Source organism: Nyctereutes procyonoides, unplaced genomic scaffold (genome assembly GCF_905146905.1).
Source record: "Nyctereutes procyonoides isolate TBG_1078 unplaced genomic scaffold, NYPRO_anot_genome, whole genome shotgun sequence".
Taxonomy (NCBI): Eukaryota; Metazoa; Chordata; class Mammalia; order Carnivora; family Canidae; genus Nyctereutes; species Nyctereutes procyonoides.
The window spans coordinates 19,024,084-19,096,172 of record NW_026575132.1 but is presented as its reverse complement, the minus strand read 5'-3'; positions in this window follow the sequence as shown (position 1 = coordinate 19,096,172).

Genomic DNA, 72,089 nt, shown 5'->3' with positions numbered 1-72,089 from the left:
TATTATTAAATCAAACTAGAAAATTAACCACAAAATATTATGTAACAAGATAAAATGCAGGATAATGAAAATGTAGGATGGATTTTGCATAGTAAAAAATAAGTTTGCCATTTAAAATTGTTATTTGTTAGATTTAGCTGAAAGTAGACATATAAAGAGCTGGTTCCACTTGTGAAAACTTGCTTTAAAGCATTGCAATTAAATTTTGTTCTCATTCTCTTGTTCTTTTAATTGTATTAAGTGTAAAGAGAAAAAAAATTAATTTGTATTGCAAACACCACGTTGCAGAATTTAACAGGCAAATAGGTTACATGACGTTAAGCAAGAGGTCTTGTCTTCAAAACGAAGTAAAGGAAATGTAAATGTTCTATTACCTTATGCAGAGACAAAGATTGAGTGGTGCCATTTAGTGAACAAACAAAATACATTTAACTTATGAAATGTCCCTTTTTTTCTCATGATACCTTCCCATTTCCAGAAACAAAAAGAAGCAATTAGTTAACAATATTCTGATAAATAGTGCTAAACCAAGAATTTCAAACTGTTGTTATTTCCATTGTTTTGAACTGTAGTTAATAGACCAGTGATTTTTAATATTGCAAATGAGAAGTCCAGCTGTATAAACTTCTGGTCATTAGAAAGCCAGATAAACTAACTTCTACCGTATATGCCAAGGGCAAGAAAATTCTGCTGTGCCTCTCATTGTGTATATGGACTTTGAAAGGCAGCCTTGTACCCATGTAGACACGTGAAGGCAAACTCCTGTCTCCTGATTGCCATTTGCTAAAGAACAAATGACATTATACAGATGTAAATTAGGCGTGATTTTAAAATAACATTTATCAGTGGAGACCTTGATTTTACTAATATTACAACTGGGACCAGCTTTTATACTTCTGGGTAGAATGAATACAATTTTTTCTAATCCCAGAGATGCCTTTGCAAGAGTAGTTCTCTCCATACTTACAAGCATGAAGCTGTTGTGGGCACCATGTTGGGTCAGGAACACTTGCATTTGTATGGACAAATGGCTTTTAACACCATGGGCGGTTTCATTCTTTTCATTAAAAGGCAAGTTTCTATAAAATAGTAAAAACTTCAGGCACTGTTCAAGTCCCACTGCTTTTGTAGAGGTACAAAAATGTAGGATGTGGTCACTTTTGCAGACTCCTGCCTCACCTCCTTCCAGCCAGGTGATATTTTGGGCAGAAGAAAATGTTTCTCTTTCAGTTATGAGCTGAAAACACTCTAAGCCCCAACTTCTTGGGGTAGTTTTATGCTTCCCTTGGAAATTACTGTCTAATGACCAGCTTTGCAAGTAAGTGATTATCTTGTTAGGAGTCACAGAAAAATTAATTTCTCTAGACCTTAGAGAAAAGTACCACCCTTCCTCCTTTCCCCATTGGCACAACCACCTCTGTTCTCTTCACTTTACAACCTTCTTCAAAGTGGCCCTGTTGAGGCTGTCCCTCTCTGAAGCCATAGAGGATCTCTGAGGTCCCACACATTGCTTTGTGAAACACTGACTTAGCCTCTGCCCTCAAATGCCTGACTTTTCTATAAACGATTCTAGCAAAGTGGACGCTGTTTAAAATACTTCTCAAATAAATTACTGCACAGAGTATACTTTCTGTTATTAAAATTACTTTTCTCCATAAAGATCAATTCTCTTACTATATCCTTCTCTGCAGGAATTTGAGTCGAGTCAGCCCTGTGACGAATCTTGAAACTCACACATATGTGCACATACCCTTGGTAGGTCTTAGATTTAATCTTTTCATAAAAAACTTAATGTGTAATGAGAAGTTAGCTTTGCCAGCAAATTAACTTATTTACTTTACGTATTTATTTTATTCCTGATCGCAAATATTTTACAGCTGCTGTAATTTTTTTTTTCACAACAAAGAGTCTTATTATCATAAAAGTAAAGGTTATTCAGCTTTGAGAACCACCTGTAATCCTCTATTGGATCATTCATCTATCTGATAAATATATAATGAGGGCAGTTTCACTGCAATGAAAATCCATGTTGTCTGCTAAGTTGCCACTTTTTTCTCTACTTTTGATCTTTAAGGACTTTTTTATTTCAATGCTCTGACAAATCTCACCCATATCATGAGAAGTGGTTATATTTGTACAAATATACAAATATAAGAAAACAAAGTTTCATACCTGTAGGCAACAGTCTGACTTGTCCAAACCACTTTGCCTTTACTGCTATTTTTATTCCTAATGTGTAGATGTTTTCCCCCTAGCCTGCGGCTCTTGTGAAGGAAATCAAATCATACCTCCTCTATATTGACATAACCTGGTTCTCGAGTATCATTTCCAGATTCTTCCGTTAATGGGGGTTGTACCTTTTCCCTAAAGTGAGAGTCATTTTCCTGTATATTTCTGGATCTCTCAGGGGCTGGGAGGGGGGAGTGAGGGGACTACACCATAGCACTCCAAGAACCCTTTTGGGATTACTCCAGTAATCAAGTATGGAAGTTATTTTCTAAATGTAGATATGTAAGCTGTTCTTTTAAAGTAAGGTACTTTGAAAAATGTAGCATAAACTGGTACTGCTGTTAAATGGGTCGATCATAAAACTGAGCAGCTGTGTGAGGGCAGCTAACTTTGAATGCACACCTCACTGGCCGGTGTGTCTACATCTCCTGTTGTGAGCACCAGGGACTCTCGCATTGCTGCATGTCGAAACTGCATCTTTACATGGTATGACTAGCTGCTCATCTCCTTAGGCACCATTGCAGCAAGATCAAACAAAAATGAGATCGGTCTGCAAGACAATTCATAGCACAAAAAAACTTAAGTCATGTTAAATCTTCACTCAAACACTCATCTCATACAAGCATCCAAGTAGTTGACTCAGCTCAGTTCAGGTGATAAAGGGAGACATTTTACCGAAAAGGCAGAGGCTTAAGGTATTATATACATTTGTATTCATTTCCTTACGTTCTTAACTTGCAAACAGAAAACAAGCCCTCTCTCTTGTGAAGTATCTTCAAAGGACGGGGGGGGGGGGGGGGTGCAAAAATACCTAGCTGGTAAGCCATCAATGTTTCATTTAAATCCCGGTGTTCAAAGTCAGCTGCCTTTTTGAAATAAACAAACAAACAAAAAAATACTACTGTATGTTTGAAAATGTGAATAGTATTTTTATAGCTTGTTAAAGACATGGCTAGTTGCATTTGTAAATAAGGGTAATGTTGCTTTGATTTTCTTTTGTGGACATCTTTATTTGGGACATAATGTCTTTAGGATTGATTTGTATATAAGTAATTGGCTTGTGATTGTTTCCTTTTGGTTGGAAGTTATCATTTGACATTACTTGTGATTCTGTGTTCAGCACTATTGTGACGTGTTCAACCTCTGCACTCGCTTACACAATAGGATATGCCAATTGTGTGTGGTGTAATGTTATTTTGATTTTTTTTCTATTTTATCTATGAAGGATTATGCACTTAACACATACTAACTTTTTTAATGTTAGGTATATTTTTAGTATAATTTCCCTTATTCTTTCTTCTCCGCCAACCCTTCACCCCATTCTACTTTCCTTCCCCCAGTTTCTGTTGTTATTTGAGAATGAGGGACAAACAGTATTTTAAATTTCTGTAATTAGGCTTTCAGTTAGTTCTCAAGGATCCTTTCTTGGCTCTTGGGAAAGAATTGTACCTGTACAAGGCAATTATAGAATGCGACCTGCTTTGCCTCATTCCGTACTGATCATCCCAGCTGAACAATTTGAAAACTGTTCTGCCTTTTTGTTACATGAATCTGTCAGAAATATATTTTTAATTTAATATAAATGAAATTCAATAAAATATGAAACAAATGTTCTCTTTTGTGTCAGAAATTTGTTACAAGAAAAACCAATTAGGAAAGAAGAGGATTTGTTCTAGATTTAATAATTTGAAGATGTGACTGTGGGCTTATTTTTTCCACATTTATGAATGTCATTATTCCTTGGAACTCTTTGGTTGTTTGGAATGTGATACATTCCTTATATTTTTGCCATCTAGTGTATATTCCTACTGATGTGTACAGACTTAACTCCTCTGTGCAGACTATGCCTAATTAACTGGTTGGTTTGTTTTCTGAGAATAGTATTTGGTAGGTTGTATCCAAATAACAGTAACATTTTCTTATAATATTTTTTTCTTTCCGCCCTCTTTGCAATTTACTCAAATGGTTCCAGCAAATCTTTTGTTAGAAATAATATCAAAAATCAAATGTTAGTACCATGCTTACAGAGAAGAGGGAATGGGTCCATAAATAGTCAACGAACTGACTGCTGATTTGAGATAAGCCCACTAAAATGTGTGAGAGTAATTTTAGAGAGACTGATGTTATGAAAAGCTTCCTCCTTCAAGTTTCTTATTTTAACTTTTCTATTTCAAATACCGTTCCTTACTCCCTCATACCTCCAAAGTGTAAGAACTTTTAGATTCCGATAACTTCTCATTCAAGGCTCTATCATTACTCTTTCAAACTACCATGGTTATTTGATTACATAGGATCTCAGATGGGCCAGTGGATAGAAAGTATATGATTCAACAAAAAAACTGGAGTAAGTTCTCTTAAATCTATTCAGATATAGGTCTTTATAGATCCTGTTTTAGTCAACAGGATCTACTATTTGCATGGACACACACACATATTCTCTTCCTTAAATGTTTAGACCCATTTATTTGGGATCACTGTCATTTTGTTGTGCTCAGAATGACATATGTCAAGGCACCACGCATATGAAGCCATTGATAGACTGAAGAAGAGGAAGTAACAACTTATGTTTCTAATACCTTAAGGTACAGTTGACATTTCCAGTGGCACCATATTAGTTCAAAGCACAAGTTGCATAGAGCTTTACCATGTATGAACTTATTCCCATACGTTGATTGATTTGGTTTGGCTCACTACCCCCTCTGAGATAAGTGTTATTGGAATACTTCTGTCATTGGCTGAGGAAAATAAGACTAAAATAACAAATTTAGAGTCATGTGACCATTAATTGGTTATATTCACCCTCAAAGCTGCATCTTCTGATTTAAATATCTTTCTTTCTTCTACTTAACCACTTCTCTTTCTTCCTCTGCGAAGGGGAACCTCATTCTGATCACACAGTACTTTATGCTGACACATTGACTCAATTTAAGACCACCAGTGGTCTTCATCAGTACCTTGACAACTGATCTGATAAAACTTCTCTCTACTTTTGCAAACTACACAAGAGCAACTCATCCGTGATGGAGGGTCATGTTCCTTTCATTGAAGGAACATTGAAGGATTATACTCATAATCATAAGTAAACAGATTTTTTAAAAAAATGACTGTGGGGAGAACCTATGGATTGTGTCCCTTTCTCAGGGTCTTCTAAATCTGCCTGGTAAAAGCACCACTTGTTCCCTCCATATATCAGAGAATATATGTACTATACTTAGGTCTAGCACTTTCATTATATACATTAATATTAATATAATTGAGATCTCACATGAAAAATTTAATTTATAAATAACTTGGTAAATCTTCTAGGATTTACTACATGCTAAACAGTCACTGGAAACTTTTTCTGAGAAACAGCACAGAATCTGATCCTGACCCAATGACAAAACTTCAATTAAAATGATAATGGTAAGAGGGAAAAAATTATGGAAAAGCTGTGAGGTATATAAGGGAGTAGAAGGTTAGAATCCAAAATGAACATCACAATTCAGATTTGAATTCACAGTTTAATTGTATAAGCCCTGTTTTGGAAAGATATATATATCTGTATACAGATCTTCCTTGACTTATAATGGGATTATGTCCTGATGAACTCATGGTAACTTGAAAATATTGTAAATAAAAAATGCATTAAATACTCCTAACCTACCAAACATCATACTTTAGCCTAGACTATCTTAAATGTGCTCAGATCACTTACATTAGCCTGCAGTTGTGCAAAATCATCTAATACAAAGCTTGTTTTGTAAGAGGTGTAATTTATTAAAAAATGCACAAAAAGTGAAAACCAGAATGGTTTTATGTATATCAATTGTTAACCCTGGTGATCACATGGCTTACTGGGAGCTGTAGCTCACTCACTGTTGTTGCCCAGCATCATGAGTATTTATTACATATCACTAGCCCTGGAGAAGATCAAAATTTGAAGTTAAAATATGGTTTCTACCGAATGTGTATCATTTTCTCACCATTGTAAAGTCAAATTCAAAGTCAAACCATTTTAAGCCAGGGTGTGTTTGTATATACATATACATGTATGTATACATATACACAAATATCAAGAGAGAGAATATATAGAGACAATATACTACAAAAATATTTAGATATTTTTATATATTACAGAATTTCATACAGTCTCTATTTTCAAGTGATTTCACTACAAACCTCAAGATGTATACCATACTATAACTTATAAAATTGTAAACTGAGCAGGTGCATAGTTAGCTAATTGTATTTCCCTCCACAGTATCATCAAGCTGCATGATAAACCATGGGGAGCAAAGCCACTAGACAACCATCTTAAGATTAGAAACAGAAGACTGTCACCCAGATAGCAATTTTAAAGCTATAAACAGAACAATTCACCACAAGATAGCAATCAGGAGACTGTAAACCAAATGGTACACATGAGACATGTGAATATTGAAATACCTGCTCTTGCAAGTTACCCACAGATTTTTAAAAGAAATACACTTATCTCCCAAACCTGTTTCTACCTATTTATGCCTCCAAGAGAAGTAGCATGTTGTACAAAATTATACAATCCAAGTTTTTTGCCTCTTTTAGAAACAAAGAAAAATAAAGATTCCAAGCTTTAAAAACATATCCTATCAGCTGTCCACTGATTACTAGAAGAGGCACATATGTACCATAAAATATCTTGAAGATAAAATCTTAATATCTCATTCCAATTGCCTTAAATATCTCCTTATGTCATCATCTTCCATGTATTACAGGGATTTATTAATTTATCTTGCCTTTACTCAGTGCAAAACTATTGTATTTGTGCAGATTTCCAGCCATTACAACAACATTAAAATAATAATAAACATTGAATATTTCTCTTATGTCTGGCCCTCTATGAAGAACTCTATATTCATTGTCCTGTTTGATGTTCACCACAACCCTGTAAGTTTGGTACCATTATTTTCGTTTTTTTCAGAAGTGAGAAAAGTATAATTCTAAAAAGGTTCAAAAGCTTGTGCAAGACTCACAAAAAGTGACATAGCTGGGACATGTATCCGCTTGACATCAATATACTTTATCCCGGAAGCTGTATTGTATTTTCTTGTAATATTAATGAGGGAGCAGGTATGATTTTTCCTCAAGCATTTAAACTCAGTGCAGTAATCGTAAGTTTATTTTTTCCATAATAAATTGTAGTGTCTTTCCCAAATCTCCAGTTTATCCAAAAGCAGCAAACATAAATTGACCAATTAAGGATTTTTCAAAACTAATTCAAAATATATTCCTCCAATTTAAAGTTTTCTCTTTACTTTATCTCAGGGGAGATAGCTAAATTCTAGGGCCTTTATTAATTAAGATTCAGTAGCAATGATAAATTAACCCTGAAACATCATTGGCTTATCATTTAAAGCTTATTTTTGCTATGAGGTCTGAGAGCTTTCCTCCAAATGATCCTTCAGAAGACCAACCATTCTAGCTTCATCTGTGACTCATCTATCTCAACCTGTTACCTCCATGATTGCTGTAACAGAGAAAAGGATGTTGGGGGGCTAGACAGGGGCTTTCACTGCCGCAGCCCAGAAGTGACTTATCACTTCCGCTCACAACCCATCACTTAAAACTAGTCACCTGGTCCTACTCAAGTTCAAAGTAGCTGTGGGCACACATATAGATATTGAGGGTATATAAATTCTTCTGACACATGGCTGACGTAGCATTATATCAAAGAAGGAAAATGTCTAGTTCTTGTCCAATACATGATGATGGCATCTGTTAGGATATATAATGTTGCTCTGATTATTGGTAATGAGCCTTCTTCTTACTCTATCTTACACTGAACTGTCTACATTCCTATCTGGTGTCCAGTTATTTGGTCTAATGCATATCCCAGTATCCTTAATACCCTTAATGTGACCATGGTTCTCGGGCTTTCCTGTAAACCCCTGGACCTTCCTATAGGCTTCAGTAAAATTTGCTTACTCACACCACTTTGAGGATCTAGAAACTTAGCCCTGCTACCTGCAGCTCCGCATGCTGAAAACTCTACCCTATTATTCCCAGCTCAAGGATAAGTGAAATTCTACGAAGATACTTAAAGTTTCCAGCAGAAAGCGGGTAATCATTTACATTTCCAAATCTAAGGGAGGGTGCAGAACAAAAATCATATTTCTATGAATAGAATTCTAGAAATAGAATAGAAATTCTATTCATGGGCATCCACCAGAATCTGCCATTTTCCTCTTCATCTCAGTGTGTCCCCTCCAAGTCAGGGTTTTATTGATTGCAAAGGGGGATTGGTGTGGAAGGAAGAGTATTGTGAAGAATTGGTTCTATCTAATCAATAGTTTTCTAAATAGTGAATTTAAAAGCCAAGTTTCTATTGTTTTTCTAGTTCTGTTCCCCATGGTGCCATGGTGGTGTCCCATCTTGTGGCACAGAGAGTTTCTCACTGGGTGAAAAAAAAAAAAAAAAACACTGGGAGGAACAGTTATGTACCAGGTAGTATGCTGAGCACATTACATGCATCATCTCACTTAATCTTTATAAATTATAAAGTTAGAGCTTTATTTTAACGTTTGTTAGTTTCTGATGATCCGGGGATATAATAAATGACCCTCAGATAGAAGGAAGGCAGGATTCTTTATTACTTCCAGCTGTATCAGTGAAAAGGCTACCATGCAGGGCCACCGAGGGGAGAACACCCAGAGGAAAGAGGAACAGCAAGCTGGAACTGAAGGACACAGCTTATATGTGGCCAGCCAGATGGAGTTAGGGAGGTTTCCTGGGCTTTCTATAGATTGTTTTGAATAATTCTACAGGCCTTCTTCTCAGGAAGAAGGATGTTTGGCATCTTGGGGCCTCTGGCAAGTGGATGAGTGTGTGTGTGTGTGTGTGTGTGTGTGTGTGTGTGTGTGTTGTAACCCAGAAGTGCTAGAGTCTGATAAGGGAAGGGATTCGAATGTAAGTTTAGCAAACTTCCCACAAAGAAGTATTGAGAATTTTTAGCCATGATTTCAAAACTGGGTCAAGACAGCACTTATTAAATATTACACTACAAGCTGTCATGGTTTCCCCTTTTCAGTCCAAGTAACTGAAATGTAGAAGTGTTAAGTCCCTTCATCCAAGTCACACAGGGAGATCTTTGCTGTACGACCTGTGTAAGTGAAGCCATTATCTTATATACTCTCTCTTATATATTCCTTAGGAGGGCTTTATCAGGCTTTCTTTTCACTCTTCATTTTGGATCTTTTCTTTCTCCTGTCTTGAATGCCGTGTCATTTGCATGACCACTAGGAGCTATCATGTGTTGAGTTTCTGTGAATACACATGTCCAGGCTGGCGGCTCAGACTTAAATTTCACTTTGTCACATTTTGCTTTCCAATCTCTTGGTCCTTGGGACCCAGTTGTCTACCCCACTTGTCTCCCAGAGTTTCAGGGGTGAGGAAGAAGGTATTTGGGGAGGACAGAGAGAAATTGTACTTACATTATTTGAAAAATAAATTCAAAACTTTTTTTGAAAAAAAAATTTCCCATTAAGAAGTACTGTATTTATTGATATTGTAATTCTGGTAAAAGAGCATTTTAGTATCTGAAGAGTTAGATATAACGTGTTACCTTGCAGGGTAATTTTAAACCATTTTACCTTTGGCAATAGAAATGTAATTGCTTAATATTCTGCAGAAAATGATTGGCTTCCCTCTTGTTACACGCTATACTCCCCATAACTCTCTCTGAATGACAGATCAAGTAGTAATCATCCTGAAAGTACTTAATACTCCAATGATCAGAGGGGTCAACTTTACTACCGTTTGACAAATATGCACTTCTGTTCCAATGTTATTTAACAGCCTGAGCTAATTCAAAGACTGTATAAGTTGAAGAATTATATGATGAAAAACATTGATATCTTCCTCCTAAAATAGAAGGGACGTTGCTGAAAAGATTTGAACACTGACCTGGATTGAATTGGAATTCTCACTGAATATAGTAACAGTCTTACCATCATTGTCAGAGAACAGATAACAAAGTACTAATCAGATGTTGTGCTGTTTCCCTGCCTACTCAGATACTAGGCTTGAATTTTAAGTTGAAGAAAGAAGAGAAAATATTGGAAAAATAGTTCTGGTAATACCAAACAGAGGAATAAGATAGAGACAATTTAATCAAATAAAATGGCTCTAAATGAGCTAATCTGCTTGAAGATATTTTTTCAAACATGATATTTGCTTTTCTTTTTCTTATTTTAGTCTTCTGAGAAAGTTTTAAATTTAAGAATAATGACCAAATTCATCACTCTGGTAGTAAAAGCTCATTATTATAATCTGATCCATTGATTTCAAGTTCCAAATGCCCACAAAGCAAAATTATACTGTCTAGTGAGTGCACTCTGATTATCCCATTCCAGGAAACTCCCAGAAATCTAAACACTTGGGAAAATTCTATTCACCCAACTATAGATATGGTCCCAGATAGGGGATATAGGAAAGGTTTCTGTGCAAAGGAGAAACATATATAAATGGATGTTGTTGATTTTCTAGTAGTTCTACAGAAACAGCTAAAATGTTATGTTACCAAAGTAGCTTTATACCTGAAGCATAGTCTATAAAATTTCAAAACATCTCAGAGATGTTCAACAAATGATTAATGATTTAAAACTGTTTCCTAGGAGGAAAAAGCTGAAAGAACAAAATATAGAGAGAGCAAGGGACAAAGGACCAAGGAAAGAACCAACAACTCTCAGGACAAAAAAACTATCAGATAAGTGACAGAGCATCAGTGATTAGTCTTCTAAATAATTTCTCCAAATTAACTGACACCGAAGACCCAAAGGAACAAAAGTGGCTGCTGGGGTTCTAGGCAGTTGGCTTCTTTCTGTTGGTTTTCCCTGCAGCCACCATTCTCAATCTTGTGCCCGGGCACCTCTGGCACTCTGGCCTTTATTCCCACTATTGTTTATAGTGCTCTCTACTTCACATTAACATTTTGCTTCTCCTCAGCTGGGGATGTAGAGGGGCAAACTCCTCATGTGACAAAAAGAGAAGGCCATTGAGATGAGCCTCTTAGATTCAGTTGCTCTGTAAGATTGTTAAACAAATGAATTCTAGACAAATATCAAATACCGTCTTGGTAGGGAACAGAAATGGTAACACAGACCACATGGCTTGGGAATCATGGGTGGGATGAAGAGGCAAAGTTGTGGGGGTCTGACTACCACCCTGAAGCTTTCTGATTCACTACAAGGACTCATGAAACTCAATAGCAAGCGATCTTCACAGCCAGGAGCAAAAGTAGCCAAAGTTATAGGAGAAAAGTATGCATTGGAAGGAGACCAGAGAAGTCAGGCCCTGACTTCTGAATCCTTCTCCTTCTCTGATCACACAAGATGCATTTTTCCCTCCTGCTGGGAATTGTGGAGAAGCTTGCAAAGTGTCTCTGCCCAGGGAAGCATGCTCAGGTCTCAGGATCCAAGGGTTCTATGGAGAGTGAATCATGTAGGCACGTCCTGCTATGCAACCAACCATGGTAACTGAAATTCAGAATCCCAACAGTAAAATCAGGAACATCACCTGTCCCCATGTTCGCATATATCAATGCTGACAAATTCTGACAAGCTGGCACAGCATGCCCCATCGTTCCAGGCATACATACACCATACGACATCATCAATTAGTAACATAAAAAGGATTCTGAGAGGCACATTTCCAGAGGTCAGTTAAGGGTCAGTAAGGGTCAATAATGATGCCAGGCTCCTGTGGAAACATGCAAAGATTAAGCAACCAGAGCTGATATGTTAAGTCTTTCCCGGCATCTGTGTTGGCATGTTTGGGAGTAGGATGGGAATGTGACCCAATGATTACATTCCTCTGCATGTTCCCTTAGCCAACCCACAGCTTAAGGGAGATATTGGTGAGTATCACTCTTTGATGTTGTAAAATATGGCAGGTTTGACATTTAGGAAAATTTTCAAATTGAGAATTTGAAATTTAAATGAAATTTCAAATTTCAAATTTTTAAATTCATTTTGGGGATAGTAAACAAAAGGAAGATGGTATGGTGAGCTGCTTTGTCTTTTTTCCCAATGAATAAGTGAACCCAGGAGGCCAACTTTGTATTGAAGTCCTTAAGCAAGGAGGTCTAGCCAAGTTGTACTTTCCAGGCACGATGGAAATGACCCTAGAAAGTCAGAAGATACAGCACAAACTCAGTATGTTTTTAAAAGATTTTATTTTATTTATTTAAGAGAAAGCAGAGTAAAAGAGAGAGCACGAGCAGTGGGGAGGGGCAGAGGGCGTAGGAGAAGCAAGCTCCCTTCTGAGCAGGGACCCCCGATGTGGGAATCCATCCCAAGCTCCAGGATCAGGACCTGAGGCAAAAATAGATGTTAACCAACTGAGCCAATATTTTAGCTACTTTAGTTTTTAGTTTAAAAATAATTCATATTTTTTGTATAAAATGAGGAAATACAGATGCAGCGAATAAAAATTTTAAATAGTCATATGCCATCATATCCTTGAATACACTCAGAATATTTTTCAAACATGAGATTGTTTGCTATATTGGTTTCACTTATTTTTCATCCTTAACATATCATAATCACTTTCCAGGTCCATAAATACTCTTTTAAAAGTTTGTTTATAACAGGTACATATTCTTATATTGTCTGGAAATACTGTATTTTTAACCCAATTCTTCATTGATGACATCTACATTGCTCTGGCCTTTCGTGTACACTGTACATTATTTTCTTAGGACAAATTCTTAGAAGTAGGATTTTGAAGTCAATCAATGTGCACATTTTTTAAGAGACTGCGAAAGCATGTTTTAATTTGCCACAATTTACATGTCTGGCTTTGGGGGACCTTTGTGGACAAACTTAGAAACATTTGAAACAAAATAAAAGCCCACAGGAAGCCGGTATTGCCAGTTCGGTTCTGGAACAGCATGTGTCAGTCTTGCTAAGGATGCTGACTTCCAGCTCCCATCTCACAGAGATAACGTGTTGATAAGATGAGCCCTGCCTTCTCTATTGCAGGGGACTTCCTTATCCTCACTGGCAACATTTTACCTTAGTGACCCCGATTTTGACTTTGTTTTTCCAGTATGAGAGAAATGAGCAAGTGATGGGTTAATAAGGCAAGAGATAATTGATCTGAGGCCAAGATGCTTTTCCTTATTAAGATGTCTTTAACACAGGAGTGGAATGAGCAAGGACACAGATTTTGAAGCCATAATGTCTTTTCCTCATTTGAGGTACTTTATCTTCAACCAATAGTAGCTCCAGAGTTGCATCAGCCATGTATTAGGACCCTGTGAATCTCCCTTGGGGTATGTGAAATATATTCCTTCTGCATTCTTTTGCTACATATCAAATATGCCAGCTGGTATTGATAATACTTTGTGCTGGGTCCATTCTTTTATTTTCAATTTCCCTCCATCACTACCACCAAAGATAATATTATGGCTGCAGAAAATCAGAGAAGATAACAGATTATATTTAATTTTCTATTAAAAAAGAAACCATAGAGATTTAACTGCTGCACTTTGAAGACCAGGTCCTTACATTTACTTACGTGTTTTTAAAATGAAACTATACAAGTTATGCAAATATCTTCACTGTCCTTCTAATAGTCTTAATTGCTTAGAGCTCTTTGAGAAATAACATCACTCATTCCCCACTGAAAATCAAGCCCCAAATGAACAATTATAATGTATATTCAAAATATCAGTGAGACCGTGCTATCCATTTGAAAGGAGTTAGAATTGGACTCACCAGCCTTTCAAGCTACCACCAAGACTGCTTCCACTCCATTACATATTCTTTTCCAAAAGTAGTCACTGCTACTATTTTTATATCATTTTTCAAATTCATGACTGCGCTTTAAATGCAGTAAGAGAAGCAGTTGAATTTGAGAGGAGAAACATTCAAATGATCTAGATAAATGGGCATTTCTGTTAATGCCTGTACCAAAGTGATTCTGAAATAAAACCCGGGGGAAAGCAAGACCCTGGATAAACTCTAATGGGGCCCTTTTCTAAGAGGACAAGACAGAAATTTGGATTTTATAATAATTTTAAAAAGAAATTTAGATTTGTTAACTATTTGTTGAGTAGGCATTATTCATTTTTAGTATATAAATGAGGAATAAAATTTTCTGATGTTGAAGAGTAAATGCTTGAGAAAAAGTCCACAACTCAACTATAGAGGTGTTAGAGAAGCACCTATAATTACCCGATGATCAAAATACAGTGTTAACAAGATAGAAACATCACAATAGCTCCTAGGCCTGATATGAACCCCTAATTCCCTGGCCAAATTAGGGAAAAGGGGAAACTATATCCTTTAACTGCAAAGTTGTTTGCAAGTGCAGGAGACGGTTGCTTTGTGTTTTATCCAAGTGTATTAGATCATAGTGCATTTCCATTTGTTTTTCTCCTGGGGCGTTAGCTGTACAGATAAAAATTTTTCCAGGCAAACTCCTCTTCATTTTCAATGCTATGAGTTTTGGTAAGTCAAATGCCCTGAGTCTAAATGCTTGAACACCTGAAATCAAACTTTCCTGATAAATGTAATCTGGACGCAGGTGAGCATTTAATATTTAGTGAGAAAAAGTAAAGGTCATTTAGCTCTTCAAGGCATATTTTTAAATATTCCAATTTCCCTAGGTGCCAACTATTTGTTTCTTGAACGACCTCGATATTTTACATTCACTAGCCTGGAAAGGTCATTTCCTAGAAATGTAATTCTCTTACCTGGAAATGTCCATGTTTCTCATTGTTTGTCTGGAATATAAAATATGTTAACTTGCATGTAACATGCCAGAAATAGATGTGTGTGCTAATTTACACAAAGTTCACAGCCCTGAGTTATGTGTGAGATGAAATTCATGCCTATTTTTCCATATCTTTACAATTCTCTCCTACTGAACACTGGGTTTCTAACTTTGTTTTATTAGCCATTGAATATTGAAATGTTAAGATGATACAGCAGACAAAAGCTCTAAAAAAAAAAAAAAAAGACAAAAGCTCTGTTAATTCCACATCCTCATAGTTTTTGGATGCACATGCACCAAACAAACAAAAAACCCTTCAGCATAAAATTTCACTTCTCAAAGCAGTTACACTTTTATAAAATATACTCAAAAAATGGGATGAGGTAAGAAAAAAAAAGCCATTGTGTAGCTATTAAAACTTGTATTTACAAAGTAGTCGATAAAAACATTCCTTTGGAGGGAGAAGGGAGGTAAACGTAACATGGATAACACTGAAAAGTATGATGTGTATCACCTGTGGCCTCTTCCCCTCAGGCTTCTTTGGAGGCTGGTTTCTCCTTAGATTTCGTGACTATTTTCTTGCATACCTACCTGATTAAGTTTCTTGGTCAGTCACCACTGCCGCTCTTCCTTTTGCTCCCTCTTTCTCTTATTTTGCACATTTTTGTCTGAAGACTTATCTTTTTCTGATATCTTTTTGGCTCATCTCATCCTGGGTTCTTCATTTATTGCCCCTTTACCTGACTTGACCTTCCTCCTAGGCCCACTGGCAAAGGTTCTGATGGGAGGCAGTAAGGCCAGAGCCTTTGAGACTCCAGGCTGTTCTTGGGTGTTGCCACTGTCCTTGTTTGTTTTAGTAGTTCCACTTTCTGCCTCATATGTCCAGAGAACAAAATTTCTTTTCTTTAGGCTCTTAATAGGTTATTAATAATGGATCTCTTCAGTCTGAAGGAGAAATAGATGCCTTTCAATCCACACTGAGATCTATACCTTTGGAGTATGATTCACCTCAAGATGATTGTATTGAATTATTTTTTTTCTCTAAATCATGACATTATTTCGGTGGGGGATTTTTTTTAGAAAAATTCTTAAATATGACTTTCAAAATTCATTTCTGATCTACTCGGCTGCCTAACGGCCTCTAGAGAGTTTATTTTCTAATAAATTCTATCAAGTTGTTCCTATCCATCGCTCCTTTCCATTCCTAGATCTGTTATTCTCAGTAACTCTGAACTGAAGAGTTGACCTGTAGTGTTACAGCCTACAAAGTTGTTTCCCTGACTTTGATATAGAAAAGCCATAAGAAGTCCTTGTTCTAATCCCTGCTTAATCTCTGTGATATTTTCAAATCATTTAACTTTATTGGGGCTCAGTCCCCTCATAAAGGGAGCAGAATATGCCACACACAAACATATGACTTTGGGGGTGTAGGACGTGCTGTTCCAAAATATGCCACGTTGGTATATTGATTATTTTGAGTTGTAGGCCCTTGAAAAACAATCAATGGAGGGGTATAGTTTCTCTGAACTCTCCTTATCTGCCTACATACAGAACTTCCAAAATGAATTAAATTGTCATAAATCTCCCCAGGAATTTTATCAAACAAGGAAGATTGAGTCTTATCACAAGAGAAGAGATTAGAAGTTCATACTATATCCAGATAAATTGTCACAAATTATCATACCTCCCATCTGTTCTTCTAAGAGTTCATCTTCCCTAAAATCCAGTCACTTTCCTCTAGGAAGCCTACTCTTTCCACATCAAGATGATACGCAAGCCAGAAATCTGAGCCATATTTGAGAGTTACTCATTTTTCCCTCAGTATTTCCCAAGTATGTATGAGGTATGCATGCTAATAAACATATTATTTTTCTCTTGTTAATCTAACATTTATTGCAGAGTTTTTAGGTAAGAACTTAGAAGTGTAGAGGGAAGATTATTTTTCCTCCCCTATATTCATTTATAAAACCTTAGAGGTTTATTCGATCAATACTTCTCAACCTATTTTCCCCACTTGCCTCAACTAAGCTGTCAGTCTGGACAAGATTGGCTGTTCTCAAGCATTAATGTCCTTGAGCATTGCCTAGTGATCTATTACAAGACAAAAGCATCTTGCCATTGCTCTGGTCCACTGGCCGCCCTTAGGCTCTGGATTGTCTACTTGCTCATTGCCAAACATAGGCTTGGGGCTACTCCTTTCTGGAAGGCCTTCTCTTACTCTCTATCAAATATTTTCCCTAGCCTTCAATTTCCAGTTCAATACCACCTTCTTCAGTGAGTCTTTGCTAATCACTTTTTTGATTATCCAAACATCACACCAAATTCCCTCATATTGAATTCTTATAAAGTCATAGGATTACTTACATGGCAATTTTTCAGCCTTCACTTTGATTTTTTGTGAGCTTGCTTTATCTCTATATTTGATTTTTAACTCCTTGGCGATTGTTACTCATCCAGCCCAAAGTCTCCCACTTTATGGCTAGAGCCACAATTCTCAGATTTCAAGAATACAAGAATCAACTGGAAGGTAAATGAAACACAGATTGTGAGGCCTTACTCCCAGAGGTTCTCATTCTGTTGGTCAGGTGGAGTCAATAAATTTGCATTTCTATAATCTAACAGTGCTGACCATGTTGGTGGTTAGAGAATTACACTTTCTGAAGCCCTGCTGTATAGTTAAACACTTGGCTTTATAGTCAGAAATGCCTAGACATGAATCTACTTTTTTTTTAATAATATTATGCCAGGATGTGCTTGAATACTCCTTTTTCTAACAACAAAATAGAGATTTATATATCTTTTAGGAATTGGAAGGAAAATAACTTAAATATACATAGAGATCCTGTTTATTATTCACTGTCTTTTTCCTTTATTCATAATCAAATGTCAGTGTTACTTCCACTGGGTTTCTTTCACAATCATCCCTAGATAAGACCAGGTCTCCTGCAGTGGCTCCATGGTTCCTAGGATTTTCCTGATCATATCACTTTTTATACACTTTATTGTAATCGCTTCCTTAATTATCTATCTTCTTTGATAAACTCTAAGATCTCTGAGGGAAAGGATCATAAATATGCCAAGACCCGGAGTATTTGTCTATAATCTTGATTGAGTGCACACTGTAGAGAAAGAGCACAATAAATAGTGATTGAATAAAAAGAGGAGTAGGGGACCCAGGGTGGCTCAGTGGGTTAAGCATCTGACTCTTGATCTTGGCTCAGGTCATGATGTTAGGGTCATGAGATTGAGTCCTGTGTCTGGCTCTGTGCTGGGCATGGAGCCTGCTTGGGATTCTCTCTCTCTCCTTCTGTCCCTCCATCACCTCCCACCACCACAACCAACTGTCTTTCCTTCTTTCTAAAAAAAAAGGGAGGGGGAGAGAAAATATTGCATATAGTGAAATAGGAATTACAGTACCTACATACAACATTATTTTCAAGAAAAAAATCTAGCATATTTTTAGGAATGTTAAATGCATCTAATGAATGTTAGTTATCTTTCCACAGTAATAATACATGAGTGTGATGCTCATCCTTCTAAGAATTTCCTGAGAAGTTATATTTAAAATGGTTTTATTCCTTTAAACAAAATCTATGTATTAATATATGTAACAAAATCTGTATTATTATTATGTCACAAAGCAATAAGTTCATGAATCACAATCCTGGATTTAAATATTGGTGAGGATAGGACATAGTGTAATGAGTGGTTAAAACAGTACTTTCTGGAACACATTACTCTGGTTCAATCCTGGCTTCGTGACTGACATAGGAAAGTGACTTAATTTATCTAAACTTCAGTTTGCTCCTTTCTTAGGAGGCAGTCATTTATATAGTCACTACCTTGTTAGTGTGTTATGAGGATCAAATAAAATGATGCAGGTAAAGTGCTTCAAATGGTGCCTGTTACATACTAAGTATTTAATAATACTGATCCCCTATAATAATGATCATAGTTGGTATTAAATCAGTATTTGCTGGCTGAATTAAGGAACATAAAATGGATATTACCTTGATCAGAAATTTGGTCAAATGGTCATGATAAGTATGATAAATATGGGAAACCCATATTTATTAAGAACTATCATGTATCAGTTATCATGGCAGACTGTATTTCTCAGAGTAGCCACAACAATATTTTCTACCCTGTGTACTCTTCTGACAATGTGACTTGGATGTTCCATCCATTGAGAGGTGGGCCCTTATATTCATACCCTGTATCTAAATGGGCTTGTTGGGATCCCTGGGTGGCCCAGCGGTTTAGCACCTGCCTTTGGCCCAGGGCGTGATCCTGGAGACCCTGGATCGAGTCCCACGTCAGGCTCCCTGCATGGAACCTGCTGCTCCCTCTGCCTCTGCCTCTGCCTGTGTCTCTGCCTCTCTCTCTCTCTCTCTCTCTCTCTCTCTCTCTCTGTCTCTATGAATAAATAAATAAAATCTTAAAAAATAAAAAAATAATAAAAATAAATAGAAATAAAAAGTCTGAGACCACTATGCTCTGAGAATGAACGCCCAGGCCACATGGAAGCACCACATGAGTCTCCTGCTGGACAGTCCCACCTGAAGTCCCTGCCAACAGTCAGATCAACTGTCAGATATAAGAAACTGACATATGCGACTCACATGAAGATACTTCCTGCTGATGACTGCCTCCAGCTGACAGGTCAGCCCATCTTTGAGTCCTCCCAGCTAAGGCTCCAGACAGATACAAGCTCTCCTGGCTGCACCCACACACACACCAAATCCCTGACTCATAGTTGTTTAAAGCCAGTAAATTTGGGGATTGCTTATTACACAGTTACAGAAAACCCTGCCAGTTACTAGAAACTAAATTAGCTTAGTAAATGTCCATCACAATATTATGAGGCTGTGATTACTGTACCCTAAGTGTCAGTAGTAAAAACACATTTTTACAAAGGCACCAACAAGTCAATGGTGAAGCTGAGATTTTAACCCAGATCTCCCTGACTGCAAGGTTTATACACAAAAGTGTATTATTATCAGAGGAGGGGGAGATTTCTTATGTCCTCCAGACATCATTTTATTTTATTTTTTTTTTTATTTTAGAGGTGGGGGAGGGGCAGTGCAAGTGAGAAAGAGAGAGAGAGAGAATTTTAAGCAAGCTCCACATCCAATTTTAAGCAGAAGCACCAACTCAGGGCTGGATCTCATGACCCTAAGATCATGACTTGAGCCAAAATCAAGACTCAAACGCCTAACTGACTGAGCTAGTCAGTCACCCCAATACATCATTTTAAAAAGTAAAAATCTTTATAAAGACCTGCTCATTATGTTAGGCCATGCCTGATTTCTTTGAGGTTCTCAGAAGATGGTAATTTTCACAATCAACCAGAATTATCAATGACGGCTGCCTTTCTCAGTTCAAGGATTAAATTATCAAGTCTAAAGTCATCACATGATTTTCTGGGAATGTCCATCAGTGCCTGCCTTAGGGAGGGCAGACCTTAAGCACTTACCTATGGTGAGCTGAAGTGATTGCATTTTACGTTACATAGATTAAAAAAAAAAAAGGCTCAACTGATTCTTAGATTTCATGCTGGGAAACATGTGTGGTATGTACAGTGAGCATTCATTCTATCTGGTATGTGTGAAAAAGAAAGGGAGAGAGAGGAAACAAATGTTCACCTGTGATTAATAACACCATGCAGGAGACAAAGGAATCCATGGCACTTAAGGGATGACAGAGTTTTCAAAGAAAGGAGGAGACTACAAGGTACATTATTTGCTTAATTTATCTGCTCAGTCCTGGCCACTGCCTCCAGAATAAAGCCCAAACCCCTCTCATATGGGCAAAACCTGCACCTTCAGCTCTAATTCCATCATTCCTTGTCCTCCTCTACATTCTATTCAACACTGGAAACAAGTACTCTTTTCTCTGGAATTACTTCTTTACATTTCTATCTCTTTGTACTATTATATACTTAAGGCCAAGGACTATTCATTCTGTTCATCTTTAAATTCTCAACATGTAACTCAATGCCTGCTGTAGAGGTTACCAGGAAATGGTGCTGAATTAGCAAGACAATTGAGAATCCACGTCATTCGTGACAAATTGTAAAAATAAAAGAAATCTCCCTTCCCTTGTGGCCTCTCCCCTGTAGGTGGGGCATGCTCCTTCGGAAGGAAAGTATGAAAAGATTATAAATTACTCGAGATGGAGAATGAATGGCTGTGGGTATCTACTAGATGGAAGAAGAGAGAGATTCTTTTTTGGAGTGGTCTTCCTCTACCCTGGGGAAAGGGAATGCACATCAGGGTTGCCTTTTTCATGCAAAGTTTGCTGTGCTTTGCAAAATCAGTAGGGCCAGAGCAGATTTCAGAAAAGAGGAAGCCAAAATCTTGTTGCTCAGGGCTGCCTTTATTAATATGGTAATAGTTAATAATCTGAGAACATAATATATATCAGACACTGAGATAAATGGTTTATGTGAATTGTGAGAGCTGAGGGTTCCCAAAATCTAATAAAATAGGTTCCATTGTTATACCTTCTCCATTGTTAACCCACTCTGGATCAAACTACATAGGGATTATCAGCAGTCAAGACTGAATCAATTAATGCTCACATTCAATGTAGGCCTTCTGTGGAGAGGGTTGTCTATAAAAGATTCTGACTTTAAGACCTGAAGATCCATAAACTCTTACCCACACTTCCAAAGTCCCCCAAATTCCCAAACCTTCAAAAATGGGAAAATAGGCACATTTTCTAAGTTTATGGAAAATTGATTGATGGGAAAACTTGGCCTGAACTGATAATTCAAATTAAAATTATTAAAATTGGGTGGTTTTTTTTTTTTCAGATTTTATTTATTTATGAGAGAGAGAGAGAGAGACAGAGGAAGGAGAGGCAGGATCCCTGTAGAGCAGGGAGCTTGAGGTGGGATTCAATCCCAGTACCATGGGATCATGACCTGAGCCAAATGCAGATACTTAACCAACTGAGTACCCAGGTCCCTAAAATTGCTTGATATTTTATTTGTTATAAAAAGCTATACACTTTGCCACAGAAATACTAAGTGTTTGATGGAGTTGTTTTATCTTTTCGTTCTTTTTTTTTTTTTTTTCTGATCCTGCTGCGCCACATGTAATATACAGTATGTTTGTCACTAATTTGGGCGGGGGGGCATTTTTAATTTAAGTTTGTTTTATTTAAATTTAATATTAATTCCATGCTGTGTTTCAGTAAGAACAATATAGATTCTGTATCTGTGGCTCACATATCCAGTAGTACAAATTAGCTTCAAGGTACATATACTGAACAAAAGAGGTGGAGCGAGCGAAGAAGGGGAGGGGGGGCCCAGGAGGAAAGGGAAGGAGAAGAAACAAGGAATTGAACATGCATGCAGGCTTTTCCATACCACCTTCAGTGCTAACCTGCTTTAGAGGGAGGGTAAAAATAGGCAGGAATGAGCAGCCACGGATTGTTGGACTGTTACCAGCACCACGCCTTTCAGCAACATTATCATCCTAGTATAATCTACCTAAATTAAAAAAAAAAAAAAGTATGATAGCCAGGACACATCTGGCACCAATTCAGATCAGGATTTGTGAATGTTATTCTTTACATTTTGTTGTTCTTTTTCTTTGTGGATGGTACCTACTGGAGGCAATTAAATCTTGCTTTTCTTATCTTAGAGCTCTCCCTCATTTTCCTTGTTTCCACACACTATCTCCGCACAAGAATTCCCTCTATTCTTCTGCAAACATTTCTCCTCCTTTAGGATTCATGTATTCTAGCCAAGACACCCTCAGTCTATCCTGTTAACTTCTAGATCATTTTCCACTGAGGATTCTAGCACCGGCTCACAGTTTTTCTCTCTGATTCTATGTCTGCCCTCACATTAGGTGACCTTTATGTTTATGTGGTATTCTAACAACTCAGCCTTAATATTTTCATCCCAGCTCTTTATCCCCAACCCTCTCCCTTTTATAAACCACGTCACCAAACCTGTCATCACCAGGAACCGTCTCGGCATCTAAAAAAGTATGCTTCAAGATTCATCTAGGCCCCAACTCTCTAGCTTTCTTTTTCTTTTTTGCCCAATAAATTTGTCTTCCAATATCAACCAGCGTCGTGAGATCTTATATCCTCGTTTTCTCCCAGTTGATCTGTGCAGTGTCTTCTCATTTCCTTCCTTCTGTATTCCAAAATGTCATCCTAACCTCTTTCTTGACTATATTCTCAGTATGCTTGTTCCTACTCTCCCTCTCCACCTTTCCAGAACTTTCTGAACTTAGTGATCTTACTACAGCTATCCACAAACTCTTCCTGTTTGCTGTGCTAAATTAATTACTTCTGTTTCCCCAAGGTGTTTTGCTTTCTTTTGCCTGATAATCTGTGTATTTTCTCTCCTTAGGAAGCCTCTTTCCTTTTCCACATCATATCCATCAGGGTGTAATGTGGGTGTTACTGTCTCCTGGAAGCCTCTTCTAATGTCTCCCTGGCTCCCAGCTATAGTCCCAGAAAATACCACTACCTTGTATCCCCTTAGTGCCTAGAGGGCAGCTTTATGTTGTGTCTTCCCTCTGGTCACTTTCTTATCTGACTCTCTGGGACCCTTTTGGATGCTCAACTTTTAATACTTAAAAATGCACTGTGTATAAGTGAAATGAATGACTACCAGAAAAGTTTCTGTAAAAGTAATAAAAACTGTCAATTTTTGTGAAATTTATATTTTATCTCTCAGCAAAATGAATCTGACCAAGATAAGTATAATTTGAATGCAAATAATATGGTTTTTGTTAAATTCCACCTATCTAATTCTCAGCAAATGTTTAAGTTAAAAAAAAAAAGAATAATGACAGAATTATGTAGCCAAAATAATCATGAGTAAGTCTTTGTCATTTATAGAATTGGAATATTGCAATTGTGCTGGGCAGGGCTTCTAAGACGTATCACCCCATAACTTACTTTCTGTTCTATCTAATATGATCCTGCATCCTTACCAGGGGTGGCTCAACCAGAGTCAGCACCCGATGGAGAATGCAGCCACCTAGAAGCTGGTCACCAGCAGTGATGTGACCTGACATGGCACCTTGGCCTAACAGGCCTGCTCTAAATCACACAATGACAGGTGAGCTAGCCACATACTCTCCTGGGAATTTGGGGAACCTTCCAGAGACTAAATAAGTGAGTCAGAGCAGAGGGGTGACTATACCAAATCCTCAAAATCTCAGACCACCAGTTTAGGGAATCCCATATCAGATTACTAGACCCTCGGGAAGCCTGGCTGTGCAGCTGTGTGGTCTGCTTCCTCTCTGGCATTTTCTACCTTCTAGTTTCCTCTGTTTACTACAAGATTTCTTTTCCTTTAGTGCTCTAGGGTTCTGGGTCATGCCGCTTGGAAGAATGAAGAATCTGGTCTTCTAGACCAGATAAAGAGCGGTGGGCAGCAAAGCAAAGTTTATCAAGCAACAGTATTAAGCAATAGTACAAAGCTCCTGAAAAAAGAAGAAACCCAAGAAGGTTGCCACTGGGAATTTTTAAGTCTTAAGGGTTTTTATGGGCTTGTTGGCTGGCTGCTTTAATCTGATTAACCCTCCCTGTACCTGTCCCCCGATCAAGTTTTTGTCCACATGCTCATCTACCTATCAAGTAGTTGTTCACATGAGAAAGGTGGGGGGGGACTCCTTCCAGGGTGTCATAGAATCTTTCTAAGGATGGCTCCCTCTTAGGGCGGGGGTTTGTCCCTGCCTGCCTTTCTTCCGATTATCTTTCACTCCTATCAATTGTAATAACCAAGCATGGTTTTATTCCTTACACTCTAAAAATACCTAGCAAATATTTGAATACAAAATCCATTGAGGTAAGAGACTTTATTCTTCTCATTTATAGTTCAATCCCAGTGCCTAGATCAGTGCCTAGTACTAGAAATCTTAAGTTTTAGGACTTAAATATTTGCCAAATGATTAAATAACTAACACATTAATTTGGTCAGTTTTCTATAATTCAAGAAACTGAGTCCAATAGGTTGAGCTTTCATGTCTGACTGCTTATGTTTAAATAGGAAATTCTCCTCTTACTAGACATATGACTTGACTCCTTGTCTGTGGGGTTTAGTTCAGTTTAGTTTAACATATAAAAGCAGAACACTGATGTTACTTCTCTTATAGAATTGTTTTTCAAATGTGATGAGAAAATCCAGCCAGAGCTGTGCCTGGCATACAGTAAAAACTCAGTAAATTATTGCTTATTATAATAATACTATCATTCATTGCTAGTTTTTCTTCAGGTATAATTAACCTGGATATGATCATATTTACAGAGATAAGGAAATGCAAATTCATAATGTAAAAGGAAGACTAAAGACCAGAAGTTAGAAATCAAAGAGTTAGAGTTTCAAATCCTTTTCTCCTGAGCTTTGTGGCCTGAGATAAATTAGTTTAAGTTTTTGGTTCAGTTGTTTATACTTCTGGGGATGCTTGTCAGAGTTAGACACTCTCAAAATTATGAAGGATAGTTGGAAGAAAGGCAGGCAGAGATGCAGGGGTCCCTCTCTAGGATGAAACCACCCTTAAAAGGATTTTATACCACCCTGAGAGGAGCCTTCCACCCTTGATATGTGCATGATAGGCAGATGACAGAAACCGGATTGGGTGATGGGGCCTGGAGGGCTAATCAAATTAAAAGAGCCCACCAACAAGCCTTTGAAAACTCCTAGATTTAGAAACTCCAGTGGCAACCCTCTCACACCCTCCCTCTTCGGGAGCTTTTTCCCATGTCACTATTGCTCAATAAACTTTGCTTTGCTGCCCACCACTCTTCATCTGGTCTACCTCTTCATTGTTCCAAGTGGCATGACCAAGAACCCCAGAACACTAAAGGAAAAGAAATTCTGTAACACAAGGCCAGTTTCAGCTTTAAAATTCCATAATTTTATGTAAAAGAGATGATTCACTTTAATTTATATTGTTACTTTTTAATAATTGTAATTAAAATATTATTTGGGGAATGATGATTGATCCAGGCATGGTTGTAAGTTTTGCTTTTGCTTTATTTGGGTACATAATTTCCAGGAAGGGAGGGAGGCCCACAGACTAACAACTATTTATATTACAAGTTAATTCAATTACCATGTAATAATTAAACTATTCCCATGCTCCGTGCTATGTTCGTGGAGGATGTTCAATAAATATTAACTGACTGGTGTGATATTTTAAATAGATGTGATTGACCAATTAATAATAATTAAATCTGCTGAAGCAATCAGATGGGGTATAGCTTAGTTTTGGCAAGAAGGGAGAGGTATATTTGCCAATTCAATTGACTCCCTTTTTATTATTTAATTTGGTTTTTAAGACACCTCATAATTCAGGTGGCAAGAATGACCACTTTTTGTAAAGTGAATCTAATTTTCACAATAAGTGCTGATTATGCTAGTTAAGAAGACAAATGAGACCAATTGGAGCTGTCCCTTCTTGCAGGAATGGACTGACTTTGAGGTCCTTAGGGAGACCCCTTGGGTTGTAATGAACAGGCCACACCTTACTAACAAGTCATTTATTGGTCCAGTTCACATGGCTCTGCAACTTTTGCACATACTTGAGGAAGAGGGTAATTTAAAAAGCTGGAGAGCCAGGCAGCTGGTTTCTCTCGAGTTCTTGCCATTTCTCAATGTGATGCCAGAATCAAAGTGTCAGCTGTCCATTTTCCCCACCCCCAGATCCCTGGCCCCTTGCTGTCTCCAATAATCCCTTAGAACTAATGACTCCCTCCGAGACACTAGCTCTTCAGATGATTCTGAAGATAATTTCACATAATCCTTTCAGTGAGTGTAAATTTTGAAAACAAAAACCAGGATTAAAATTGAAGGCTACTCCTACTTTTTTGCACTATCACAACTCTCCCCTGAGCACCTCGCATCCCATCCGACTAAATGGGAGAAAGAAAATATGGAAGACAAACACAAATAAATATCTCAAAAAATGATTTTACCCCACAAGGTATATATCCACTAAGTCACCTTCACTGAAACCCATGGGGACATTTGCTCAAGCATCTCCTTAAAATTGTTTTTTCTGGCTTTATCTTTTTGGGATCATTTTGACTAGGAAATTGTGAAATGCCCAGGCTATTAACTAAACTTTATCCAGCCAGATGTATTTTGCTTTAATACCAGGACTAGTTCTTTTATTTACATACTACCTTACCAAGTATTTATAGACCATGTATCAGTAGGTCACTGTGATCACCCTGTACTATATGGAATGAGAGCATTATTAACAGATTGCTAATACTATTTGTAGTAAAATAAACATATAATCAAGAGATGTTAAATGACTGAAGCAATCTCAAAGTTATTAAGGCACAGAAGCAGGAAAGGGTGTTTCAGATTCTAAGTCCAACCCCACCCCTGCTTCCATTACTCATCTTGCCACAAGGGGCCATTGGCTCACTTGCAGGAGAAATTGAAAGAACTAAGCTGTCAGGACATGAGCAATTAAATTTTACTTGACTGGAGATAAAGAAGAAACACTATTTCTTAGACACTGAGAGACATAAAGGATACAAGAATGAAACAAGGATGATCAGCTGCCAGATTAGGATGTGAAGTTCCTTTTCCAAATATCCTTCTTTGTCATCTTCACACTCCCCACAGGAATTAGCTGGGTATAAGCTATTATTTTTAAGACCTTGGAGGTTCAACTTGTGAAAGAAAGGCATAAGGAAAGCTTCATAAACAAGGAAGCTGGCCTTTAATTTAAAGCTTAAAGCATAAGCACCAAAATCTTAAACTCACACTGCTGTGTGCCTGGGTTAAAGTATTGTGTACACATTTGTAGATCTTGATTCATATCTGAAACGTCCCATAGGAAATATATCATGTTTGTCTTATTTCTGTCAGAAGATTCCTGTTTGGCTTCTGAAAGGCACTAAAAGTTTTAAAGATTCTAAGTATTATATGTATTTCCCAACGTAAAGCGCATCTCCAAACCATTAGAAAATATGCAATTTGTAAAATGTCTTCATTCCTTAAAACAAGGTGTTTAATATTTGATTGATTATATTCTGATGCCAACCCAGATATTTGTTTAGTCAAATGGGCCAGTTTTACCCTTTGGCTCCTCACTCCTAGTTTCCAGACCTGCTGCCATATTCTACTCAGTTTACCTTGCTTGGAATTACCATAGAGATTTCATATACTATTTTTTCCTAGATCATGGAAATCACTCCAGTTTAATCAAGTTAAAATTAATTAACTAATTACTTAATGAATTAATCTAAGCAAATGGCCTGACTGGGAATCCAATTATGTGATTTTTTTTTTCCCATCCATCGGCCTCCTTTATAGTGGATGAAGGGAGAGGATAATAATTCAGCTAATCCCCTTGAAACATTTGAGTATCCAAGGTGGCAGAAAAAAAATGTATTCAGGTGGTAATTTATATTTTGTTTTCTCTGCTGTGAAAGACCCAGAGAACTATTAGTACTTTATTCTCTGTATTTTCTCCTCTGCCATCCCAGAAAGTATTGCCTTATTTTTTCCTTTCAAGGACTGGTACACAATCATCTTCTTAGCATTTGTGAAAATCTAAATCAATTGAATTGTTTCTTGTAAGAAGACAGAGACTCTGGTGGCAAACTCAGAGGAAGACTATGGGGAACTCAGTTTTAGACTGGGAAAGGGGCAGTGTTTGAAGACCACAAGTATCTTCACAGGGACTTTAAACAATGGCACAATTTCTTGGGAGAATGGATATACAAGACACTTAAAGAGGCTGATCTGTGGCCCCTCACTTTGGCAGTGTTTCCTTTTCCAAAAACAGTAGAGAAGTAGAGGAGTCAATGGATATCACAGAACCACGTGGGTTTCAGTAATGAGCTCACTGAGGTCATCTGTGTGGATTAAAATGGGAGTGGTCATTCATGAATGTTTTACTCTGCATTACTGACAGATCAATTGGAATCTTTAGGAAGACTGATCTAAAATTTTACTTCAGGGCCTCATGAAGCAGAGATAAAACCAGATTTAATTTGATTTAAAGAAATGAAGCACCACAAGCCTTCTCACATGCCTGTACATGTAGCTGCAAATTCATATGCACGAAACCATGTTACCGCCCCAAAAGCTGACAAGGGACTCAACTTTCTATTCCCTTCAAAGTGCTTGCCTGACACTCCATCATTTGAATGTCTGGTTCATGAAGTCCCTGAAGCTGAAATTGACATATTCTTATTACTTCTAGAGGAGAGAAAAATTCACGGTACTTAACATTAAAATTGTTTTTTCTCCATGCCATTCATTTTCATCTTTGTCTTCCATCTTATTGTAGGACAAAGGAGAAGACTGGAAGGGTAGACAACGAAACAAGCCCGGACTTCCACTGTGGCAGGCCAATTAAATTACAATTCAATGATTCTCATAGTTGGAGGTTCTTAAATCCAAAATGCAGCTAACCCTACTGCAATTTTCTAAATTACAACCGCATATGTACAATTATTTTTGAATAAGTACTGTGGTAACTTTCTTCATACATAACCCCTTTAACAAGGAGCAGGGAAACAAATCACCATGTTTACATAACAGTTTTTTAAAGAATATATACCATTGCTTAATAAAAGTTTTGATTATCATACTTAAAAATAAAGCAACACTAATGATGTGTTTATTAGAATGATAAAATCCGAGGTGAACCCAGGCCCATCAGTTTCTCAATATTACTTCTCATGAAAAGTAGCTGAACCCCGGGAAAGAGCAGCAGGTGTTATCCTAGAATGTTGAGAAAAGGTAGAGAGTGCTTGGCAGGCTCTTCTTTGATATTCTTCTCTTTACTGAGACCAAAGCTCACACCAGTAGGGGGTGGAAGGCACTAAAGCAGGGTCCTTTAACAACTGAGGCTTAAGAAGTGATTGCGAGGACAGTGGGGAAGCCAAAACCTGCTTTCATTAATAAAACCTCAGGTCTCCTTTGAAATTCTCCCCATCTCCTGTTTACAGTCCAATGACCCAACATGATCCATCTCCAGACTCTTTCCTACTCCACTATCTTAGATTCAGTTGCTGAACAAATAAATTAGTGAACAAAGATATACTCAAATAATCTAATATTTTCTTATTTTCATAATTGAGAATATAAAAGAAAAAAGAGAAAAATAAGAAATTCTTAATATAAACAGTCATATTGACTGCTTATGAGGCAATTAACAATTTTGTGGTTATGACCAATGCATCAAATAAAAATCTTAGATCAACATGACAGGATATTCATTTTTGCTTAGCTTGAGTGGGCCCTGACAATGTCAGACTTTACCTAAGCTCTGCGTTCTTGGAAAACAGTGACATTTCAGAAAGTCTCAATCTTTTCTTTTCTTTCTTTTTTTTTTTTTTAGAAAATGCCTTACTGGGAAGAACCACCCTTCACATATGACTTAGCTAAGACTCTAAGACTTGAGGGTGAGCCTTCATCACCAGTTGCAGACCCTGCAAATTGCCATTCTTTGTCTCCTAAACAATTAGCTTAATTGTCTGTCCCTACTGTTCAATCTTGAGCAAATGCCCTCGAATTTAATCCAACTTTAATCAGGCTTCTCCTTCCCTGAGACCCCTGAACTTTAGTACATTCTTAAGTGTAAGCAGAACAACCCCTTAATGAAAATGAGCTGAAGAAAAAAAAAATTCTGCTCAACTCTCTGATCCTGCCACTTGATCATCCTGCACACCCACCACAGCTCTTTCTAGCCTCCCAATAAAGGAAAAGCCCTTTCTACCTGACCTTTGAGAAAATTCTAGATCTTATGATTGCAGTGTTCATTTCTATTGTAATAGTCTCTCTTCTTCTATTAAGTTTCCCTCCTTATATCCCAAATCCCTCTTTGCTTATTGCCATAGTCTACCTTCCTATTACAATAATTTACTTCCCAAGTTGCAACAGTTTTTTGAATCAGCCTCTCCTTACCCAAGTCCAGATTAGCATTTTATTTGATAGCCCTCTTGGGTCAGCTGAAACTCAAGCTTAATCATTTGAGTGAAACTCTCAGTGAAGTGAATTTAAACCATGTTTAGTAATTCTATGAACTTTAGCAAACATTTAGGAAAATTAAATTTACATTGATTGTTATTTTCCCTCAAGCACCCAAAGGGAAAAAGAAAAAAAAAATCTGTACCATTTAAGGGTGCCATAAAAATCTAATCAAACCATCTGCTTCCACCTGGATATTGAATTATTATAGGAATAAGGAACAAGTGATATATTTTAAAACCTAATTTAATTACCATTTTCTCCCCCCATCTTATTCTTGGACTCTCACAAATTGGTTTTATATATGAAATCTACCCCCCCAAATGCTCTAAAAGTATCAGTTGTTCCCAAGAACATGTAATAGTTATTATTAAAAATATTTGCACCTGCACAATTTTTGACAATCTTTGCCTTGATGATTTGAAGTTGGTGACACTGAGAAAAAAGAGAAGATGGCATATTTGAAGAAGCTTTTCTTAATTTTGGCAATAATCATTAATATTTATATATTAATTAAAGAAAAGAAAGTCCTAAGTAAGATGGTTCTGGAAAGATGACATGACATACCATAAAATTCACTGAAAAAGTGTCCAGTTTTGGCAAAAACATTTGGTTGGAAAGTCCTCATCATTTATGAGTAGGAGAAGGAGAAAAGAAAATAATATGAGTTAGGTATAGGACCAGAGGATTAAAGGGCCTGAAAGTATAAAAATGGAGAAAGTCTGATGTGTGTGTGTGTGTGTGTTTAAACATATATATTTTTTAAGGTATCTTCCTTTCAGCCTAGTTTACAGTATAATCTTTCATTATTTCCAGATAATTCTCCTAGTTCATATTTTAAATAAGCTTAGTAAAATAACCACATTCCCTAATGCTTAGTAAAACACAAATTATAGTAAATTTTAACTATAGACTTAGTCTTTGATTTGTTATTGTAAACAAAGATATCATCTTTTTTCAGTAATTACACGTAGAATAAATCTATTAGATTTGAAGATAAAGAACATTTTAAAAGGATTTAAAAAACTAAATTCCTTTTAACTTCATCCTGAATATTTTTAATTTATATTTCAAATATTATATAAGAGAGTGAACTGAAGAAATGTAGGACATTTCATCTCTACGGCTTCCAGAAGATTGAAAGGACTGTGGTTGAGAAGTTGGTGAGAGGTGATAATAGGACACCAAGTTGTCCTCCAAAGTCAATTTCTTTGTCCTTAATGTATTCTGTATGAATTCCTAATTTCACTGAGAATTAGAAACAAAAGTCTCTATGCCTTCATCCAGAAGCATAACATAGACAAAGCCCCTCAAGGAAATGGTAATGTGGAAAACACTACATTGGATTTCAGGAATAAAGACTCTGGGAAAAGAAAGTTGGCCCCAACTAGTGAAACAAAATTTGAATTAGCAGTGAGATAAGGCAGCCACACAGGCTCTGAACCCCAGCCAAGGTAAGTGTCTCATCCAATCAGCACCTGCGAGTGCAGGAAACTGCACCCAAATAGAAGGTGACTTTCATGGATGAGCCATTGAGCCTACCACTCACATGGCGTAGATGGTGTCTTCCTGCCAAGATAACACTGTTCTGGCCCCATGTCAGAGCAGAGAGAAAATGATGAGTCTACAGATGAAATAATAAAAATAATAAACATTTTTTAAAGGACTACTGTTAGCTGATGCATTCTCTATATACCATTAGCACTCCAATCTTACCTGCTAACTCTTTGTGCCACATGAAGGGTATCTACTGATTTGAAAGTATATCCCTTGTTTGAAGCTTGAAATTTGGATTCAAAAAATGTGAAAGTGTTAAAACTAAAATAGCCATAGAATTGGGCTGCATAGATGGGTCCATAGCTTTTATTTATTTATTTTTTTAAAATTTTTTATTTATGATAGGCACACAGTGAGAGAGAGGCAGAGACACAGGCAGAGGGAGAAGCAGGCTCCATGCCCTGGGAGCCCGACATGGGATTCAATCCCAGGTCCCCAGGATCGCGCCCTGGGCCAAAGGCAGGCGCCAAACCACTGCGCCACCCAGGGATCCCCGGTCCATAGCTTTTAAACTTATTTTTACCATTTTACCTCTCCTTCAGTTTGAGATATAATTCACATGCAATAAAATATACACATGTGGTGTACATTTTGATAATTTTGATAGTTGTATACAGCCTCGTAATCACCACCAGAATTAAGATACAGAAAAATTCCCAGCATTCTAAATATGTTCCTTGTACCTCTTGATTGTAGATCCTCTTCCCCATTTCTCATCCACAGGCAATCACTGATCTTCTATCCCTATAGTTTTCCTTCTTTTAGAATTTCAAATAAATGGAACAATGCAAAATGTAGTGTGTTATATTTTGCTTTTTTTACTTAGCATGGTATAAATGAATGTAAATGCTAAATGAAATTTTTTTTTGAAATTCATCTGTTGCTGCATGTCTTAAATTTTGTTCCTTTTTACTGTTGAGTAATGCATTGTAATATGAGTGGTCACAGCATTTACTAATTGATGGATTTTTTTAAAAGATTTTATTTATTTATTCATGAGAGACACAGAGAGAAAGAGAAGCAGAGACACAGGCAGAGGGAGAAGCAGCCTCCATGCAAGGAGCCCAATGTGGAATTCGATCCCGGGACTCCAGGATCACATCCTAGGCCTAAGGCAAGCACTAAACCATTGAGTCACCCAGGGATCCCCATAATTGATGGATATTGAGTTATTTCCACTTCTCTGCTCTCAGAAAGAATGCTATATGGAATATTTGTATACAAGCGCTTGTGTTTTCATTTTTATTGGATAAGTACTTAGGAGTATTGCTGGGTTGTATCATTCATGTGTTCTTAATTTTTTTAAGAAATTGTCTTACTATTTTTTAAAATTGTACCATTTTGCATTTCCACTGGCAATGTATGAGGGTTTCTTGCCAATATTTGGTGTTGTCAGTCTTTTGAACGTTGGTCTTCTCATGGATCTAGAGGGTATCTTACTGTGGTTTTAATTTCCATTTCCTTGATATCTAATGTTGTGGATTGAATTGTGCCTCCTCAAGGAAATATTGAAATCTTAAGCTCCATGACCTCATAAATTGACCTTATTTGGAAAGAAGGTCATTGAGGTTGTGCTTAGTAAAGACAAGGTCATACTGGAGTAAGGTGGACATCAAATCCAATATGACTGGCATCTTTGCAAGAAAACAGCCATGTGAAGACAGAGACACACCTTAATAAACAGTATCTTCTTAGCCGACACTGTTTCTTGAAATTGTCTCATTAAGGATTTCATTGAAATGACATTTTCAATGATATTCAACAAGTATTCATTGGAAGACTTAGGTGCTAAGTGCTGAACTAGAGAGTTTTAGTGCTGGATGAAGACATGTTCATTGCCCTCAAAAAATTTCTTGCACAATTAAATTGAGCAGATTATAACCAAATTAAGAGTGGGCATGCATAGTTTAATACCAAACAGAGTAAAATAAACTCTGAGGAAGGAACTTAATGCACAGAGATCCTAAGGATGAGATATAGCTTCTAGTGTTGGAAATAAGAAAATGTTTGTGCAGAAATATTAGAGGTAAGTTTTGTAAGATGAGCAGAATTCCAGAAGATCCTGAGGCTAAGAAGAAGGCATTCTTTCTGCACTTTTCCATCTGGAGGCACATCTCCATGCCTCTGAAACAGCATATATGAATTGGACACAGTTCCTTCACCCGCTTATACTCTGTAATGATATCAGTGTTGGGGTCTAAGGTTATAAATTTTGAGATTCTTGCTTACTCCTCTTTCTCATCCTTTGGCATCCAAATTGTTCTTTTATTTCAGAAACATCTCCTAGTTATCATCTTATGCCTAAAAGAATTCAGTAGCTTGTTCTCTCACACTCCAGTCTTCCCCTGTGATGTGGCCAGCCTTCAGAATGGCCCCCAGTAATCCCCATCTCCTCTTATCGGTAATGTTCTAAAGTCTTCTCCCACAATGGAACAGAGTTGTCAAACATCATGATATAGTCATTCTGATATTAGCTTATAAAAGACAATCCACTGTCTGTCTTCATTACACTGTTACTCCCACTTTCTCTTTCTTCAGTCGCTCACCCTGGGGTAAGCCAATGGTTATGTCATAGAGCACTTATGGAGAGGCTCACATGTTAAGTAACTGAGATCTCTTGTCAACAGCCATGTTGGACATGGATCCTCCAGCCCCAGTCAAGCCTTCAGAGAAATGCAGCCACAGCCAACTTCTTGACTAAAACCTCATGAGGACCCTGAGGCAAAACCATCCAGCTAAGATGCTCTTGCTTCCCTCACTCTCAAAGACTGTGTCAGGTAATAAATGTCTATTGTTTCAAGCTGCAAGTATTGAGATAATTTGTTCTGTGGAAATAGAATAGAAATAGTCTAACTAATAGACCCTTTATGGCTCTTAATTTTCCATACTAATACTAGTCACCCTCTTACTTTAAAAAATAATAACCCATTTCCCCAATATTCTACAATTTGGTACTTCTCATACTGTGTCGTCATTAAGATGTGTGTCTGCATTTACTGTAGAACTTGATAGATAATAACTATTCAAAAGGTGAGAATTCAGAGCAAAAAGCATAAAGGAAAAGATGTATAGGTTATATTTGTAAAGTTATTTAGCTGCATTCTAGAGGAGTAATTGGGGATGCCCTGGATAAATTAATTTGCAGGTATACTGTAGAGGTTATTGGCAATGAGAAGGAAGGAATTGTAAGGAAATTTGGTTAAAGCCAGGAATTTGTATTAGCTTTGTCATCTAGGAGGGAAGAGGAACCTGAGGGAATATATCAAAGTAGTACTAGCTTGAAAAGAAAATGTAAGCTAGGGAAGGCAAGGTTATACACACAGGTCAGGGTCCAAAGGGTGTGCGCACGCGTGTATATGTATGCGTGTGTTCACATGTGCATGCATGTGTGTCTTGTAGGCATAGGATGGGAACAGAAGTGTAATGGAAAGAGTTATACACACAGGTCTTCTTATATAAGGGAGAGAAGTGGAAATTGCAGAAGAATGTTTTTTAAAAAATAGAAGAATGCCAGAGATTAATTTGTCTTTCTTTTCAAGTCTGATAAATTGAGCAGGGACAGTATGATAGAAGAGCATCAGAATCCAACACATTGGTTTGAATCCCAGTTTGGCATTAGAGAAGTTAACAATATTCCTGAAATACAGTTGCGTATTTTAAACTTTGAGAATAATATTTTTCCCCAGGATAAATGTATTACGATTAACATATGCAGAGGACCTTGCATGGTGCTGGGCACATCAGCATTCACACCAGGGAAGCCCAATGAAAGCCTTCCAGCATTCGCCATACAGGCCTACATGTGATTATGGAGTTCTGATTTATATTCTAGACTAAAAAAATGCACAGAACTGTTTAAATTAACGTATCCTCTCTTCTGCATAAACCATTTGCTACCAAAAAAAAAAAATTCCCCAAAGGAATATGACAATGCCCATTTTGGAAATGTTAGTGCACCCATATATTTTATATCAAGTGATCATTAATAGTATCTCAATTTCTAGATCATACAGCTGGTAATTCCATTATCCATTGCATTCATGGTGCTTCCCAATCTTTTATTTTTTTTTATTGCTTTCCACTGGATCCCTGCTATCCATGAGATCAGAAATGGCGTCTCTGAGAATTTTAATGTACTGATAGAAGGGAGGCTAGAAGACCTCCCCTTCCAATCATAAATCAAGTCCTGGGGCAATGGTGTTTGTCCTTCAGGACCTTATTACCCTAAAGTTTTTGAATTAAATGGCAATGTTATTCAATGTTATTTATTAAGTAGACAATATTTTTAGGAGTTAGCATTTCCTATGAAGCATAAAACCTGCCCATTTTTTAATGTGTTCATATAGAGAATTTGATTTCTCCCTATCCTCAAACTTTTCAGGACACTCTTTGTCAAATTGGAATTTGAAAATGCTAAAGCTATATATTCAGATTGACCTAGAACACCAATGAACCATAATAAAAGCAACACATGAGCTGTAATTCTTGCAAAGGAGCACCAATTCAACACCTCATATTCCAGCTGCCTGCAGTGATGTAATAAAACAAATTGTGCAATCTGATGCTTTATTATGGGCTGGATATATGAAAGAAAAAATACTACTCCTTCCTTTTTCAGTGACTAATGAATTTAATTCATTATTGACCATCAGGTATACCTTCCAGCCAAGAAAAGGTTAATGCCCTCTCTTCCTTCCCTCTGTCTCCAGGAGAAATGGAGTCTCTCCCTTTTGCTGTATCATACTGAGTCCTTATATCTTGGAATTTCTTCATGCCTTTTTGTGACACAAATTGGATTTATATATACTATTTTTTAAAATTCTCTTTACAGATTTATATTTTTTTTAAAAAAGAAACTAATGGGAGGGGTGTGGAATAGGGGCTGGATTTTTCTCCTGGCTTTCCCTTTTATTAGCCACCATAAAAGTTTTTTTTTTAAATCCACAATTCATAACCAGAAGCAATAACATAAAAATCAATAAGCAAGAAGTTAGGGTCTTGCCAGCCATCCCAAAGAATTTAAACCCTTTTTTCACATCTAGTTTAGAAGATGCCAGTTGAAAGCTAAATCAATGCCTAGATGTGTGACTTTTTTGCACTACATGCTGGGGGAAAAGACAGTATTCTGCTTCATTTTGTGGTTACCTCCTGTCAGGACAAGGGTGGAAAATCCAGAATCAGGCAAATGTCTTCTCACTTCTGTAAAGAGCTGACATGGTTATTCCTCTATTAGTTGTGAATGTAATCTGGATAAAGCACTAGCTGATGGACACATTTAGAGATGATCCCTCCGGGTATGTTCATAAAGCCTTCCAGAACCCAAGGAATTGGGGTTTGTGGGGCTGGAACTGTGGGAGACAGAACAGTAAACGGTTAGGGAAATACCTTCTGCTGTCAGAAGGCTCAACCTCCTACATTAACCAGATTGATAAGCAACTAGTTACTCAGTTTTCTCATATATAAAGCTTCCTTTTATTTCTGCCTCACAGGATTGTTGTGAAAGTTAAACAAGATTGTACATTAAAAATACTCAAACTTGGTATCATCAGGGGAACTACTTTTCCCTCCAAGTGGCCACCCTTGTAGGGGTCTCTTTCTCCCTTGCCTCTCAAGCTTCTCAAGCCACTCAAGTTGTGCTTCCATCACTTGGAATCAAATGTGACCTCACTAACACACGTTTTACAAGGAAAACACACACACACACAAAGGGAATAACTATAGTGTGTAAAGATTCTAATAGTGGCACACGAAAGCATTTTAACTACAAAATTTACAAGTGTATATTGTCAGACAAACAGATTTGGGGATCCCTGGGTGGCTCAGCGGTTTGGCGCCTGCCTTTGGCCCAGGGCGCGATCCTGGAGACCCGGGATCGAATCCCACGTCGGGCTCCCGGTGCATGGAGCCTGCTTCTCCCTCTGCCTGTGTCTCTGCCTCTCTCTCTCTCTCTCTCTCTGAGTATCATAAATAAATAAAAAATTTAAAAAAAACAAAAAAAAACAGATTTGATTAATTTTTTGAGATTTGATTAGATTTGAAGAGAATCATATCATTTATTGAATTATTTCAACTGCTGTTTGCCTATTAAGCTATATTATTGTAGTGGTTCTTTTTTTTACTAAATAATAAATACTTTTTTATTCTCAATAGAGCAACTACAATTATTATATATGCAGAGAGTCATTTTGAATATGAACATATTTCTTAGTAAATCTTTTGTAAACCAGACCTCATTAGACAAAGAGCTGGTAATGGGGGAAATTGAAATAATTTGCCTTCATTCCTTCACATTTTTCTTTCCTCTCTTTCTCTCTGACCTTCTAATTCCTGCTTGTAAACTCCTGGCAAGCAAATATTTCAGTTGTGGTATTCCATTTAAATCTGCCTCAGGCTCATAATGCTCCATGCATTTTCCTCTTCACTATTCCTCCCTTATTACAAATACTATTATTTTATTTATAAGATTATAGCAAGCTTCTAGGAGAGAAGACTGTCCCCAAAGTAAGTCATCTTAAGGTGTTCATGACAGTGCAGACGTTATTAAAAAGATAATATTTTAGGAGAATTACTTTATTAGGACACATGAGATGGAAAGCTACTTTTTTCTCAGGTCTTTTAGAAATTCAGAGCTAATTAAGTTGATTGGGCAGAAGGATATTTAATGGTTTTTGCCATTCTCATATCTTATGTTTTTTTTTTTTTTTTTAACTTCTAGTTCTTGAATTCTTACAAACCAGTTACTACTTCACTGAAAAAACCGGGTCAGTACAAATTTTAGTGGAAAAAATTAATCATCAGTGTTTTTAAAATACTTCAAAATGATAAAGAGTTTTATTTGCATCAGATTTTTTCCCCCCTATTTTCGACTAAACCTGTGACAGCGTGTGCATTGCTTATACATTTGGCAGTTCTCAAGCTTTAGCTTGATAAAAATTTACTTTTTCCGCAATCTACTCTAGTATTTACTTTTTTTCTTTTTCTTTTTTTTTTTAATGGTTCTTTCCTCATTCCCTGAGCTACCTTTCACTGCCCTGCTTCTCATCCCCCACTGCTCTGCATCTGCTTCAGTACAGTCTCCGTAGGACCAGGCATTTTTTAACCAGCATCCCAGGTGATGTAGAAGTCCACGATCCCCAAATCATTCTTTGAGACGACTAGACAGTTCAATCCTTTGTTTTACTTTTAGGAAAAAAGCCCAGAGAAGTTGCTACCTATTAGAGTAATAGGTGATTTTAAAATTGGAAATGATTAGGGGATCCCTGAGTAGCTCAGTGGTTTAGCACCTGCCTTTGGCCCAGGGCATGATCCTGGAGTCCCGGGATCGAGTCCCACGTCAGGCTCCCTGCATGGAGCCTGCTTCTCCCTCTGCCTGTGTCTCTGCCTCTCTCTCTCTCTCTCTCTCTCTCTCTCTCTCTCTCTCTCTCTCTCTCTCTATCATAAATAAATAAATCTTTAAAAAAATAGTAAAAACCTTTAAAAAAATAAAAAATAAAATTGGAAATGTTTAAAGAAATGTATCAATATAAGTAGAGATCAGTGGTTTTTAGAAAACAGTAAAGGGCTTACTATTAGCCATTTTCCTCTCATGCTTTATTTGCTCTGTTTAGATTTCCACCTTTTGATTCCTGTTCAGTTTAACCTTTAACACAATTAACCCAGCTGCAGCCCAGTGAACTTCTCCGTACCTCAGAGTAATTGCCTGAAAATGAACCTCATCCTACAGGAGCTGCAACCTCCACTGAGCCCTCACGCAACCCATCCTTTCTTTTAAGGCTTGACCCAACATCATCCATGTCCAGCTCAAGTTCATGCTAACCCACCCTCTTTATGTTTACCCCTCCCCTGGACCCAAGGCCTTGGCCCTTGGAAAACACAGGTTTGGTTAGAGAATTCTAGGCAATGCAACAAAAAACAGAGTGGCTAAACATCTTTTTCCAGCTGCTTGATACTCTCTTTGTAAGAGAGTTTCTAAGAAAATGTGAACATAATGCTATTTTGTTTTAGTTTTTTGAAGGTGAGATATGACCAAGATATCCTGAATATTTCCCTCAGTGTGGCCAAATTTCTTCCTTCCTCTAGATCCCTAACTTCCCTTTCTCTAGTGTCTCCTTTAGAAATTGCCACTGCAAATTCTTTTTCTGCCCCTTTGAGATGGGAATCTTTTTAAAACCCTCTTGCCAGATATACAACTCTGGACTGTCTTTTTCAAAGATCTGGGAACCAACCTGTTGAAATCAGTAAGGTAGTGGCGTTTCTGGGTAGTAGCCTGATTTCAGTGGACCCTCTTGCTCCAAGTTATAAAGTTACCTCGGGGCATGAAGATAAAGTCTACTTTTCCTCTAGGTAAGGTCAACTAACAATCACACATGATTTCCACTCATTCCACCTCCACCTCCACTTCCACCCAAGCCCCTAAACACCCCTGAGCACTTCATTCTCATAGAGTGGAGCTCAAACTGAGTTCTATCCTCTATCCTCTATTGCAATAGCCTTGAAATTTCTATTTTGCATCCCTGACAGAAAAGGATCTAGATTTTAAAATGTAAATCAGATGCTTTAATTCCTTCTGGAAATGTCTCTAATAGGTTAATGAAAGAAAGAAAGAAAGAAAGAAAGAAAGAAAGAAAGAAAGAAAGAAAAAGAAAGAAAGAAGAAGAAAGAAAGAAAGAAAGAAAGAAAGAAAGAAAGAAAGAAAGAAAGAAAAAAGAAAGAAAGAAAAGAAAAGAAATGAAAAAAAAAAAAAAAAGCTTTATACTTTGCAGCCTAAGAGGCAGCAGTTCATTTTAGTGGCTAATTTCAAGGGATTATCATGATCAGCCTTTGAATCTAACCTCTAAAAATGGTGAATTCATTAACTTTTGATTTGTTTTTTTTTTTCCACCACCCAACATGGACAGATTGTAGTTTTGTCTTTATTAGCTCTATTCAGACAATAATTGTGTTTATATTTGATAGGACTGAAAGTTCAAAAGTTTGACATTTGCTGTTGTTTTTAACTCATGGTTGAATTTTGAACAAATCAGTTGATGAATTTATTTTACTGATTTTTTTTCCCCAGATGCTCTGGAAAATCAGATAGCGAACTTCTCTCTGTTAGTAATAATAGTGAAACACCTTACTAACCTATATTTAATAATAAAAAAAAAACGTGTAAAACCAATATCATGTTTTGGTGTACAAGCCAAAAAAATACTTCTGGGTTAATGTTTGACAAGCATTCACATCAGATTCTGGAAGCTACTAGTTGGTATTCTAGTGAATGCTGGTGTTTACACTATTATTCAACTAGGTTAAATACAAATAAACAAATATGTATTTCTGTGTCATATATATATATATATATATATATATATATATCACATGCACATATATCACATGCACATGGTGATTGCTCTTGGATTATGCTTCTTTTGAGCGATAAGAAAAAAAAAAAAACTAGAATGCTGGGGCAGCCCAGGTGGCTCAGGGGTTTAGTGCTGCCTTCAGCCCAGGGCCTGATCCTAGAGACCCCAAATCAAGTCCCATATTGGGCTCCCTGCATGGAGCCTGCTTCTCCCTCTGCCTGTGTCTCTGCCTCTCTCTCTCTCTCCCTCTATCTGTGTCTCTCATGAATAAATAAATAAAATATTTTTTTAAAAAAATAGAATGCATAACAACAATCCTGTGTACCACATATATCATTGACAAATTTTGGCATCATCTTTACTCCCATGCTTAAATGTAAGTTAACGTAATGTAAGTTAGGGGTCGATACCCCAAAAGTCCTAGCTGTAGTTGCACAAAACACAAGAAGCAATCAAATCATCAAAAAAAAAAATAGAAACATTATGAGGCTTGAGTTACCTTGCAAAATATCATATCAAGATTCAACTACTGAAAATACTTTATGACAAATGAATATTCACGTTACACCTTATAATTCAAAAATAAGTCTTAAAATGTAGCAGATTGTAATAACTTGGGATGGTGGATTACTTTCCTAGGAAAAGCGTAACAGCTTGCTTATGTCTGTTACATGCAATCATAATTTGCTAAAAAAAAAAGCAAACAAACAAATGAAAACTTATCCTGCCAGCACTATGTAACATGTTTTTCTCTTCTTGGGAAGATGAATATCTGAGCTGTTATGTACCTTCAGAGGAAGCCAATATGTGGTATATTTTGTAACAAAGATTTCCAAAGTCTATTGTCATAGATGGGACATTCTTAATAGGGATGAATATCTTTGTGAAAAATAATTTTCCAGTATGCTTCTGCTGAACTCAACTGCAAAGTGGTCATGGCTGGCCTGGGCCATAGCTTGCGCTCTTGCAGCTGACAAGGGGGCAAAGGGATTGGTCATTAACACCAAGAACTCTTCATTTTGTTGTTCTGATGTTTAAAAATTTTTATATATGAATATGAAAATGATGAAGTATTTTTTCTTGTGTGTAGAAGAATTTCAAGTAATGTTTCTTTAACAGAATTCCCAGAAAAAAATCACATTTCCCAAAGATGAGCATATTTTAAGTGGGAGTTCAAAGTTCAGTTAAATGCAATGACTTCCTAGCATATATTCATAAATCCTAGAGTTGTGGGTAAATAAAATAGGTACTAGATGTCTTGATTAGGGAAGGAAAAGCTGTGTTGGTTGTTTGAAAATACAGTAATGTTTTAAAAGACAAAGGAAATCAATGATTTGAAAGAGAAGCAGTTTGGAACAGATCAGCAAAAGTGGAGTGCTACACACGGACCCACCTTAGATTTTTTGCCAATGAATTTTGCTTGATAAAAATTACCATACAGAAATAATGATTCAGATACAATTGATTATAAACATATATTTATATATAAATATATATTATTCATATAGTAATAATTAATAATTAATATATATTTAACCACAGGAAATTCCAAATGCAGAATAAACTACATATTTTGTGGCTTTCCAATAAATAGCTTCTGTAATCACCAGTTTGTGAAAGATGGGATTTGGTTTGCATTTTCAGTCATTGTGAGAACGGAAACTACTACATACCAGTTAACATCAATCCTGGGCCAAAATTAATAAATATAAGGTGGTGGGGGTGTCTGAGGAGGTGGGAGCCGAGGGACAATGGCTACTCTGATGAGGCAGATAGAAAATTGACTGGTTTAAAATGTGGTTACTCTCTGTTATCAATTTAATAAGCATACTCTTCTAGCAAGAAACATTATAGAAATGTTAACTCTCACAGGAAGGCTGATCTTTACATGTTCACCAGAAAACAGGCTGTGGGTTTAGAACTTGTCAGAATGATGGATACTCTGCTTTTCAGAGGCTCTTCTGTAAATTTCCACAACATGCTTCAGTCCAGAAAAAGAAAAACAAAAAACAAAAACCTCAAGCTCTGTCTCTTATAAAATGGATAAGTAATCAAGCAATAAACAGTTTCTTGTTTTAGTTAAATCAAGTCAACTTCAGTGAGCATTGTTGTATGTTGCTGAGTGAAATTCAGGACATTAATCGCCTTCTTTAAGAACTTCTGTCCCTAAGATTTATACAAAGATGAGAGGATAACTCTGCTTTACTCTTTCTCAAAATATTATTTTCTTCTAAAAAATAAGGAAAAGAAAATTGAAGTTAAAGGGGAGAAAAGGAGGAATGTTTATAGAAATTGCAAGCCTGATGACATCTGGGCCTTTCCTATCCACCCTTGATGAAAAAACAAACAAACAAAACAAACAGGGAAAATACTACAAGTATAACATTCTAGTCACAGCCAATTGAGGATACAAAATTTTTTTAAAGTGTTTTTTTTTTTTCTCAGTGACTCTTGATTTCTTTTCAATGATCTTTAGTTACCTGACAAATTAGGAGATACATTTCTGTCCTCCACACCTGTTCTTAAAGAAACTGTGCTTTAAATAATAAAAAGCAAATGTCTATAAAAGGTAATTTTGTTAATATTAATGAAATTAGAGTGTACATGTATGGAGTTAGGAGCCCTTGCCTAGGTAGGGAGAAGTATGTTGCACAGAGAGAAGCTCTCATGAGACTTCTTTAGTTTCAACTGAAGTTTTCAGTCATCTTGATCAAGACTTTTCTAGCCCCTTAACACCCTATGTGATTTACTAGTTTAAGTCGATCTGGCCAACTTGTAAACCCTGTGTATTTGTGTGTGTGTGTGTGTGTGTGTGTGCGCACTTGTATGGGTGTGTCTATCTGTCTACCTAATACCTGCACTCAGTTCCAATGTATGGAGGTTTTTTCTATGCCATCAAGCATGACTTGGACACCTTGATGTCCTACATTCAACTCAATTCTGACACCATCTACTTAGACATATCATCCAATACTGCAATTAGAGGACTCATTGGTATAAGACTGCCTCTCTCACTGTCCCTTCAGGCACCAGTTGCAAGTCTCTTGCAACTCTGTGCTTCTGACTGGCCCACTATCAATCAGAGGTTCCAGTGATCCTCGTCCTTGGGTTCCATGAATTTGTTAGAATGGCTCCCAAAGTCAGACAAACATTTTACTTACCAGGTTACTGGTTCATTATTAAATGATATAAGACAAATCATAAGAGACTCTTAACCATAGGAAACAAACTGAGGATCACTGGAGGGGAGAGGGATATGGGTGATGAGGTAAGTGGGTGATGGATAAAAAAAAAGAAAGAAAGAATGGAAGAAAAGTTTAGAAAAGAAAAAATGATATAACTCAGGAATGTTCAGATGAAAGAGATGCACAAGACGAGGTATGTGGGAAAGGTGCTAAACTTCCATGCTGAGAGCACCATTGTCACCCAATCTCTCCACTGTCCCCCAATCTCTCCGTGTTCATCAACCCTGAAGCATTCCAATCCCTATCCTTTGAGTTTCTATGGAGACTTTATTACCTAGGCAATATTGATAGAATCATTGGCCATTGGTGACTGATTCAACTTCCAGTCATCCCCTTACCTTCCCATCTCCTTAGGTCAAGGAAGTGGGACTTAAAAGATCCAATGCTCCAATCACATGACTGATTCCCCTGGCAACCAGCCACTATCCTTAGGTGCTTTACCAAAGTCATCTCATTATACACTCAGATGTGGTCGCAAGGGATCCTTTATGAATAACAAGATATTTTTATAGCTCTTATCACTTAGAACATTTCAAGGTATTTAGACGTCTTGTGCCAGAAACAGGGATAAAGACCAAATATATATTTTTATTATAAATCAAAATATCATAGCATCATTTACATCTATTTCATCTATGCATTTTTGAAAAAAAAAGATTATTGAATGTAATAAATTGACAACTACATTTTCTTGTGTATTATTTGAGGTTTCAGGCATCAGTGAGTCTACAAGTGAGATATGATTTGAGACAGAACAAAGATGTCCATACCCTAACCCCCAGAATCTGTGAAAATTTTACTTTAAAAGGTAAAAGGGACTTTGAAGATATGATTAAGGATTTTGGGGATAAGGAGATGACCCTGGATTATCTAGATGGACCCAATGAAATCACAAGTGTCCTTGTAAATTACAGGCAGAAAAGTTTACAGGCAGGAGGGTATAAATTAGAGAAAAGGAGACATGGTGATAGAAACAGAGTCATAGTGATGCCATTGCTAGAAGGGGATCACGAGCCAAGGAATGTAGGAGCCTCTGGAAGATAGAAAAGGCAAGGAACAAATTCTTCCTTGGAGCCTCCAGAAGGAACACAGCCCTGCTGACACCGAGATTTTAACTCCATGAGACTTGTTTTAGGATTTCTTACCTCCATACCATAAGAAAATAAATATATGCTATTGTAAGTCACTAAGTTTGTGGTCATTCTTTTTATAGCAACAGAAAGTTAGCAATTAGAAAAGTAATACACTATGCATAAAGTATCACTTCTAAGAACTTTAAGAGAATGAAATTTTGTATTTTCATGTTGTATTGGAACACAGTCCTTATGAACTGATTTCACTAAGAGTGATAGACTCTGGTAAAGGGACACTGACAGCTGGATCAGATGCTATGGAACATTACTTAAAGTTAGAATTACAAGGCTAATTAGTGTAAGCTAACCTTTGGATTTTAAAAGAACATTGTTTAAAGAGAATGCACCACTACATAGTATCTCTAGAATAATTTCAAATTTGGGAAATAGAATATATTAATAAAATCTTTATATTATGTTTAGTTCTATATCTGATTTGAAGTATAAACTTCTTAATTCACAAATACAACAGAGAGTAACTTAGCTACTGGGAAACAAATAGCCCAGGCTTGGGAGTAGTTTCTGCCTTAGTCTCAATCATAGAATTTCATGGAAACATAGTGATTCATGACCCAGGAACACAGCCGCATGGCCCCTGGTAGCCCCATGTAATGGAGCTGATGGTACAGTCTCAACTCTTAGGATGGTAGGGTCCTGTCAAATTGCAGTGAGGCCTCCAAATTTGATATGCTTAGGATCACATGAGGACCTTTACAAAAACATGATGCTTTGTGCTTTATTGCTTTATTTCATTCTGATTCAACAGCAATTTTCTGGTAATTGACCCCAGGAATATGGGGTCATAATAATAGAATATCATAATCACAATTCTCCATACTTGACCTCAGTTTAATCAACATGGTTATATTAATAGTTTAATATTTTTGACCATCTGTCATGTTTAAGTCACTATTCCAGGCACTGCATAGTGATACAGAGAGGAACAAGACTTGGTAACTACTTTAAAGAGGAAGGTAAGTCAATGTTCATAGCAGCAATGTCCACAAGAGCCAGAGTGTGGAAGGAGCCAAGATGTCCATTGACAGATGAATGAATAAAGAAGATGTGGTCTATATACAATGAAATTTTACTCAGCCATCAGAAAGAATGAATACTTACCATTTACATTGACATGGACAGAATTGGAGGGTATTATGCTGAGTGAAATAAGTCAATTGGAGAAAGACAATTATCATACAGTTTCACTCACATATACAATATAAGAAATAGCACAGAGGATCATGGGGGAAGGAAGGGAAAACTGGGAAGAAATCAGAGAGGGAGACAAACCATGAGAGTCTCTTAGCTCAGGAAACAAACTGAGGATTGCTGGAGGGGAGACAGGATAACTGAGTGATGGGCATTAAGGAGGGCACATGATGTGATGAGCACTGTGTGTTATATACAACTGATAAATTGTTGAACACTACATCTGAAACTAATGGTGTACTGTATGTTGCTTAATTGAATTTAAATTTAAAAAAGAGGAAAGTAAGTCATAAATAATTCACCACAATAAAAGAGAAATAAGAAGTGCTAAACAAAAGTACTAGCTCATGGCATCAGAAAGATGATTAAACATGCACTGATTTTCATGGGTAAAGCTAGAGACAGTTCCCAAGAGAAGGTAAGTTATATTAGGCCTGTGGAATTGGGAGAGAATATGGCCTCGGGCTCAGGAATCAGACAATTTTGGATCTGAATTTACAACTCCATCCTGCTGTCTTCTCTTTGATGGGATTCAATTTCTACTAAGAAAAATGAGACAAATGAGATAATGCATTGATTAATGCATGTAAAGTCCTTAGGTTAATGCCTGGCACATTGCAAGCATTTGGTGAATATTAGTAGGTGATGATGATGATGATGATGGGGATAAGGAAAAAGGGAAAATAATTTATTAAGATTTTAAATCATAAAGGTTAATTCTTATTCCATCTTTGCCATTAGCTTTGATTTCTTCTCCATCTACACACACATACACATAGATACACACACACATAGACACACACACACAGACAGACACACTCATCTTGTAGATGTGTTAACTAAACTCTAACATGAGACTGGGAATAAAAATCAATGCTGTATAAAACAGACATATCTTCGGCTGCTCTGGAGCTCTTAGGCTAGTTGTGAGATACACAAAAGTCAATTTGCAAGAGTATTAATTGTGATAAAAAGAGTCATCTGGTGCTATGAATAATTATAACGAGGAATTGGACCCAGTCAGGGTGGTCAGAGAAGAATCTCAAGGAACTGATACTTGCGCTAAAATATGGAGGGGCAAGTTGTAATTATTCAAATAAATAGAGGAAGAGAGGGAACACACGTGAGAGGAAACAAGACATAAAGGGTCAAACCAAGGTATTCTTGGCAGAGAGAGGATAGATTATTGGCCAATAAGAAGAAAGCAGAGAGAAATTTGAGATGATGCTGGAAAATAAATAAAGCTCAGACCACACAGCCCATTAAAGATCAAGTTAGGGATTCTGATCCTTCTCCTAAGAACAATAGGAAGTCATTGAAATGTTTAAGCAGATTACTAACGATCAGATTTGCATTTGGGTAATCTCTGCACCCAACGTGAGGCTCCAACCTCACAATCCTGAGATCAAGAGTTGCATGACCTACCGACTGAGCCAGCCAGGTGCCCCAGATTTGTATTTGAAATCTAATAGTCTATCTGTATGAAGTGAGAAGACTAGTTTAAAGGGCCAAAGTAGAGACTGGACTGATTAAGAGACTATTTGCAGCAGTCCATCTGAGAGATGGTGGTGGCTTAAACTAGAGTGGGAATAGTGATGTAGGGAAGTGAAGATGATAGATGGAGACACAGATGTAGATATACTCTTATTACTGGATTTGTTGATGAAAAAAGATGTCAAGGATGATTCTCAAATTTATGGTTATCGTAACTGGATAGGTGGTCTGCCTTTGTCTGAAATAGGAAAAAAAATGAATTATTTATTCATTCAATATTCAATTATTCAATAATAAATTATTTATTTCTTAACAGAGATAACCATAGGTTGTTTCATAGATGTTGTCTTAGGACACGTAGGCAGTTCAATATGCCAGTTCAGGGTTAGGAGGATAAGTCTGAGAAGTAGATAAAAATTTAAGGACAATCTATTTATGGACAGCAGCTTGATAGCCAGGAATGGGATGCCTGCTGAGAAGTTGAGGATGGCAGAAGTGGGAGACCCAGGAATGAGCCCTCTGGAAGTCTCAGCACAGGTAGGGGGATAATGAATTGATAGTGGAATCACTCTGGCCTGGTTTTAGTAATAATGGCTATTCAAGTGTAAGTCTGGAGAAAAAGGGTCACTGGATCCACTAAAATATGTGCTTTTTCCAGACAGGCTGAAAACAAACAAACAAACAAACAAAATAACAAGAGTATTTACATTTACAGTAAATAGTGTTATGGAAATGATAACCATGAATTATAATAGAGATAAGAAAAGAGCGAGGATAGATTGTGCTTTTGAGAGGAAAAGTTGATGTGCCAGTGAAGACATGGTGTTCTTCAGTCCATACTCAGAACCTTGAATATCTTATACATATTCCAAAATACATCACTTGACTGAATAGTGGCTCTGCCTATAATCAGAGAATAACTCAGCAGAGGAAAGAATTTTAAAGGTCAATTTGGCCAGAATCTAGGAGAATTCTGAGATAACTCTGGTAAATGGCTTTGACATCTTAACACCGAGGCATGAAAACATGGACTAGCTAGCACATAAAAACCAGTCTGTATCTTCACTGTCTTCTTTTTTTTTTCACTGTCTTTCTTAAAGAAAAATTCTATATCTTTCTTTTACTTTCTTAGCTTTTCAGAAAATTTTGGGTAACATGAAGGGTAGACATCATGAGTAGATCGATATATATATATATATATACACAATCACTTCAATTTACTGAAGTAAGCTGTCTGGAAGTAATAAATGAATGTAGAAAATGTGAACAGCCCATGGCAGTAAGTGAAAAATTCAGAAATAATATTGTAATGGAGACAGCCTCTGTGAACACTGCAAAGATGGTTTTATAGTGTGGTCATGAATTTATTTTTCAGATTTAAGAAACATTAGTCAGAAACAATAACATGTCAGATTTTGGTTTAAAGACATCTCACCCATCTGGTGGGTTTATATATATGAGAGATCAAGAATTTTTTTACTTCTTTTTCTTTGTTTAACTTCAGTTATAAGATTTTTATTATAAATTGGACCCATTTCAATAATATCCACCAAAGGAATGATGAACTATAAATCTCAGGATAGGTTAGCATAATACAACCAAGAGTATAAAAAGAATCAAAGAGCTTTGATATGGAATGAAATAGACCAACCAGTCTTACCATATGAATTCAAACTCTCAAAGTTACATCAATACACCCTACTGGGAAGTTTTACCCAGCCTTTGGAAATTCCATTCTCCGTGCTAATGAGCTCTGAGGGCCTACCCAATACCAGATTATACTTTTCCTTTCTTTGGGTCTTCTTGGCCAATGGACAATTATATCCCCCTAGAAATTGCTTAATGTTTTGTTTGTTGTTTGTTTTTAGATTTAGAATCTTATTTTTGCCTCTGCTCTTGTTTTTATTTGTTTATTTAAAGTGACATTAGCTCTAAGTTATATAAAAGCCATAATTATTCCCTCTGGCTTATTTATTTTAAAATAGAAGTTCTTACTATTCAAATGGTACATCAAAAACCTGTTTCTTTGTAGTAGGATATGCTGTTTGCAACAATTAACCAACCTTATAATACTAAAATAAATAAGGTATTTGCAAATAGTTGTATCCTATAGACACAGACACTATTGGAAATTGTTACACAATCATCCTAGACCCTGTGAGTAACAGAAGTTCAGTACTTAATTGTTCATTATCATGAACTTTTGTTTTAACTCTTTGTTGCCAAAGGGAATTACTCTAAAATAAAAAAAAAAGAATTAATGAACAATGAAATAAAGAGGTATATATTTATACCATACATAAAATACCCACTACAGCAACAACATTTAAATGACCTTCTTTATACTCAAAAGGATTGCTCGGCGATTGTTTCCCACACATATTCCTTCCATATGTAATCTATAATTTCCAGGTTTCTCACTGATTGGTGGTTTAATAGCTCTATGCATTTGGAGGGCTAGATTGGATATAAGTGGTGCAACAAGAGGTCAGGAAAGGGGGCGGCTTCAAATACCTCTACCATCACCACTTTAGACCAGAATGGGTGGGATATTCTCAGCTGCTTGTGTCCAAGGATGTTTATGAGCAGGCATCTTGCATTCTGTCTTTGAAGAAAAGTGTTATGTCTCACCTGGAACGTGTTGGGCAAAGAGAGAGGGGCTATTGCTGATTACCTTTCAGGTTTAATCAAGTGTTAAAAAGCAATCTCTGTTAATTAAAAATTAACAACATACACCATTAATGAAAATTTTTTGTATTAATGTTCACAGCATTGTTATTTTTATATTATTTAGAAAGAACCTACAAGCCAATGAATAAAATGTCAATTTGTCCTTTTTTTTTTTTTTTTTTTTTTTTTGTGAGAGAGAGAGAGAGAGAGAGAATAAGCACAAACAGGGGCAGGGACAGTGGGAGACGGAGAGCAAGAATCTGAAACAGGGCCCTGAGATCTTGAACCCAACACAAATCAAGAGTAGGACACTTAACCAACTGAGCCACTCAAGCACTGCAAATTTACTCTTTAATAGTTTGAATAACTATATATTTTTAAATGTCTTTATTACCCCATTTTACTCTCTAAAGGTCCAAGATTAGATAATAAATTATATAGTTGCCTTTGCCTTCTCCATCCCACCTACACTGTAGAATTTTCTTACATTTGGACTTATACATGCTTCTCTCTGAGCCTAAAAAAGCCTATCCCTCCAAAATCCATTGTTCTGGAGCATATTTTTCCTTTAGGGAACCTTCCCTGAATTTCTAGACTATGTCAGGTTCTAAAGGAGAGAGCTTCTTTTTATAGCACTTTTTTTGTTGTTGTTTTGTTTTGTTTTTCTTTAAAACATTTATCACAGCTTAAATTGGATATCCATTAGTGTTACTATTTTATTAGTGTACACCATGTCTTTATTTATCTTATATTTTACTTATCAGTGTAACTCCAGAGCCTAGCACAATGTCATCACATATTAAATAAATGAATTTATTAAATAAATAAATTTATTTTTTTTAATTTTTATTTTTTATGATAGTCACAGAGAGAGAGAGAGAGAGAGAGAGAGAGGCAGAGACATAAGCAGAGGGAGAAGCAGGCTCCATGCACTGGGACCCCGACGTGGGATTCGATTCTGGGTCTTCAGGATGGCGCCCTGGGCCAAAGGCAGGCGCTAAACCGCTGCACCACCCAAGGATCCCCTGAATAAATTAATTTAAATGAATGATGCAAAATGGGAGTCAAGGAAGTGTTTAAGATTCATCAAATCAAACACGCATGTGTGCATTGCAAAAATCTAGTGGAGAGGAAAAGATTGAAGACACAAGAAAGAGCAAAGCTCCTGATAAAGCATAAATTTGAGGATTGAGGTGACGTTGGTGACCCCATACATATTCCATTAGAAATAAGAGAGAAGAAGGAAAGTTAAATTGCATATGCAAGAATCTTGCTACTTATGGCAGGAATTTGCAAGAGTACCTAATAATAAATTCTATATTTTTTTTTCTACAAAAAGAAGAGGGAAGGGAGAGAAAAAGATGGGGGCACAGAGTTTGCCAAGCATGGAGAAGATCTGACATAGTTCTGGTGGAGATTGGGGAAGAATTCTGACTATAGAAATCAGAACACTTGACGGGGAGCATCCAGGACTCTACTGAATAGAAGACCAAATTGATAGTGGAAGACTTATCTACTCAGTCATGTGATATTCTCCACTACTTCTCAGTAGCACAGAGTAGAAATGGAGATGAACTATTGGTTGAACCCAAGGTTGGCATTTTACTACATTGACAGGAATTGCAGATGCTGGGAAGCATCAAAGAGCTGTCATTTGCTACAATATCTTTTTAAAACCATTGCACTTGCTTACTCTCTTACTTCATGAGACTCTCTTCTCAAATGTCATTTTTTTCAGAGTTCTTCCCTGATGATTCCATTCAAAATATTTCTGTTTTTGTTTTTTATATATTTAATATATTTTATTTTCCTTTTAGTTCTTGCCATTATGTGATAGTAATTATAAAATTCCTTCCTTCCTTCCTTTTTCATATCTATCTCTTCTTTTTAAAATTATGAGAGTAGGAGTATTTTTAAAATTGTTAAACCCCAGGTTAAATATACCCAGAACATAATGGGAACTTTCTCAATATTCAAATTAATTCATTATTTAAATAATTATCTCAAAGAACCTGAGCACAAAGAATTTTATAGAAATATATTTGTGGGGGGAGGTGGAGTAGGGATATACAAAGTGGTAAATTATATTTTCAAGGCTGATCAGTGTTCATTTCATATGCAGTTGTGTTTAATTTATGTTAATTTCCACTTAAACATTTTTTTAAAAATTTGAAGTATTGACATATTTGCTGGCTCATTTAACTATCACAATAACTCTTTGAAGTTTCTCTTATTCTCTTTGCAAATTCATAATCAGGATTTAAAATTAAACTCTTCCATGAATTTTATGAATTTGCCCTATCTTACTTTCATAATTTCATATTTCCATAGCACTTTTGTCCATATATTGATTGCTATCATCATATTACACTGAGTTATTCATTTATAGAATCTATATCTTTCTATTTAATGAATTCTCAAGATAGGCTTCATGTACATACTGATATTTATCACCTCAACAGAGTCTGGCCCTATTAAATTTGAATATGTGTCAAATGAATAAATGAATGAATGAATGAAGTCTATATGACAAAAAGAAACCTGAGGCCCTGGAGTAATTAAATGGTTTACCCAAAGCCACAAAGATGACAAGGAGAAGTACACTGGCCTTTCGATAACAGATAAAGCTCATTGTCAAATATACTATACTTTAGCCATGGGTTTACATTCTTAGATCTACCATGTGAACTTAATATTTTTCAAAGCATCTAAGTATGAGCCACTTAAAGTTTCCAACTTAAATAGAGAGCCCAGTAAGCTCTCTGTTTTGTTTTGCACGTTTCATATCCTTCTGTGTAAATGCATTTCACATTAGCTGATCTAAAGCAAAGCAGCATGATTATATAAAAAGCAGTACAAAGCAGTGTCATGCAACTAAATGGGATGCCCCTTTGTAACACAACTATCCTTAAGGGCTGAGGAATTCAAAATAAAATAATCACGTCAAATGATATTTTGAAATTTTTTCACAGGAAAATTTTCTTCCATAAGTACTGAGTTGAAAAGATTGATTTGGGGGTACGTAGGTGACTCAGTCGGCTAAGCATCTACCTTCAACTGAGGTCAGAATCACAGCCTCCTGGGATAGAGCCCTCATTGGGCTCTCTGCTCAGCAGGAAGTCTGCTTCTCCATCTCCCTCTGCCTCCCACTCATTCTCTCTCTTTCTCTCTCTCTCTCTCTGTCTCTCTCTCTCAAGTAAATAAATAAAGTCCTAAAAAAAAAAAGAAAGGATTCATATAGTAATAGAGACATTGAGGAAGCTGTTTTTAGTTAGTGGTTCATTATATTAATGGTTTTGTAAACCAGGTAATTGTAACTCTGGATAAAATGCTATTCCTTTTTGAGGTATTGGATCAAGAGAGTTTTGGCAAATGTTAGAGATAAGTAAAAGCCGCAAGTCTTACACCTGACTTTCAGAAATGTAGATATGTATTCTCCATAAAAGTGAGTCAACCAGAATCTAGCCATGAGGTGGAAAGGAGTAAACACAGATAAGATGAACAAAACCAGGAGATATATAATAAAATATAGTAAGATCTGCATATGTCTAGTTCTAGGGTGGTGATTTTTGTTCTCTGAATTTTTTTATAATCCTTTCTTAGGATAGGACCCTAGAAGATAGTCTCTAGGGTCTGGTTATCAGGATCCACTTTGAGGTTCCTGTTTCTAGTTCAGGAATACATAAAGGAAGCAGTAGGTGTAGATGTGATCCAGTTAGTTTGTGACCTAGGGCAAGTGACCTGGCTTCAATACTCCTCCATTTTCTATCTTATAGACTTGTTGTGAGGATCCAAAGAAAAAAACTGATATAAAGTAGTCAATACATCTAACCTCATACAGTATGGCAGGCAGTAAACTTGCCTCAATTTGCCATAGATACTAAATGTAAAAAAGAGACAAAAGGATTCAGAGAAAAATTCTTCCAGCAATGCAAGTAGCATGAGCATCAGCATGGTTACCACAGTTCCCCCACCTCCAAGCAGGACAGAACAACAGACCTTGACAGATGCCACACATTAAGTAGATTTATGTTGCTGCTGAGAGATTTGGATCTTATGGAGACCCCTGCTTTTATAGCAAGCAATAAGCAAGCCAGATGCACAACAATCCTGAGAAATGGCTGAACTGGAAGAGAAGTCAGGATCTTTCCATTTTGATACAATCAGCATAAATTTTAGGAGCACAAAAGGCCCATGGAGGACTGCTCACAACAGAAATTACTTAGAGAATATAATGCATCATTACCAAACAGAAATAAAAGTCTGACTGCACAAAAAAGTGTAAATATATCTTCATAACAGAATTATTCAAAATAGCCAAAAAATGAAAACTACTCAAATGTCTATCATCTGAAAGATGGATAAATAAATGTGATATATCTGTAAAATGGAATATTATTCAGCAATAAAAAGAATATAGTGGTACATGCTGCACATGAATAAAACTTTAGAATATTACACTAAGAAGCCAGTCAACAAAAGATCAGGTATTGTGATAATTCTATTTGTATTAAATGTCCAGAATAAGCAAATATAGAGAGACAGAAAAATCATTTGTTGCCTACTTCTGGGAAGTGGGAGATAATGGGAATTGGGGAATGACTACTAATAGATATAGGATTTATTTTTTAATGTGATGAAAATGTTTTAAAATTGGATTGGATTGAATAACTTTGTATGTACCTATTGCTATATTTCTCCACATTGAGATACATGCACACTGAATTGTAGTCTTTAAGTTAATGGGTGACTTTTGTGCCATGTAAATTACATCCCAATAAGGTCTTTTTTATTTTTTTTAAGTATTCATTAAGATGTCAAGTGTGTTGGATTTTCTGTGTCAACTCGATATTGCCACCACTGCGTTATAAGATATTGCAAAGCAGAAGCAAAGAACTACGTTTCCCAAAATCCTCATTTGATTCCTTTAAAAAAAATTTTAAATTCATTTATTCATGAGAGAGAGAGAGAGAGAGAGGCAGAGACACAGGCAGAGGGAGAAGCAGGCTCCATGCAGGGACCCCGACGTGGGACTCGATCCTCGGACCTGGGATCACGCCCTGAGCCAAAGACAGAGGCTCGACCAGGAGCCCTCCAGATGACCCATCTGCTCTTTTGATTCCTGTTTAGAATATGCCAATGAGAGACTCCGCAGTGATACTTGTAGGTGGAAGAGAAGGAAAGATCATGATTTTACAGAGGCAGTTGCCGCCAGAGGCCTGAGGTAAGTTTTTCTTTAGCTAGCTAGATCTTGATTGCCTTTATCTCAGAATAATTCACATCCCCAAATGGCATGTTTTGGGGCCACATGTACTGTTCCCCCTCCATATAATCTCCTACATGCCTAAAGGAGGTCCAGGAAAGCAATACCATATAGAGAGGAAGCTATGACTGCATTTCCATTTTTAATTACATCATAAAGCTTTGAGAAAAATTTGAAAAAGGAATGAAAAGTAATGGAGATTAAATCCAAATTCACATTCAAGATCACTCCAGCTGTGTAATGAGTGATAATCAATAATCAAGTTCTCCCACTGTGTTTATCCAATTCACTGCAACTTGCTAATCGAGAGGGATTGCTCTCTGTTAAGAATGTTTGGGTCTTGATATTCAGTCAGACATAAGAATCTTCTCACTATAAGAAAAAAAAATAGGTAATGGAGACTCTGGGGCATATTGGGAAATAAAAGGAAGCTATTAAGTTGGTAATTTTATGCAGAAAGAAATCAAAGCACCAGAAGAGAAAGAATAAGAAAAGGGTAAGACTTTCAGGAAGTGCCAAGCTGTCTCCGGTGATCCTTTTACATAACAAATACAACTTTTTTTTTACTTAATCAACAATGTAGAGAGTAAATGCTAGGATGACTATACAGGAGCTGAACATAGTAGAAAATATTGTTGGGGGGAAAAAGAGAGAACTTGCTGATAATACAGTACTTGCAAAACAAGCTTGTGCTATTTCCCTCTTGACACCGCGTCTGTTGTCTACCAGGGCAATCATATCCAACAGTAATTGTCTAACAATTGTTCCGTACTGAGAAAATACTTCTGATTACAGACATTAACACGTTTAGGCATTAAACCTCCTCACTGTAATTACCCTTGAGCTTATTCTCACAAATGAATTAATATGCTGATCACTTGGACTAATACAACCAGCAAAAGGGTGATGAATTGCTTCCAAATCAGATAAAATGAAGCATGACATCATTTAATTAATTTCTTGGAAGTGGGGGGTTGATGCAGAAAGAAAACATTTCCATGGGGGCTATCCTGCCAGAATGGGGTGTGAGGTAGAGGCAGGAAGTAGAGAAAAGAAGATGAAACACAATCTTACTGAAAGCTTCCTTGTTTTTGAGCAAGAGGGTTTGCATACTCCCACTTACCACTGGGGACAGTGATAATCTTGTAGCCAATTGCCCAGAGTGAGGCAATCGAGTGGCCCAGCGGATGGTCTTAGAAGACAAAATGTGCCCAATTCTCCACTCCGATGCTGAAAATAATTTGCCTTACTAAATGGCTAGCTTGAACTAAAAGGATACAAATATCAAAAACTTGGTTCTGGAATAAAAATGAAACTAACAAAAAGCAAAAACACATAGAATAAGAGATGTGCTAACAGGTATGATTAAGACACAAAATGAATTCTCCATCCTCACTTATACCCCACAAGTAAGGAAGAGTGGGTACGCAACAAGGTGGCTGGGTAAACAGGTGGTGAACATTCCTGATAGTAATCCATCTTCCTGACTGCCCCCCCCCCCAAAAAAAGTGCTTAGCAAAGCTCTTGGCAAATCAATACTTTATTTAGTACGTGGTACTTTATTTAGATCATGGCATGGTTTCTACCACTATCTCTTTCCCATTTCTGTCTTTGGAGAAGCTGGAATCGCCTTGCTAGGAATTTTTAAAGAAGAAACATGCTTGATTTACTGTGGTTTCCTCCAAACTGTATGTGAAGTTATTTTTGAGATGCATAACTCAAACAGAGAATACCTATTAAAAGTGCCATTGATAATGAGACAAAAACTTGAGATGTCTGGGCTATCACTATGTTCTTGTCTTTGATAGAAAAAAAATCATGTTTATGTTTTTATTACATCACAGTAAACAAAGGCTTAAGATTTTTTCAGCTATTTGTTTTTCCTTTTTGAATAGCAGTGAGCAACTTTTCAAACAACAGGCTCTCAGCATTGCTCGTTAATGAATTAATGAATTAAATTTATATGTGTGAGAGTATGAGCTCAGTAATCGTACAATCTGGTTTGAATCTAAGCTACTCTCTGTGTGACTAGACAACCTGTTTTGAGTCTGCATTTCCTCAATTGTAAAATGAGCTAAATCTCACCTACAGGCCTGGGTAAGGACTGGATGTAGGAAACATGAAAAGTAGCTTGCATCCAATAAATATTGATTTTTTTCTTCTCATCAATTGTTGAAATTGCCAATGTTTATTGTTAGCATGGTTCTGTTCATTCAACATGTTGATCTCACCTCTGTGCAAACATAGCCACTCCTACGCCCACACACACCTCCCTCCCTAACATCCTTGTGCTCCCATTCTCACCGCCTTCAAACATTTTTTATAACAGTGAGAATAATCATCCTAAAATATAAATGGGACTTGTCACATTCCCCACTTTAACGTTCTTCAGTTATCTGACTTTATACTTATAATGAAACCCAAACTTCTTTCCATTCCTCCGATCATTGACTCCACCTTCTCAATTTGTCCCTACTGCTTTCCACCTAAGCCCTTTGATTTAAACAGTAAAGAGAAAATAAAGGCGAAGAATCTCAAAAATTGGCAGAGAGTGGAAAACTTTAGTGTCCAGGAAGGAGCCCCATTTAGCAGAGTCCCAGCTCTGGATGAAGAGGTTGATCAAGAGAGAAAGGTAGATTTTATAAAGTCAAAGAGAGAGAGAGAGAGAAAAAAAGTTAACATTTCAAGACTATGTGGGAAGAGCAAAGCCTCTAGTAGGGAGGCTGGGGGGTTGGTGTGGTCTTCCTGGTTCAGGTGAGTGCTGTGGGCTGTGCGCTTCATGCTAAGCATGTAGAGACCCTACGCAGGATGGTGGTGTCCAGCTGCCTCTGCTACGACATTGCCATGCCCGAGTCAGCATGATGGTGTCCAGGCAGGTCTGCTCCACGGCTCACAGACTGGGTGGCCAGGTCAGCCTTTGTCACAGCCATTCTGACCTTCTTTCAGTTCTAGAATAGCATTGCCTACCTTGAGGCTTTTGGAACATTCTTCTGTTCTTCACATATCTCTCTACTTCTCTTTCTTCAGATCTTACCTAAAATTTGACCTCCCTAAAGAGGCTTTCCTGACCCCCACTTTATCTCCTCCTATCATTCTTTACCTCAGCTCATTTTTCTTCACTGCACTTACAATAATGTGTAGCCATTATACTTATTCACTTATGCATATATGTATTACACATGCATGCAGGCATATACATATGTCTCTATTTGTCTATATATTTGTTAGTCTCTATTCTATTAGGCTGTAAACTGCATTGGAGGAGCGAGCTACAGAAGAAGAATAGGATCGTTTTTCACCTCATTTTCTTTAATTCAACAGGCCAAAGGAAAGCTATGATGACTGAATGAGTGTCAAAAAATCTAGTTATATTAAATTCATCGGTATTACATAAAGATGCAACTCACATTCTTCAGGGGTATTAACGGTGGATCAAAATGAATATTCCTTTAGTAAAAAGCCTAAAACTTCATTTTTGTATTCATAGTGTTAATATTCATATATTTGTATGCAGTCAGCCTTTGGAGCAAGCAAATGTCCTCTAACTGCAATTTCAGACTGGTCAAGGTAACAGACCTTTTTCATTAAGTACTTCCAAATTTCTAATCTATCCATGAACGTGAAAAATCTGTGCTAATTAAAGCCTGTCATATAGGCCAATAGTGCAGAGAGGACCTGGGAGGTTCCTAAAATTTAAAGGAGCAGCCTCGGCATTAAACAAAACTAGTGTTTTCTGTACTATGATGCAAGCTGTTGCTTCATTCTGGTTTTGTTGCCTGACTTATGAGCCACTGTTTAAATGTTCAGTAAGATTTTCACCTTGTAAAATGTTGATCAATTTTTGTAGCTAGGAAAAGGGAAACGACTCAATATAGAGAACATTGCTAGAACAACTGTAGTGGGTAAAATCCCCACTTTTTTACATCATGCTTTCCTGTGCCCCAAGGATTTCAAACCTAAATGTCTTGAAAGGTCTGGCAGTGGGATTTTGTTTCTTACTGGCAGCTGGGCTATGCAAAATGAAGAGCTCTGAGCTAGCTAGGGGTAGTCATTGTCAGTTCAGTAAAATCTTGCCATCAAAAATAAATCCATGAATGCAGTTTTGTCTCATTTTCTAATTTTTCAGGTGAAATTAGAAATTAGCCAGATATCAAAAATTTTCAAAAATTGTATATATACGGGATCCCTGGGTGGCGCAGCGGTTTGGCGCCTGCCTTTGGCCCAGGGCGCGATCCTGGAGACCCGGGATCGAATCCCACATCGGGCTTCCGGTGCATGGAGCCTGCTTCTCCCTCTGCCTGTGTCTCTGCCCCTCTCTCTCTCTCTCTCTGTGACTATCATAAATAAATTTAAAAAATTAAAAAAAAATTGTATATATATAATGTAAAAAATAAAAATTATGTATATATATTATATATATAATGCTGGCAATTATAAAAATGTTTTAAAATATTACATCGACTGGCAATAGTGGTCTGTGGGTTGAGCATTCTCTACTAGTTTGTGGCATCTGTACTAAGTCATAGTTTTATTCTCTAGAGCTGCACTGTTCATTAGAAGTATAATGTGAGTCACATATGTGAAGTTTTTTAGTAGCCACATTAAAAGAAGTAAAAAGAACCAGGTAAATTTAACATAAATAATGTATTTTACTTAACTTAATATATCTGAAGTATTGTATTTTCACCACATAATCAGTATAAAAATTATAGATAGTATATTTTACATTCCTTTTATTATACTGCATCCTTGAAATTTGGAGTGCATTTTGCCCTTACAGTGCATCTCAATGTACAACAATTAACAATAAATTATGCCATGATTATGCTGTGCTCACCACTAGTATAGCTACCATCTCTGTTTTATTTTTTTTTATTTTTTTTATTTTTTTTTAATTTTTTATTTATTTATTTATGATAGTCACAGAGAGAAAGAGAGAGAGGCAGAGACACAGGCAGAGGGCGAAGCAGGCTCCATGCACCGGGAGCCCGATGTGGGATTCGATCCCGAGTCTCCAGGATCGCGCCCTGGGCCAAAGGCAGGCGCCAAACCGCTGCGCCACCCAGGGATCCCCTCTGTTTTATTTTTAATGGCCACATAATATTCATTACATCCACAAACCATAATTTATTTTTTCAGTTCTTGCTAGTTAGACATTCAGGTTGTTCATATTTTTCATAAAATAAACCATATCATGATTGATATTCTTGTACAGAGTTTTTCTGAGGATAAATTTCCAGAATTTAATTTTTGAGTTGAAGGGGCCAAAAAAAAGGTCTTAAGGAGCTAAAATGTCAAAGTTTATGCCACTGCCAATTTACATTCTGATTTATATTTTATGCGAAAATCCCTTCCCTTAATCTGACCATAACTTCTATTTTTAGTGTTGCTAATCTCATAGGGAAAAAAATGCTGCCTTATCATTTTCATTTATATTTGCTTTATTATACTTTATTAAATTTTCATGTTTATTAGCCAAATGAATTTTTTCTTTACAAGATAGAATCATTATTCTCATTTTGATGCATTTCTTCTAAAAACAACAATATTAGATAAAATACAGGTGGAAATACAAGAAATGGTTGGGTTAAATGCAAATTTATGAAGATAAATATGATTAGGAAATTTCCCTTTGCTCATTTTTTCAATCTTTTAAAAAAGATTTTATATATTTATTTGACAGAGAGAATGGGGGAGAGGGGGAGTGGCAGGTAGAGGGAGAAGTAGGCTCCCCGCTGAGCAAGGAGTCCACTTGGGGGCTTTATCCCAGGACCTGAGTCAAAGGCAGATGCTTAATCAACTGAGCCACTTAGCCACCCTACTCATCCTTAAATCTTGTATTGATATTTACACTATTGATCTGTCAGAATTGTTTGCATATTAAATTATAAACCTTTAACTTATCATATATATTGCAAATCATGATTTCCAGTTTAATTTTTTTTATTTCTTTTTTTCACTGTATGCAAGTTTTGCTTTTCATAATATTGAATCAAATTTCTCAGTCATTTCCATTATGTTTTTTTTTCTTTGGTTTATGGTTAGAATTTATGCAAGATTATTTAAAATTAAGTTTATTTAAATTTATTATTTAAAATAAATATCTTCGTGGCCCCTGGGTAGTTCAGTCAATTGAGTGTTTGACTTGAATTTGGGCTCAGGTCATGATCTCGGGATTGTGAGATGGATCTGGAGTGGATCTATGCTCAGGAAAATCTGCTTGACATTGTCTCCCCCTGCCCCTCTCCCTACTCGCGTTCTCTCTCTCAAGTAAATAAATAAAATCTTTAAAAGAATAAAATGAAATATAATAAATATTTTATTTATATAAAATTATTTAAATAATCAATTATTAATGTGCCATCATAATTTCTCAGTAATTCTTCTATGAAGGTTTAAAATAAAGAGAATTTTAGAGTCACTAGTAATGTTTAGGGACTGCAAAGTGAGTTTTCACTTGCAGAAAACAACTAAGATTCATAGTGCTTTTGATAGCAGCCAATGTTTTTCTAAAAACAACTGCACTGCACCATTTTCTAGATTAGCATAGTAGGTCAATATTAAAGAAAAAAGTATTAAGAAACAGTTTCCATTTTGGTGATGGGTCATAACAACTATATTTCTTTTGCTTTTCATAGGAATTACTCATACAGCAAGGATGATGAAAAATGGAAACACAAATTCCAACTTTGTTGAAATTAGAGGGAAAAATAGGTGGAAATTGTATTATAATAGTTGAAGATTAAACAGTGGGCAAAAGCAGATAGACGAGAGCCATGAATGCAAATCTCAGAAAAAAAAAAAAACACTTTTGCAAATCTCAAAACTGCAGTTCTCCAAAGTGAAATGCATATACCAAAGCAAAAACCAAAGCAAAACATAGAAAGTTCTATTTGCAGAAGAAGGAACTACATGTATGGGGCTGATTTATGGAACTTCTTTATTATCAGTTTGGTTCTGAAAAGCAGAAAAAAAAATGAGTTGAACAAGAAGAATTTTTTAAATGCTAAATTTCAGGTAATAACTGAGCCTATGTTGAAAGTTAGGGAAGTAGGGAAGGTGTTTTATTGAAGTTTGAAGCTGTCTGCCTTTCACCACAGCTAATGAGAAGGAAAAAAAAAACCTAACTCATAAAAATTTCTTGTTAGCCAAAATCTCAGTTCCAGTTTGTTCATTACAGCAGCTTTCTGCAAATAGCTGGTCCAGGAAAATTCACCTTATTGAAAGATGATTGGAGAGATCTATGCAGAGTCAATACAAACACACTACTAAAAAAGTTATAAAAACAAGTAGAAAACAAGTGAACTGAAAACTTCTCAGAAGAAAAATTTCCCATAAGTAGCTGAAAAATATTGCATTTTCTCATGAATTATAAACTTGTGGCTACGTCTGTAAAACAAGAGTATAAAGTCTAGATACAAAGATTCAAGGAATGGATGGTGAGAAAATTGAAGGAACTAAAATATAAGCTGACAGAACTTAGACATAAAATGAAGAAAAAAATCAAAACTTTGCACAAAAAAATTGCAGCAGATTGAGAAAATTATAGGAGACACTACAGAAAACACAGTAAGGGGCAAAGAGGAAAAGAATGATTAAGTAAAAGTGAACAGAAATAGTTTTAAAGAACTAGATAGAAAAATATTGTTAGGAGGAAAAACAAATGAGCTCTAATATATGTATAGAATTCCCAAAATAGAAAAGAAACTGCATGGAGTAGGGAATATAATTAACTTTAAAAAACAAGAAATGTTTACAGAAATAAAAATAAGACATTTTAAATGTACAGGTTGAAATGGCTATACTATGCCCCAGGAAATCTTAAAAATAATTTTCAACATTAAAGAAAAACAAAGAATAGTTTTAACAATCAGGGTGAAAGATCAATTCATTCATTTATGAAAAACAATCAGGATGATTTCAGACTTTTCCACAACAGCATTCAGTGTTGAAAAGCAGTGTAATAAAACTTTTACTATCAGCAAGGGGGGGGAAATCTATGACTATACTATTATGTTAACTAAAATATTATTCAAACATGGAAGGTACATCAATTTTAAAACTGTAAGAGTTCAGAAATACCTTGTCCATAGGGCTTTTGGTAAAAGAACTAAAGGATCATTCAAAATCAATCATAAAAGGTCTTTGAATGAATGTTGAATCTATGTAATAATCCAACAAATGCAAAATAAATAAAGTACAAAGAAAAGGTAAATATGTGGGAAAATATAAGTGAATATTGACTATACAAATTTATAATCACAAGACTAATGGACTCAAAAACATATGTAGGTAGAATTAAAATATATGACAAATAAGTCAGGGATGAGGTAAGTAGAGATGAGTGTTCTAAGGTTCTAGTATTATCAGAGAAGTGGCAAACGTAGTTTTCATTAAAATATCAATAACCAAGGATAAATCCTATAATCTCTTGAGTAACAACTAAGAGAATATATATTTTTAAAGATTTTATTTATTCATGTGAGACACACAGAGAGAGAGAGGCAGAGACATAAGCAGAGGGAGAAGTAGGCTCCATGCAGGGAACCCAATGTGGGAGAATATTTAGAAGTCCATACCATAACTGGGACATCTGGGTGGCTCAGTCAGTTAAGTGTCTGCCTTCAGCTCAGGTCATGATCTCAGGGTCCTGGAATTTAATCCACATTGGGCTCCCCACTCAGCAGACAGCGTGCTTCTCCCTCTCCCTCTACTGCTCTCCCTGCTTGTGCACTCTCTCTCTCTTTCTTTCTCTCTCCCAAATAATAAATAAATAAATAAAATCTTTTAAAAAATGTCTATAACTTTCGATTAATCAAAAGGAAATCAAGAAAATAAAGAAAAACAGGGTCAAATAAAAAAGTAATATGGTAGACACATACAGGTGTATGACCAAATACATTAAATGTAAATGGATTTCATAATGCAATTAAACATCTTATATATCAACCTAATGGAAACAAACTGCAAATAAGTATGGAACTCTGCTTTTTGGATTTTATTTTTTTTGAAGTAGCATGGCCATAAGAATTTTGAAACTAATTTGTTTGTATTGCAGGATTTAGCTGAGGAAATCTGGCTGAGCACCAGGTTCTCACTGTGGAAGACGGGTGACACAGATATATGAAGAATTTTGCAGGTGGATTAAATTTGAAAGTATCAGTGTAATCTCTAGTGTCCCTCTCTCATCTCGATATATACATTCATTGTAAATGGCTGAACAATGACACACAAGCAGTAACTTGAACACTTAGCAATATATCCTCATTTCTAAATACTTTCACTCAGTAAAGGGAAACAGGATACCTTAGAGGAGCAAATGATGCTTAAGCTGGAGAAAGGAAAGTAGAAGATAAACCTGAAACATCTTGCCATGTAACAAAGCCAGTAGTGTCATCACTACTAGGGGAAAAAAAAGGTGGATTTATGTGTTTTTGCTGAAGAGATGATGTTCCCGAATAGAAGAGCCAGGTTGAAAGTGTTCCCAAATATCAAGCAATATGAGCATAAAAAGAAATAAGAACAGTAATGAGTTATAATACTCTGAATAAAATAAGAATCCATGAGCTCATTCTGATCGTAAATACGTAAATAATATGAAGGTATTCCTTATAGTGCAATGTTCACCACTCTCAATCCATGATGCTTCTAGTGGGTAAAAATATAACTAACAACATATGACCTAAGTAAAATTAGATGTATCTAATAGATGCTCCTTGGTTACCAGGGGTTGTTTGGTGGATATATGTCAAACCTCAGATTCTGGAAAGAGAATACATCTTATTCTTATGGGTCCCAAAAATGACTTTATGTTAGTAACCCAACATTTGTATACATTCTCCAAATGTAGAAATTGTATATTACTTGATTTCAAAGCTACAAATTTATAAATTATTACAAATTCAGATAACAAAAGATTATATTTCAGAGGTCAGAAGGTAAGTAAAGTTAAAAAGCAAAAATATGGAAAATAATAATTATAATAATAATAAATACTTTTGGGGTTACACTCAATGCAATGCTCAAAAGAAATTTACTTCTGTTTAGAAATACTGCACTTATATTAACAAATCAGAATAAATATTAATAAAGAAGTTAAGTTTTCCAATCAAAAGGTTTGGGACAAAACCAATAAACTAAAAGAGAAAGTGAGATTAAAGCTATTAAAAGATTCTTAGTATAACTCATAGTAACATTCATTCAGATTAAAATAACCCTGTTATGTGATTTCTAGCTAGCCTAATTGGAAATGCCTAAAAGTTTGCTAACTACATTGTTGGCAAGGTATAGAGAAACCAGTACTCTCTTACTTGCCAGTGATGGGTATGAAATGCACCTTGACTAATGCCAGCACAAATTACTAACACATCTCCTTTGACAGAGCAATTCCACCGCTAGGTATTTGTCTCATGACTACACAGTATGTTTGAGAAAGACTCCTGTAAGGTTGTGTGTTGAAGGTTGTTTGTAATACAAAAGACCAGAAACAACCTAAAGGTCTATCAATAAAGAACTGGTTAAATAAAATATGTGGGGCATCTGTCTGTGCAATGGAATACCACACAACCAACTCCATGAACAGGAAAGCTCTTTTTATAGTGATACGGAACAATATCCACTCTAGATCACCGACTCTAAGAGGCAATTGTGTAGAATAGATGTAATCAAAATCTACCTTTTGCCAAAAAAAAAAAAATGTAAAAAGTATGTACTTTTATTTTATTGACATGAAGAATATTCCTAAAATAGTTTTTTAAGAAACTGTTAACAACAGCTGCCTCCAAGGAGAGGATTTCCGAAAGGATATGGTGTGTACACTTTTATGCTCATTTAACTCGTACTGATTAAAAATAAGTTAAGATTATGATTATATTTAAAAGAACGGAAAGCAACAAAAAATGATGAAGAAAATATATTGGTTTATCATATCTTATATTCAGGCAGTAGAATGTTTTCTCCAGCACCTGGGAAATGCGCTAAAAGCAATGGAGTTAATTAAAATGCCCTCTATAAGTTAAAAAGTGAGTAAACAAGCCCAGTGGGCCCATTTTCCTTTAAAACTCCATTATTATGCACTTGAATAAATGCTAATTAATCCCTTAGAATAAGGTTCATCCCTGAAATGTCACCACCTATATATTACCACTACCAGTTTATACAGTATTTTAGTGTGTTAATTGAAAGAATGTTGTATGATGCACTAATTTAGCCCATGGCTTGTTTCTAGGTGAAATGCACTTTCATCATTGCTATTCATATTTGGTAGGCTTTTAATATTTAAGAACAGTATTCTCAGTAACTAATATTTTTCAAAAGAAACTGGAATCTATTTTCATGTAATTTCTGAATAACCATAATTTCTTAATATAAACACTAATTTTTTAAAAAATTGTCACTTAGTAAAAACCCTATGAGTTAGAAATAGCACTAGAAATTTATGGACCATTGAAATTCATGGACCTTAGAATGATTGAAAATAATGAGAATCAAGAATGAAAATGTCCTTCTTAATTCATAGATGCATATATATGTACATATTTATTTTTAACATGTATGTACACATTATGTAAATATATTACTTTCTATAACACGCAAGGCTGGACTCCATGCAAGCTCCCCACTTTCCAGAAACTTTGGAGTTTAGTAGTCACTTAAGAATGAGCCAAAACAAAATCAATATTGAATGTATTGGAAATACGAGTATTGAAGTGGGAAGCCTATGAAGGGGAGGATTCACTCATATTTATGGCTGAAAAATCTCCCTGATCACATCATGGAAGCTTCTTAGAAAAAGCAGAATTTGAGTTTAATGGGGATGGGAGTGTACAGATTCCAAAACAAGAGCAGTTTCCACTGTAACTAATTTAAAGCCTGTTTTACTTCTTAATATACTTTTAATTAAGACTTTTTAAAAAGTAGTTCACAAAAATCCAGCATTATTACACAATGGTTAAGTCAGTAGCCTGGACTTCCAATCCGAGATCAAACACTTAATATCTGTGTAGTTTTTGGGTAAATTGGTTAAGTTATTGGAAACTCAGTTTCATAATCTGTAAATTGTTAATAATAACACCTACTTCATGAAATTGTACAGACTAATGCTCAAAATATTACTAAAACATATAGTTATTAAAAAGAATGATAACTATTAGTAAAAATACCCAGTGAACTTATTTTGACTTAATTAATTCTATTTTGTTTTAATATTTAAATTTGCTCAAGTATGTCCAGGTACTCAATAAGTCTGTGGTCATTTAATTAGATTATTGATGGCACACCAATTAATTAAAAAAGCTTGCTTGTTTGCTTCTTTCTTTCTTTCTTTCTTTCTTTCTTTCTCTCTTTCTCTTTCTCCTCTATTTCTCTCTCTTTTTATTGGTTTTGTTTAAATGATGAATCTCATTTCATGTCCTTAGAGAAATTTGCTTTTTTTCTACCTATGGCAAAGATAAGAAACTGCTATCAATTCTTCACCTTGATCTTTAATATTTAGACATGACAGCTTCCAAATATACCTCAAATTGATATTGGTATAGGGGGAACAGAATGTCAGAATACTTTATATGGGCCATAGGACTACTATTTTAATTACTTAGCATCTTCAGTTCTGATAAAAAGCTGTCTTGACTGACTCATTTTTTATAAGCATTTTGATATAATTTCCCTAAGGTGATGTTCCAAAGGAGAGGGGAAAAAAAGCCCTCCAAATATTAATATAAATATGTTTAATTACTGCTTGACAGTTAACTAGTAGCACTGTGCCAGGAAAAGTACATTGGGGAAAATAAAATAATAAATAATAAATCCAAGAGTGAGTTGGATTAAAAGTATAAAAACTTGATGAATCAGTGATGGTACAGATTTTTTCTAAAGAAGTAGAAGAAACAAGTCCAAATATGGTATCAAAAATACCACTGGGGAATATTAGGTGGGATCACACCAGTACTAGTATTCAAAGCAGTCTGTGATGAGTAGGAATCCAGTAGTAATGTTGCTAAGTCAGTAATGTAGTATATTAATTGTGAAAAATTCCCCAGCATTTCAACTCTCTATATGGGCACATACTTTTTCCTCCCATGAAAAGGTAGCATCTATTTTCCTACTCCTTGGCCTGGGCTAACTTGTTTTGCTAAAAAAGAATGTGCTGTGTTGTGCTAAAAAGAAGTGAGGGTGTAGTAGTACTGAGTCTAGCCTTCAAAATGGCTAAAACTTCTCTTATCTCCCTTGAATTGCTACCTCTTCCATTAGAACAAGCCCTTGACAACCTGCTGAAGGAGAATTTAGGTTTGTAAGAACGTGATTTGCAGCTGATTGTAGACATGTGACCAGCTGAGAACTAAACCACTTTCTAGCTAAGCCCAGGCTTAACCCCAGAATTGTGAACTAAATAAATGTGTTGTGTTCAGCCACTGTGTTTTGGAGTCATAGTATTAGTGAGCTGATAAAATTGCAATAGCTATAGTTAGGCAAAGGTTTTCTCAACAACCCAGATAGTCCATCTGCTTTAGAGCTACATTTTAGCTAGCATTAGGGTACAGGACTGGGATCTTATTGCAGTAGTAGAGAGGAAATTGACAAGAGCTAGAAATTTTTCGTAGCTCAAGCTGGAAGACCAAATGTAAGGGCCAGGTGAGGTTTCAAGCTCAGCAAGGAACTGGAGTAAAATCAGTAACCTATAGTTTAGATCTGGTTATCCAGATTAGAAAAATTATGATTCCTAATGAAGCTCAGTGGAAAATAGAGTGTCTAGAGCTTCAAACAATCAGCTTGACCAATTTTTGACATTCTGCGGCTGACACCAGCCTTACAAAGCACTGGGAAGACCGGAGCTTGCAGGTGGCAGACTTCAGCCATTAAAACTGCAAGATCTGTCCAAGGCGGGCATGAGACAGGGAAATAATGAGACAATAAGGAAAACTAGAAGGAGGTAGATTAGAAGTACAGTAGTGTGCAGAGGTGATAGCAAGAAACTTCATGAGCATGTATCTTCCATCTTCCCCCAAGTGTTCTCATCATCACTTCCCTCCTTAATCCTCCGCACATGGAGTAAATTTTATCTTACTATGTTATTAAAAATGTATAGATAATTTAAAAGTCAGAGTATGATCATCAGGTAAGTTACTGGCTGATGTATATCCATACCTAAGTATGGATGGCTATTGTGTTATTTATAAAGCAGATGTAAAAGGAGACATGAATAATGCACAATAACACAGAGTTATATAAACATGACAATTTTGCCTTAAAGACTAAAAGCAGAATGAACTCTTTAGGATGTTTCGTAGACCCAATGAAGACGCCCAAGTATTTGAATAGATAGCATGAAATTAATGGATATTGGAGGGAATGCTTAACCCGTGCTCCGAATATATCCTCCTCTACAGCAATTGTGTTGAGCTCTGGACAATAGGTTTTTAAAAGATCAGCCACACTTGGAGAAAAGGGTACCCAGTATTTGAATGGTCTATGCCCTGTTTGACAGAAATAGTTACAAGGGCTTAGAATTTCCAATATGAAAAGTAGAAGACCAAAAAAGAAATGGCCATTGTCTTTAATTATGTAGAGATCAGTAGTGTGGCCTCAGATTTATTATGAATTTCTCTATGGCAAATAAACTGGACATGAAAGAATTCAGCCCGCAAAGGGCACAGACTACAGAAGGGAGAGAACCAAAATTTTAAAACAAAATTGAAGTTATATTTTAGATTGGAAACTTTTTTACTAAGATTAAAGTGTGATTACCTAGGTCTAAAGAGGAAGCACCAACCTACATGATAGATTAAAAAGAGACAATGAGAGGGAAAAATGATAATGCTTTCTATTTTATGAAATACTTGTTGCACACAATAATTATACATGTTGTTATGTTTTCTAAAATAATGCTTCGTTCTCTCGTGCTTATTGTATCTTGAATTCAGTGGATCAAACTAAGCGGCAAAGCAAGAGGTGACATCTTTCACATGGCAGATTCTAAACATTCCCAGTTCTGACCTGTCACCAGATGTTGACAGCATAAAGTTCTAAACTAGTAAAATATTCATTCAACTCATACACATTAAAATCAATTGTCTTACCAAGGCACCATAGTCACCTGAAAAAAAATCATTAAACTGCACTTTTACATCATTTTGATTGCACTGCACACCACAATTTTCTGAGATTTTTCTTTAAATTCTTTGGGTATTACTTAGAATAAATCGAAATATAATAGTTTATTATCACTAACAAGGTAAG